Here is a 72,089-nt window from a genome sequence, read left to right on the forward strand (position 1 = left end):
TGTGTTCTCATCGCATGCATGCTCAGCTACTCAACATGTCCTACTCTTTGCAACCTCATGGACCATAGCCTGCCAGACTCCTCAGTCCTTGGGATTTTCCAGGCAAGAATATTGGAGTGGATTTGCCATTTTCTCCTTCAGGGATCTTCCCAACCCAGGAATCGAACCTGCATGTTTTATGCCTTCTTCATTGGCAGGTGGGTTCTTACAATTAGCGCCACCTGGGAAGGTCTAGTTACCTATTTTATATCAACAGTGTATATACCTCAATCACACTCTCCCAATTCTTGTTATTAATGAGGATGTGAAGTGGTATCTCAAGGGAGTTACAATTTATATTTCCTTAACAATTATACATATTGAAATTCTTTTCATATGGTTTTTGGCAATTCATATATTTTGGTATATGAAATGTATTAAGATCATAGATTTAAAAAAATTGTCTGATTGCATTTTGATCAGTGAATAGTGGAGGATCTATATGCATTCTGAGTAGGAATCCTTGCCAGCATTACTCAGTATGAATATTTTTCCTAGTCTGTGGCTTTCCTAGTCTTTGTGCTCCTCAAAACTCTCCCTTAGTTCACTTTTTTCTATTTCTCACTATCAGTATGTGACCTCACCTTAGCATTTATAGAGAAAATGACATTTAAAAAAATAATTGATATTCTTTCTTCCTTACTGTAATGTAAGTACTAAACTTATCTACCATATTCCCTACTTCCATGGTATTAAAAGTGACGGCTAATGTCTCTCTGCTAAAGATTTCACACACAGTATCAATCCTGTGTATAATGCTATGTAGCAATATCAGCCTCAGAGGAGACTCTAATTCCCAAGGGATCAAGTTAATGTTACAATTTTGAGAAACAAAGGTAATTTTAATTGGCTTTTAGATTTTTTTAACACCCTAGGGACTATACTTAAGAAATACATTATAAATCATCCCCTCTTATTTTTTTCAAAATGTCATAATTTCAGTTTTACAGGTAGGTCATTTGATATACTTGTTCACCAAGTATAAGTTTTTTTTCTTTTTTTGTGGAGATTAGTATTCACCATATGCCAAAAAAAATGCATTTAAAAGCATCCCACATTCATTTTTCTTCACAATACTTGCTTCTAACTGAGATTAGAGTCTTTTTTAATGGTGAAGATTTCATCAAGTCTAGAAGTTGTAAAGGGACCAGGGAAGAAAGTGATACACAGTATTCCTAGGTTCAAACATTTGGCTTAATCATAAGCTCCAGATGTCTTCATTCTTAGTCCTGGGATCACATCAGGAAGAAGATGGCAAGTATACAGAGACAAGAAGTGCCAGAGTGACAGCTCTGCAGCCAGACAATGCAGAGAGAGCCATCATGCTCACAATACAAAAGGATATGCATTGCCTAAAATAGGAATTCTAATGGTGATGGGTTTCTCTCTGTGTGTGTGTGTGTGTGTGTGTGTGAATTTAACCTTTTAGAATTCAAATTTTCCAACTCCTGGAAATGAACTAATGCTTTATGTAAACTACAGAAAACAGATAAGAAGTGTGTTACAGGCAGCACAGTTAAATACAAGGGCCACTTCTGTACTTGTAAAAACTACTGTGCTTCCTCAAAAGATAAATCAGAGTTTAACAAATCAAAGACAGTTACCCCACAACATGACTCCAATTCAGAGGAGACAATTACTGCTGTGGTTTCCAAACAGTACGTGATATATCTTTATCTCTGGGTTTAGTACTTGTTCCTTCTCCTACAATATTATACTTCATTAGGCTGGAGATTTTTTTTTTCATTGCTGTAGCACTAGAACCTAGAACAGGAAAAAAAAAAATCAATCTTTACAGTGTAAAAGAATAAATGAGTGCATGTATGAATTCTTCATTCTGTTTATTCTTAGTCATATCTTGAGATAAATTTCACTAATTCAATGTTCTTTGAATGAAATTAAGTCATACAACTATGGGATTCAGTTGAAAATGCAGTACTGAACATTTATAACTGTTTTAAAACAATCAGTTCAATGCAGTTTAGTCGCTCAGTCATGTACAAATTTTCACAATCCCATGGACTGCAGCACACCAGACTTCCCTGTTCATCATCAACTCTGGGAGCTTGCTCAAACCCATGTCCATTAGGTTGGTGATGCCATCCAATCATCTCATCCTCTGTCGTCCCCTTCTTCTCCTGCCTTCAATCTATCCCAGCATTAGGGGCTTTTCCAATGAGTAAGTTCTTTGCATCAGGTGGACAAAGCATTAGAGTTTCAGCTTCAGAATCAGTCCTTCTAATGAATATTCAGGACTGATTTCCTTTAGGATTAACTGGTTTGATCTCTTTGCAGTCCAAGGGACTCTCAAGAGTCTTCTCCAACACCACAGTTCAAAAGCATCAATTCTTTGGTGCTCAGCTTTCTTTTTTTTTTTTTTTTTGTTTTTTTTTTATAGCACAGTCCTCACTATATAGTCCAGTGCTGCCTGGCAGGATCTGAAACAATAGTCTGTAAGAACTGGTGGAGCTCTAGAAAAACAGTTTTCTTCATTTGTCCATTTTAAAGGTGTTGATGATGTCTTGTTGCTTTTCATACCTGATTTTCATACCTTTGGTTTTTTGTTCCCACAAAGTTTGAAAAAAAAATCAAAGTATAGTCCCCTTAAAAGATATAAATGTATATATATATATATATATATAATGATATAAAAGATATAAGTGAATATATATAATATGTAATATTATTAGATCATAACATTTATTAATATATATTATTAATAATCAACATAGAATAATTAATATAATTAATATATAATATTATATATAAAATTTAATATATAACCATGTATAAAATATATAATAATCAATGTATAATATTAGATACTATATAACAATATATAATAATTAATATAATATCAAAATCAATATATTAATAAATGATAATATACAATTATTGTATATAATACATATAATATTATATACCAATATTTGATTAATGATATATGTATATATACAAACAAGGGAGAGATTGAGATACAGTGAGAAAATGCAGAATAGTACTGAGGTATAGGATTGAATATTTGTGCAGAAATCCTGATTAATTTGTTGAAAAATAGAAATTTCTTCACAGATGAATTGATCAATGAGTAAATGTAAGAGGTATGGAGTGAATGCAGAGCCTGTCATACAGAATTCTTAACTTTCTTTGTCACTTTCAGTTCTCAAGGAATAAGAATATGTTTTCCCCAAATCACACAATAGTGACTGAATTCATTCTCCTGGGACTCACAGATGACCCAGTACTACAGAAGGCCCTGTTTGGGGTGTTCCTGGTGATCTACCTAATCACAGTTGTAGGAAATCTGACCATGATTGTGCTGATCAGGACCAATCCCCACCTCCAGACTCCCATGTATTTCTTCCTCAGCCACCTCTCCTTCGTAGACCTTTGCTATTCCTCCAATGTTACTCCAAATATGCTGCACAATTTCCTCTCAGACCAGAAGACCATCTCCTATGCTGGATGCTTCACACAGTGTCTTCTCTTCATTGCCCTGGTGATCACTGAACTTTATCTCCTTGCTTCAATGGCCTTGGATCGCTATGTAGCCATTTGCAGCCCTCTACATTACAGCACCAGGATGTCCAAGGACGTTTGCATCTTTCTAGTCACAGTCCCTTATGCTTGTGGTCTCCTCAATGGTCTCTCTCAGGCCCTGCTGACCTTTCACTTGTCCTTCTGTGACTCCCTTGAAATCAACCATTTCTACTGTGCTGATCCTCCTCTGATAATGTTGGCCTGCTCTGACACTTATGTCAAAAAGATGGCGATGTTTGTGGTTGCTGGTTTCACTCTCTTAAGTTCTCTCTTCATCATTCTTATGTCCTACATTTTCATCATTGCATCCATCTTGAGGATCCATTCTGCAAAAGGCAGGTACAAAGCCTTTTCTACTTGTGGTTCCCACCTGACAACAGTCACTCTATTTTATGGAACCCTCTTCTGCATGTACTTAAGGCCTCCATCTAAGAACTCTGTAGAGGAGTCCAAAATAATTGCCGTCTTTTATACATTTTTGAGCCCAATGTTGAACCCATTGATCTACAGTCTAAGGAACAAGCATGTGATCCATGCCATGAGGCATATGATTAAGGTAACTTTTTATTTCACAGAAGTACAGTTTAGGCACTTATTCATATTTAAGGTATCTGTAATAATGCAGGGGTTCCTTCAAGGAAAAGCCTGTTAGTCTATTGTCACTATTAGTTTATCTTCATGAGTTCTCACTGATATTGCATAATTTCTCCTCAAAATTTATACTTTAAAGACAAATGTTTTCAATAAGCGCATTTAATATTTTACTAAATTTATTCACTTGGGGACAAGTATTATGTTAATATTAATTCAATCTGATGTGAACACTGCCAATCCATCTTATTTGAATCAAATGGTCTACAGAGCCATAGTGAGGCTCAAAATAGGATGATTGCTTTTTAGCTTCTTTTAAAAATTTATGAAAAAGTTTCTTCTTCAATGTGTGATGTAGAACAATCACTCCAGTGCCTAACTAGGTAAATTTGAAGTACACGGATCACCCATAGCTTTAAAATTTTTTATAAATTTTCCCCCAACCAATATTATAGATATCCTGAGAAACTTTTTACTCATTTATAAATATTGGTTGTGGTTTGCAATTTTGAAAATGAACTCTCAACACCTGTTTATGAGCTTCCAGGAATAGAGATCCAATTCAGTCATTAATATATTATAATGACAGTCTAGATATATTTTTTCATGTTTTTGTTCGAAATTATAACAAATTTATTGAGTAAACATAGCTTAGCACTTGGCTTCTGTAGACACAAGAATGCCCTAAAATGATATACAAATGAAGAGGTGTGTAGATGTCTTTCTGAAAGTGAACAGTGATGTTTTATTTATGGCAGAAATCAGCTCAACACTGTAAAGCAATTTTCTAACAATGAAAAAAAAAATACAAAAGTGGTTGCTCATTATTTTCTAGGCAAGTCTGTTCCAATAGTGAGAAGTGAAAGTCCCTCAGTCGTGTCCAACTCTTTGGGACCCCATACATTCCATGAAATTCTCCTGGCCAGAATACTGCAGTGTGTAGCCTTTCCCTTCTCCTGGAGATCTTCCCAAGCCAGGGATCCAAACCAGGTCTCCCACAATGCAGGCTTATTCTTCACCAGCTGGGCCACTAGGGAATACTAAGAATACTGGAGTGGATAGTATATCCCTTCCCCAGTGGATCTTCCCGACCCAGGAATGGAACTGTGGTCTCCTGCATTGCAGTTGGATTATTTTCCAATTGAGATACAAGGGAAGCCATCTTTTGAGAAAATCAATAGCAAAGAAAGTTATATAAAAAGATACATAATTCATCCACACTGATCCTTGCATTATTAGTGAGCTATATTGTTCTATATTGAAACATATATTTAATTTTAAATGGCCTTGAATGCTTCAGTTCAGTTCAGTTCAGTTTCTCAGCCATGTCCAACTCTTGGACCCCATGGACTGCAGCATGCCAGGCCTCCTTATCCATCACTAACTCCTGGAATTCACTCAAACTCATGTCCATTGAGTCAGTGAGGCCATCCAGCAATCTCATCCTCTGTTGTCCCCTTCTCCTCCTTCCTTCAATATTTCCTAGCATCAGGGTCTTTTCAAATGAGGCAGTTCTTCTCATCAGGTAGCCAAAGCATTGGAGTTACTGCTTCAACATCAGTCCTTCCAATGAACACCCAGGACTGATTTCCTTTAGGATGTACTGGTTGGATCTCCTTGTAGTTCAAGGGACTCTCAAGATCTTCTCCAACACCACAGTTCATAAGCATCAATTCTTTGGCACTCAGCTTTCTTTATAATCCAACTATCACATTCATACATAAGTATTCTAATATTGTACATTCCGATTTTAACTAAGACCACAATAATAAGTGGTCATATGAAAGGAACTGCTATATTTAATATAATGTGTTCAAATCATTTTCCAGAAAATCATCCAAATAACCTGAAGTTTTAGAAATCTGGGCTTCATTCTTAAGTCTCAGCTGATTAAGGCTAATTCTACGAAAAATATTATTTATAAATAAATAAAAAAGCAGACAGAAGTGAAGGAGTAACATTCATCAGTAGTATGTCCCAAATCAAAGCATAGCTTCTGTATTTGTATTTCTGTATTTTCTCAATAAGTTAAAACATTTACTTATTCTTAGAATTAATATGACAAAATTGGAAGCAGTTGCCATGTATAAGTTTGAAGATTAATTTTTACTTGATAGTATTGTGCTTGTAACTTTCTACAGACTATGTATTTTTAGTGAACATTGTTTTTAATGTAGTATAATACACAGAATCTGAGTTAAATTCACCCATTCCAATCCATTTTAGTTCGCTGATTCCTAGAATGTCGACGTTCACTCTTGCCATCTCCTGTTTGACCACTTCCAATTTGTCTTGATTCATGGACCTGACATTCCAGGTTCCTATGCAATATTGCTCTTTACAGCATTGGACCTTGCTTCTCTCACCAGTCACATCCACAACTGGGTATTGTTTTTGCTTTGGCTACATCCCTTCATTCTTTCTGGAGTTATTTCTCCACTGATCTCCAGTAGCATATTGGACACCTACCGACCTCGGGATTTCCTCTTTCAGTGTCCTATCATTTTGCCTTTTCATACTTTTCATGGGGTTCTCAAGGCAAGAATACTGAAGTGGTTTGCCATTCCCTTCTCCAGTGGATGACATTCTGTCAGACCTCTCCACCATGACCCGCCCATCTTGGGTGGCTCCATACAGCATGGCTTAATTTCATTGAGTTAGACAAGGCTGTGGTCCTAGTGTGATTAGATTGACTAGATTTCTGTGATTATGGTTTCAGTGTGTCTGCCCTCTTGATGTCCTCTTGCAATACCTACTGTCTTACTTGGGTTTCTCTTACTTACCTTGGACGAGGCGTATCTCCTCACCACCACCCCTCCTGATCTTGAATGTGGAATAGCTCCTCTAGGCCCTTCTGCGCCCACGCAGCCACCACTCCTTGGACATGGGGTTGCTTCTCCCAGCCACCGCCCCTGGCCTCGGGTGTGGGGTAGCTCCTCCCGGCCGCTGGCCCTGACCTCAGATGTGGGGTAGCTCCTCTCGGCTGTGAACCCTGACCTCAGACGTTGAAGGCTCCTCCTCGCCGCTGCCCCTGACCTCGGACGTGGAGTGGCTCCTCTTGGCCATGCTTGTGCATCATCGCAGCCACCTGCGCTTGTGTGCCATTGCAGCTACTCAGGCGTGAATGGATGACCATTATATCTACTACTGTGGGCAGGAATCCCTTAGAAGAAGTGGAGTAGCCATCACGGTCAACAAGAGTCTGAAAATGCAGTACTTGGATGCAATCTCAAAAACGTCAGAATGATCTCTGTTCGTTCCAAGGCAAACCATTCAATATCACAGTAATCCAAGTCTATGCCCCAACCAGTAATGCTGAAGAAGCTGAAGTTGAACGGTTCTATGAAGACCTACAAGACCTTTTAGAACTAACACCCCCCAAAAGTTGTCCTTTTCATTATAGGGGACTGGAATGCAAAAGTAGGAATTCAAGAAACACCTGGGGTAACAGGCAAATTTGTCCTTGGAATACAGAATGAAGCAGGGCAAAGGCTAATAGAGTTTGCCAAGAGAACGAACTAGTCATAGCAAACACCCTTTTCCAACAACACAAGAGAAGACTCTACACATGGACATCACCAGATGGTCAACACCAAAATCAGATTGATTATATTTTTTGCAGCCAAAGATGGAGGAAACTCTATACAGTCAGCAAAAACAAGAACAGGAGCTGACTGTGGCTCAGATCATGAACTCCTTATTGCCAAATTCAGACTTAAATTGAAGAAAGTAGGGAAAACCACTAGACCATTCAGGTATGACCTAAATCAAATTCCTTATGATTGTACAGTGGAAGTGATAAATAGATTAAAGGGACTAGATCTGATGGACAGAGTGCCTGATGAACTATGGACTGAGGTTCATGACATTGTTAAGGAGACAGGGATCAAGACCATCCCCGTGGAAAAGAAATGCAAAAAAACCCAAAATGGCTGTCTGGGGAGGCCTTTATAAATAGCTGTGAAAAGAAGAGAAGCAAAAAGCAAAGAAAAAAGGAAATATATAAGCATCTGAATCCAGAGTTCCAAAGTATGGCAAGAAGAGATAAGAAACCATTCCTCAGTGATCAATACAAAGAAATAGAGGAAAACAACAGAAAGGAAAAGACTAGAGATATCTTCAAGAAAATTAGAGACACCAAGGGAACATTTCATGCAAAGATGGGTTCGATAAAGGACAGAGATAGTATGGACTTAACAGAAGCAGAACATATTAAGAAGAGGTGGCAAGAATATACAGAAGAACTGCACAAAAAAAGATCTTCATGACCTAGATAATAATTACGGCATGATCACTCACCTAGAGCCAGACATCCTGGAATGTGAAGTCAAGTGGGCCTTGGAAAGCATCACTACAAACAAAGCTAGTGGAGGTGATGGAATTCCAGTTGAGCTATTTCAAATCCTGAAAGATGATGCTGTAAAAGTGCTACACTCAATATGCCAGCAAATTTGGAAACTGCAGCAGTGGCCACAGGACTGGAATAGGTCAGTTTTCTTTTCAATCCCAGAGAAAGGCAATGCCAAAGAATGCTCAAACTACCACACAATTGCACTCATCTCACATGCTAGTAAAGAAATGCTCAAAATTCTCCAAGCCAGGATTCAGCAGTATGTGAACCATGAACTTCCAGGTGTTCAATCTGGTTTTAGAAAAGGCAGAGGAACCAGAGATCAAATCGCCAACATCCACTGGATCATCGAAAAAGCAAGAGAGTTCCAGAAAAACATCTATTTCTGCTTTATTGACAATACCAAAGCCTTTGACTGTGTGGATCACAACAAACTATGGAAAATTCTGAAAGAGATGGGAACACCAGACCACCTGACCTGCCTCTTGAGAAATCTGAATGCAGTTCAGGAAGCAACAGTTAGAACTGGACATGGAACAACAGACTTGTTCCAAATAGGAAAATGAGTACGTCAAGGCTGTATATTGTCACTCTGTTTAGTTAACTTATATGCAGAGTACATTATGAGAAATGCTGGGCTGGAAGAAGCACAAGCTGGAATCAAGATTGCCAGGAGAAATATCAATAACCTCAGATATTCAGATGACACCACCCTTATGGCAGAAAGTGAAGAGGAACTAGAAAGCCTCTTGATGAAAGTGAAGAGGAGAGTGCAAAAGTTGGCTTAAAGCTCAACACTCATAAAATGAAGATCATGGCATCTGGTCCCATCACTTCATGGTAAATAGATGGGGAAACAGTGGAAACAGTGTCAGACTTTATTTTTCTGGGCTCCAAAATCACTGCAGATGGTGACTGCAGCCATGAAATTAAAAGACGCTTACTCCTTGGAAGGAAAGTTAAGACCAACCTAGATAGCATATTCAAAAGCAGAGACATTACTTTGCCAACAAAGGTTCGTCTAGTCAAAGCTCTGGTTTTCCCAGTGGTCATGTATGGATGTGAGAGTTAGACTGTGAAGAAAGCTGAGCACTGAAGAATGGATGTTTTTGAACTGTGGTGTTGGGGAAGACTCTTGAGAGTCCCTTGGTCTTCAAGGAGATCCAAGCAGTCCATTCTGGAGGTGATCAGCCCTGGGATTTCTTTGGAAGGAATGATGCTAAACCTGAAACTCCAGTACTTTAGCCACCTCATGTGAAGAATTGACTCATTGGAAAAGACTCTGATGCTGGGAGGGATTGGGGGAAGGAATAGAAGGGGATGACAGAGGATGAGATGTCCGGATGGCATCACTGACTTGATGGACGTGAGTCTGGGTGAACTCCGGGAGTTGGTGATGGACAGAAAGACCTGGTGTGCTGCGATTCATGGGGTCGCAAAGAGTTGGACACGACTGAGCGACTGAACTGAACTGAATACACAGAATTAAGGAATTGAACTTAATTACAAAATATTGCAATTCATTTAAAGATACATAAATTGAAAAATACTGAAATTTGGACAGATTCTTTACCAACTGAGCTATCAGGGAATCCCTGAATTATTCTAGATAAAATTAAATTTCAAATTTGGAAAGAAAGCACAATTTACTTGTTATCTCTGGTTAAAGAAAAGTGCTCTGAGTATTTGGTATATATATTTTTTCATTTAGTTTATATTGCAAACCATCATTTCATTATGTCAAGGTATCCTATATGTTTTATATTGATAATTGACTCACATTTGTATGTGCAGATCCCTCTGTTTCTTGAGGATATTCAAAATGTATAATTTTTGAATTAAGATTTTAAATTTTTTAAAAGTCCTGCTTAAGTTTTTATATAGGTAATTTTTTCTCCAAAAAGCACTGGACATTTATACTTATGACTATTAATTAATATTTGAGAGTAATCACATAAATGTACCTTAAAAACTTTAGAAAATATCAGCGAAAATGATATGCTTCCTTGTTTTCTCAACTGAAGTTCTTAGGGAAGAAATATGTTTTAATTAAAACAAAAGAAGAAATGTTTAACAAATAAATGATATACATTATGTTGATTGATTTTGCTATTGATCTTATTTCTGATGATTCCTCCCCTGAGAATATATATATATAGGGCTTTTTTTCTGTTTTTAGTTTTATGGCTTGTCTCCACTATACACAATTTCTGTAGTAAAACAAGTTATTATATTATGTTCTTTATCTTTAATTGCCATAGTTTATAGAGATATTTCAAATTATTCTATATATGGCTTATTGGTGGCTCAGATGGTAGATAATCTGCCTGCAATTGAGAAGATCCAGATTTGATGCTGGGTTGGGAAGACCCTCTGGAAAAGGAAATGGCAACCATCTGCAGTATTCTGGCCTGGAGAATTCCATGGGCAGAGGAGCCTGGTGGGCTACAGTCCATTGGGTAGCAAAGAGGGGGACACAACTAAGCAAGTAACACTCTCACTTCCACGTTCATTCTAGACACAATTTTGTTGTATGTTGTAATATTGCATATAACTTTTCTCTCACATTTTTATCCATTTCCTCCTACAATTTATCAAGTTGTCTTTTATCTCTTACTAATTTGTGATGTTATCTTCATTGTACACTAAATACATTCATTGTTATTTATTCTTTAACCAATATGTTGATTAAGCCAATATATTATATTGTATATTTTGCATTTTAAGCAAAATTCCTAAACTTGCTATAGATTGGTGTTTTAATTTCTAGTAGAGAAAATCTGGGCTTCCCTTGTAGCTCAGTGGTAAAGAAATCGCCTGCAATGCGGGGACCACAAGAGATTCCTGTGTCGGGAAAATCCCCTGGAGGAGAAAATGGCAACCCACTACAGAATTCATGCCTAGAGAATCCCACGGACAGAGGAGCCTGGTGGTTGCAGTCCATCAGTTCAGTTCAGTTCAGTCGCTCAGTCATGTCCGACTCTTTGCGACCCCATGAATCGCAGCATGCCAGGCCTCCCTGTCCAACACCAACTCCCAGAGTTCACCCAGACTCACATCCATCGAGTCAGTGATGTCATCCAGCCATCTCATCCTCTGTCGTCCCCTTCTCCTTCTGCCCCCAATCCCTCCCAGCTTCAGAGTCTTTTCCAGTGAGTCAACACTTCACATAAGGTGGCCAAAGTACTGGAGTTTCAGCTTTAGCATCATTCCTTACAAAGAAAGCCCAGGGCTGATCCCCTTTAGAATGGACTGGTTGGAACTCCTTGCAGTTCAAGGGACTCTCAAGAGTCTTCTCCAACATCACAGTTCAAAAGCATCCATTCTTCGGCGCTCAGCCATCTTCACAGTCCAACTCTCACATCCATACACGACCACAGGAAAAACCATAGCCTTGACTAGATGGACCTTTGTTGGCAAAGTAATGTCTCTGCTTTTGAATATGCTATCTAGGTTGGTCATAACTTTCCTTCCAAGAAGTAAGCGTCTTTTAATTTCATGGCTGCAGTCACCATCTGCAGTGATTTTGGAACCCCAAAAAAATAAAGTCTGACACTGTTTCCACTGTTTCCCCATCTATTTCCCGTGAAGTGATGGGACCGGATGCCATGACCTTCGTTTTCTGAATGTTGAGCTTTAAGCCAACTTTTTCACTCTCCACTTTCACTTTCATCAAGAGGCTTTCTAGTTCCTCTTCACTTTCTGGTGTCATCTGCATATCTGAGCTTACTGATATTTCTCCCCGCATTCTTCATTCCAGCTTGTGTTTCTTCCAGTCCAGCGTTTCTCATGATGTACTCTGCATATAAGTTAACTAAGCACGGTGACAATATACAGCATTGATGTACTCCTTTTCCTATTTGGAACAAGTCTGTTGTTCCATGTCCAGTTCTAACTGTTGCTTCCTGACCTGCATACAGATTACTCAAGAGGCAGGTCAGGTGGTCTGGTATTCCCATCTCTTTCAGAATTTTCCAGTTTATTGTGATCCACAGGGTCACGCAAACAGTCAGACATGACTGAAGCACCTGAGGATGCAGGCACAGAGAAAATTCATCTTCAATATTTTTCACTTTTAAATTTATCCCAGAATAATATAAATCAGATGCTTTTAGCTACATAATATTTTTCCAGTTATATATGTACATGCGTCAGAGTTCTCTGGGCTAACACACAGGGTCGTTGTTGTTTACCAGTTTAAATATAATAATGTGCACATGTCAATCCCAAACTCCAAATCTCTCTCTCTGTCCCAGCCTTCCCTCTTGGTAAGCATTAGTTTGTTCTCTAAGTCGGTGAGTCTCTTGGATTTTATCATAAAATAATTTAAAACTAAGCACCACCCAAGATGACAAAAGATTTTACTGCAAATAAGAAAAAGTGAAAATATTACAAAAATATGATGTTATTAATTTCATAGAAATCATATGGACAATGACATTGAAGGCTATGCATATTGAATTGATAAAAATTAACAAATGTTAAAATTAGTGAATAAAATTATTGTTAATAAAAATATGAATTAAAATATTGCTTTGTGTATCTGTATTTAAGAGAGTTTAAAAAGACTGGTGCTTTCATACACTGATTATATCAAGAAAAATAATAATACACATTTTTTCTAGAAATTTATTTAACATGTTTCAAGAGTCTTAGAAATGTGCACTTACAGTAAATCCAATTTTAAGCATGTGCTGAGGTATAATGAGAAAACTAAGTGAAGATTTTAATATAATATTTGTTTCATATTTGAGAAAAACTAAACAAGTGATATATCAAAACAGACAGCCTTCATGTTGCATGATCTCATCTAACTGAAACCATAGAACCTGGAAATGTGTCCTCACTTTGTGTGACCTCAGCAGTGTGCAAAGTGAGGACTCAGTCAGTCAGTTCAGTTGCTCAGTCATGTCTGACTCTTTGAGGCCTCCCTGTCCATCACCAACTCCTGGAGTTCACTCAGACTCACATCCATTGAGTCAGTGATGCCATCCAACCATCTCATCCTCTGTTGTCCCCTTCTCCTCCTGCCCCCAATCCCTCCCAGCATCAGAGTCTTTTCCAATGAGTCAACTCTTCACATGAGGTGGCCAAAGTACTGGAGTTTCACCTGCATTCAATACTGGGTTAGGCATAGTCAGACACCAGACAGACCAGAGGCTGTATGTATGTAACTAGAACACCTGCAGGGCTGCATTGGTTGTGATCATAAAGAGGAATTTTACTATCACGTGATGGACTTTGCATTAGAATGTTACACAGACATTAAAGAAGTTTTCAATTAAGAAAAGGTCAAAGTATTTTATGTTACTTTATGAAGAATAAGGTCACATTGATATGTACATGATGATGACTTTGTAAAATACTAGGCTTAGGAAAAGTAAAATTAGTTCCTTCTGTGTACCAATTTTCTATGATAATCAATTATTGTATTTAAATAAGCAAAAAAAAAGTAAAATGAATATTTCTAAACTCTTCCAATCCCAAAATATAAAATTAATGGATCTTTATTCATTAATAGTAATATTGGAATATGAAAATAGAAAAAAGCGGGGGTTCAAAATCTGTTCTCTAAAAGTATTCAACTGGTTGGTGATCCAAGATCCTTGTAATTCAACCTCCTATTGTTTGTCCCTTTTCCTTTTAAAAATATGGTGCTTATGAATAGGTTGAAATCTTCAAGGGTAAACAAGCCATCTTTATTTGTTTGTTAACAGTGAGTGACAAATGAGTATCAATATTTATAACTATTACTTTTTAATATGGAACCATTTGTTAAAAATTTTATTTCTTAAGAAAAAATTCATCCAAGTAAGGGACTTTTTCTTCTTGAGATTAAATATCACTAGCACAGTAGCTATGATACTATACTATAAAATTGAGAAATAGCAAAATAAATTAAAGTTGAATTCCAATAAGTTGTTTTTGATACATGGATGTTTTCTTTGTTGCATTTGTGTCTACTATCTTCACACAATGAAAGGATATTTCCACTGTTATTAAGGGTATGAGAAAATTAGGGTATTCATTTGCTGGGGTTGATGTCATACATGACTAAATCCAAAAGGAAAAAATATATATAAAGGTAACTAAGAATAAAATGGTGGAAATCTACCTTAATGTAATAACTATACACAAGAGGCCATAACTTATATGCATAAAGATTTTCCTAAGGGTAGAAAAAACAAAAACTCCTTAAATATTATAAGGAAGTGGTGAACTATGTGTGTCATATCAATGTTAATTTACATTATGCTTTTAAATAAAGATCAATTCCAAAGATTATCAAGCAGTCTGGAAAATACAACTTAGTTTCAGAACACTTTGATATTTGGCAAAACTAATACAATTATGTAAAGTTTAAAAATAAAATTAAATTAATTAAAAATAAATAAATAAAACCAAGTTTTCATGCATATTAAAGTAGCTTTTATTTTAAAATTGTTTGTGGATAAGCAAGAACTAAAAGATAATATGTAAAATTATGGCACAATAATTTTTAACATTGTAGGGGAAAATGATATAAATCTCTTATATAAGAAATGAAAACTCCAAGTCAGCAAAGTGTAGCTCCCATTCATAAGGGTGTCTGCTTTGATTAAAGGAAGCTAATGAAACAGATTATTGGATTATTAAAATTACAATATCAGGGTTTGTTCCAAGATAATTGGGAGATAGCGAAGGATAGGGAAGTCTGGTGTTCTGTAGTCCATGGGGTCACATAGAGTTGACATGATTGGGCGACTAAACAACAATGATAAAACATATATGTTTTTACATTCAAATGATATAGACAAGCATTCATCAAAGGTTTATTCAGAACACATATTGAAGATTAGAGAAATGAGATTTTTGAGAGGATAATCAGCTTTCATTAAGGGAATATGTCATATATCACAGGGAACTAAATTAGCTTCTTATTGAGGAAATATACTGTAATGCAGATTGCTTTGCTGGTAAGAATACCTCAATGATGCTCAATATTGAAGACTTAGGAATAAAAAGGAAGAAATATATGCCAAGCAAGTGGAAATGAGTCCTTGAGTGAGGCTAAAAGCTTAAACCTGCTTAATCATAAGAAACTGACTTCTGTTGTGTTTTCTTCCAAACAACACTTCCATTCTTTGTTTCCATTAGACTCGATCCACAGCTCTGCAACGTGTGTCAATGTGCATGTGTGCTGGGTCAGGTCCGATTCTTTGCCATTCCATGGACAGGAGTCTGATGCCTGACAGGCTCCTCTGTCCATGGATTCTCCAGGAAAGAATACTGAAGTGGATTGGATTCTTCAGGCAAGATGGTATATTTTGGGGCTGCTTTCGAGACACTTTTTCTTTCTTTCTCTCTTTTTTTTTTTTTTTACTGGGAAACTGTCAGAAGAGAACTCTTCTTCATTGCACCAACGTTTCTCATAAATATTCTTCTTAAAGCCTGTTTCACATCATTGTTCCTGAGGCTACAGATAAATGGATTTAGCATGGGATTCACAAAAATGCAGATCACTGACACAATTTTCCCTTGTTCCACAGATTGGTTGTTTGCTGGTCTCAGATACATGCAAGTCAGGGACCCGTAGAACATAGTGACAGCTGTCAGGTGGGAGCCACAGGTGGAGAAGGCTTTGTGCTGCCCTTTGCTAGAACGGATCCTCATAATGGTGATGAAAATGAAAACGTAGGAGATGAGGATAATGAGTAGGGAACCTGTGAGGTTAATCCCTTCAGACACAAACAAGGCAGTTTGCTTTATGTAAGTGTCAGAACATGTCAACATTAAGAGGGGCAGGTCAGCACAGTAGAAATGGTTGATGGTGTTGGATCCACAAAAGGACAAGCAGGAGGTCAATATTACCTGCATTGTGCCCACCATAGACCCACAGAAGTAGGGGAAAGTGACCAGGCAGATGCACAGGGACCTGGACATCCTTATCTTGTAATGCAGGGGGTTGCAGATTGCCATGTACCTGTCATAGGCCATAGCACCAAGCATGTAATACTCAGTAAAAAGCAGAGTCACAAAAACAAAACATTGTGCTAGGCACCCCGCGTAGGAAATGTTTTTGTTTTTTTTTTTCTCTGATAAGAAGTTAACAAGCATCTGAGGAGAGACATTTGTAGAGTAAAAAATGTCTACACACGCTAAATGGGTGAGGAAAAAGTACATGGGGGTTTGCAGCTGGGGAGTGAATCTGGTTAATAAAATCATCCCAAAGTTCCCAGTCAGGGTGATGAGATAAATCAGGAGAAACACCATAAAAAGGATGGGCTGCAGCTCTTGTTGACTGCTAAGTCCCAGCAGAATAAACTCAGTCACCTATGTGCCATTGTGTGAGGGAAATGTATCCATTTTCAGACTCTCTAATAAAAGAAGAATAATGTCTCAGATATAAAAAGAAATAGGTTGTATGAAATTCAAAAATAGACAAAATAAATCAGCACTAAAACTGGTTTTCAAAAGAGAGGTCTAACTAAGCTGTTACTACCCTGAGAGATGAAAGAGTCTCTCTAAATGCCTCAGATGATTGGTGGTGCTGAGTAAACTGGATAATCTATTTCATGAGCATGTTTTGAAGTCCAAGCAGCATCAATGCAGGCTGCTCTGCAATCTCCACCTATCTCTACTAAAATATATAGAATCTGACTTAACTCTTTGGTGTCCCTCATTAGGCTATGGACTAGGAAGCACTGATGCTCAAACTACTGCCTTTGTTTGATCGTGACATAATGCTGGATCAGGGAATGGAGAAAATGGTTGGTTTTCTGTACATTGATTCTATTTTTGTCAGTAAAGGTGAACATTCCATAACCAGAGTAGTATACTCTTCTTGACAGCCTGTGTACATTTATTCAGATTCAGTTTCTTCCTTATCTCTTACTTATTTTCCAGCAGCAATAAACTTCTCCCAGTCCCTTGATAGTCTTCCCCTCCTATTTCCTTTGTTTCAAATCAACAATAGGTAGTCTAGGGTTATTTCTTTGTCTGGTCCCCACTATGATCTCACTGATCTCTCACTCTTTATCTTGGTGTGCACTGTGTTTAGCACCTTCATTGTTTGCTGTGATACTGTTTCTGTTCTATGCTTTGGTTTTCTGGCCACAAGGCATGGGTTCTTGGCTCCCTATCCAGGGGCTGGACCAGTGTCCCTGAAATGGAAAGAGAAGTCTCAACCCCTGGACTGCCAGGGAAGCCCCTCACTAATTTCTTATTAATTCACACATCTCCGTTTATTTTATATTACATATATGTGTGTGTGTATTTCAGATTCACATTTCGATTAATATCATACCTTTGACTTCATACCTTATATCTAAACTATCTGAAAGTCTTGTCTGCTCTACCTTTATTTTTTTTTAATTTTATTTTATTTTTAAACTTTACATAATTGTATTAGTTTTGCCAAATATCAAAATGAATCCGCCACAGGCATACATGTGTTCCCCATCCTGAACCCTCCTCCCTCCTCCCTCCCCACACCATCCCTCTGGGTCGTCCCAGTGCACCAGCCCCAAGCATCCAGTATCGCGCATCGAACCTGGACTGGCAACTCGTTTCTTACATGATATTCTACATGTTTCAATGTCACTCTCCCAAATCTTCCCACCCTCTCCCTCTCCCACAGACACCCTGAACACGCCCGATCTCGTCTGATCGCTGCTCTACCTTTAACACATTACTTATTGAATATTACAGCAGCTTGTCAGCATTTTCTCTGCTACCAGTCAAATCTAAGCTACTCTAATGCCTAAGCTATTATAATGATTTTCCCTCTTCCACATTTGAAATCTTCTATCCTCCAACATAAGCCAATTATCTTTTTTTTGCATATTTACTCTTTCTTTTAATTTTTAAATTATGAAAAGATGCTAACACATTTGCAGGAGACTTGGAAAATACATAGCAAAGTTATATATATTTCCAATATATATTATAATTTTTAAATAGGTAAATTAAGATATTTAGTTGGTGTTTTACTATTAAACTCTCAAAAATTAATTGAATGAATATACAAAGAAGTAGAAGGATATATTAGACTGAAAAGCACTGTGAACCAATTCAATATAATTAAGATTTGCACAATTTTGACATAACAGTGGGATACAAATTCTATTCAAGTTCCCATAGAGTATAAATAAGAAGACACTGGAACATATCCAGGAATATAAGATTGCCACTGATCTTTTATAAACACATATTACATCATGTTGGTGACCTGGTAAAATGGCACTACACTTTCCATCACATTTGGGTTTGAAATTTAACTTCTTATCAGGGTCTGCAAGGGGGTGTGTGATGTATTCTCATACATTTCTCCAAATTCTTCCATCAATTTCTCTTCAGCCCTTTTTTCTTGCCACATTGACTGTCTTGTTGTGCCTTAAACATGACTAATATGTTACTACCTCAGGGCCTTTGCACATAGTGTTCTATCTGCCTAGAATGTTTTTCTCTCAGATCGTTAAATTATTCACTTCATCAGTTCATTTACATCTCTCTTCTCATGACACCTCCTCTGGAAAGCTTGTCTGGGCCTCTTGTCTAAGTTATTCAATAACCAAATAGCTCTCTAATCAAGCATGATGATCGATTTTTCTTATATCATTTATCACTTCTAAAAGTATTATTTTTTACAACCCCTTCCACCGTTGGAATACTAGTCACATGAGGAACTTTATTTGTGCTATATCCCCAGAATTTGGGTGAGTTCCTGAATCATGGTCAAGAAAACAGTATCCATTAGTTGCAGAAATGATGAACTGGTGGGGTAATCCTGCAATCACATCAGCTGATTTTCCATGATATGTATGTTTCTTGCCTCCCTGATGTTGCCAATGGAGACTGAGTTACTACAAAATTCTCTAGAGGGAGCACAAATAAGAGGTGATTTTAATAACACAATCTAGTGTTAGTGATAGTTGTACGTATTTTAAATCTCAATAATTAACAGCTAAAACTTGTACATTGAATCCTTGGAAACAGGTAAAAGTAAAAGCTGATTGAAAAAAATGAGTTATCTTTAATCACTACAGTAAACTTTACAAGTCCAGAAGGACATAGAATGGTCACATTTCTTAAAAGACAACTCTATTGCTTTATTAAATTAATGTTTTAATAAATATAATACTCAGAGTAAGGGTAATCAACTCTGGCTTCACACTGGAATCAAATGTGGAGTTTCTAAAAGCACTAATCCTTGAGCCTTAGCTCAGCTGAGGTCAGTACACATACTGGCATATTTAACAAGCTTTCTACAGGGTTTTAATGTGTAGCCAGGGCTGAAGTGCTGCATGAGACAACTGAAATGATATGCTTGAATTAGGTAAGTTTTTAACACATAGATTTACCCTCTGAAAACTTACACTTTCCCCACTCAGTGATTTCTGAGATATTGCCACAAATTCCTCCTAATTATGGAACTTGCTGTCATCAACAGTACACAAAGTTCTTTTTCTATTATTCTGATTAAGACAAAATTCCAGCCTCTGACTTCAGTCTGTATAATATTCTGTTGGTTTCACAAAGCTTGTAAAGAAAATATGTTTCTGAGAGACTCCACAATTTTGCCTTGCACTCAAGAAATAGAAAAGAAGAGAAAACCTTATTAAGGATCACACCATTCTATTATTCATTACATGCAATTCAGGGCTTAGTTTCTGGGATTCACATGGGAAACACCCATTGCAAAAGTAGTGTTAGTATAGTTATTTTCCAAATTACTAGCAGAAGTAAGGGAGTGAAGGAGAAGGATTCATTTTTATCATTCTCACTAAAGTACTGGCCGAGTGGTAAAGAACCCACTTGCCATGGAGGAGATATAAGAGATGTGTGTTCGATCTCCAGGTCTGGAAGATCCCCTGGAGGAGAGCATGACAATCCACTCCAGTATTCTTGCCTGGAGAATCCCGTGGACAGAGGAGCCTGACAGGCTACAGTCCATGGTGTACAAAGAGTCAGACATGACTGAAGTGACTTAGCACAAAGTGTTCAGGGTAGTGAAAATGCTAGTGCAGATTGCTTGTGTTAATTGTTGAGATCTTCTTCTTCATTCAAAGAGGAAGGTGAGTGAGAAAATGGGAGGAATAAGAATATTCTTCCAAAAGATAACAGTTAAAGGTATAACATCATTACAGTTCAAAGAGTAGAACTACTGAAAACAACCACACTTATGCTTAGGGTAGGTATGAATTAAAGGTCTATATACAATGCAGGGGGATGAAATCCAAAAACCATAAATCCTGTATAGTTTTTTTCTAAGAATGTTGGCCAAATGGGATGATTCAGCTGGAAGTTCAATAAAATCCATAGCAGTGTTGGAAAGGGACACAAGCACAGCAGAAGAAAGCATCTTCCTCTTGAGTAAAGCAGTGTACACCTGCTTTGGTAGTTCTGATACACCAAAGCTACCACATTTCAATGCAGAAAACCTGATGCAAGACCTTGCAGGTGAAGAAGGAAATGTGTTCACAATTTTTCCCTCTCACCTTTAATCTTACACTCATGTACCCAAATTCCTTTAAACTCATCCCTTAAAAATAAGTACAAAATTATCATATAAATTGGGAGTACATTTTCTTGTGCCAAATTCTAAGGCTCTAAGCTTACAGGGGAAAAAAAGTTATAAGGGAAGCATGATCTATGAACTTCTTGAATACCTAGAATTTGCTAAAGCTCCACAGGTAAGCCTACTCTAAATCCTACCTGTGCTTTAGAAATTCACAAAGATTGTGAAATGGGTCTGTAACTAAGGTCAAGGATGGTTGCAAGACTTGCTTGACCTCCCAATACATCACAAGTCACTTATTGCCTCCATCCAAAAGACTGGGGTCGATCTGCCTACTGTTGGATCTTCATGTGGCAATTCTTAACACTCACTACTAACTGCATTTTATGCTCCAAAGAATAAATATCAAACAAAGTTTCTTAATAATTCTTGATTTTCAGAACTGTCAGACTTACCTACAAAGGGATTGTGATTTCTTAGCTCTGTGAAGGTCCCTCAAATAGGAGGATTTATACAAGAAAGGCTGGCTAACTTTGGGAGATTCATGCCAGAAGATTTCATCACAAAATCACCTAAGGGACATTATCAGTGCTCCCTCTGGAGGCATCAACAAAAGTCACTTCTTAATTAATAGGAACATTGTTTATGGGTTAATCATTAGATGCACAAAGTGTTTTTTATAGTAAGTACAAAAACACATAGTACTGATTTTGATACTAGGAATAGTTCTCAGGCAGATTTTTTTTTTTTTTTCAAATGATGAATGGGCTTTGTTTATCTTCAGCTAGAATAGTGTTTCCTTCTTCTGAATTCACATTGTTGTTTCCCTGCCTCCTGTGTGGTACATGTCTCCTTTCATAACCATTCTATTTATTTTAAAGATAATAAGTGTCTGAGGACAAATTAATGTCAATTCAGTATCCTGAGCTCCATTTGCTGTTTATTCACTAAGTTGTGTCTGACTCTTTTTTTGCAATCCCACGGACTGTAGCCCAACCAGGCTCCTCTGTCCATGGAATTTCCCCACAAGAATACGGGAGTAGGTTGTTATTTCCTTCTCCAGTGTGTCTTATTGACCCAGGGATCAAACCCAGGTCTCTATCTCCTGTATTGGCAGGAGGATTCTTTACCACTGAGTCACCTGGGAAGCCCTAATATCCTGAGTAGCAATCTGTAGCAGTCTATAAACATTTTGAGTGCATAGTTAATGTTTAATAAAGAGGTATTGAATAAACACCTATTTTTGTGTGTGTGTAAGCCTGTAAGCCAGCATGGGCTTCCCTGGTGGCTCAGATGGTAAAGAATCTGCCAGCAATACAGGAGACCTGGTTTTGATCCCTGGGTCAGGAAGATCCCTGAAAAAGGGAACAGCAACCCACTCCAGTATTTTTGCCTGGAGAATTCCATGGAAAGAGAAACCTGGTGGGCTAAGTCCATGGGGTCACAAAGAGTCAGACATGATTGAGCAACTAACACTAACATTGAATAAATAACCAAACAATGATGCTATAGAGAGGTTTCAAATTACTGGCTTTTCATGTAAGCTGTACTTTACCTCATTTTCACTAATAATCAAAGATAATTTCATCTCATGGATTACAATTCAATTTGCAAGGAATTTATTTTTACACATTGAGATATAATTGGAGATGATTTAAATAAAATTAGACTTATTAGCACAGATGTGTTTAATTTATGATTCTTGATAACATATAATATTTAATATTTAAGATCATATCTACATTAATATTTGAAAGCAGTCAACTAGTATGTCTGACACAGTTTCCTTATAATACTCTTATGAAAAACAAAAATAATATATTAGTTTTATATCTTGCATATGAGTAAGCCAATCTTCCTCTCCAATCTCTATCCTCCATTCATGTTTCACATTAAAAAGCAGGGACTATGATAGAGAAAAATAAAGACCCCTGAGTCATAACTTTGGGGAAAGAAATACTAATAATTGATAGAAAAAGCAAAAGATGATTCAAAGCCTTAGCAGATCTCTCTGAGACCAGTTGTCCCAATGTCCTTGCTAGAGTCAATTTGTTGGTCAGCCAAAGCAAACTGAAGTTTGTGCACAGCTTACTTAAACAGTTTACACTTGGGCTTGACTTAGTACTCCCACAGTTACTTCAGTCTCTATGGGATATGAACAGTAGCCAGATTTCCAAATTTCTAGTATATTCCAAATAGAGGAATATGAAGACAGCAACCATTTGAAGTCTGGGATATGTAGCTAGTGAAGTTGATTCCTACTCAGCAAACTTTCCAGGAGAGGTCCCAGTAAATATAAAGAACAGGTTTAAGTCTGTAATTGCTCTAAGAGTCAGGATGCAGCTGAGTCAGCAGGTAAGATTAGCAGGCTGTATCCAATCAGAAGAGAGTAATGCCCGCAAGATGCCCACATCCTGGTGGACAATAGCAGAGCAAACATTAATCTTTCAGATTAGAGGCCAAGAAAGATCAGAAAGAAGCACAAAGATAACAGATGCAGATGACAGAAGTTCTCATAAGTCATATAAGGGGAAAAAGGACTGAAATATGAAGGGCTAGGCATTTGCCTAAAGAGAAAGATCAACCAAGAGAGTTTATTTAAACAATATACTCTTCTAAGTCCAAAACTACTCTTTCAAAGAAAGGTATACTTCACAAGTCCTTCTATATAATTATATTTTGATGTAAGAACCCAGGTAATACAATAATTAAAGATGTTGGGTCATTGAGATACTTATCTCAAAAGATAATAGAGAAACATGCAAAATATTTATATATCAGTTGTTATAAACATGCAAATAATAATTAATGCACTCACTGTCTTTGTGAAGTGGACAAAGACCCTGCTTTGTAGAAAAACAAAATCCATACAAACTATTGTGTCATTCTGAAAATGCTCTTCAGTCCAGTTGGTTTGTGGATATGGGTAAAAGCTCACCTATAAAATTGTATTGATAATTACCTCATATTTTATATCACTTAGCTTATATACATGTTATTATATTAAATATCTTGGTTGGGAGACATTATATTTTAATGTGGAGTTTAAAAATTGTTTCTTTGTTAAGGTGATCCATAGGCTTCATTGTAGAAATTTGAATTTGCTGACTAATCCTATGATGCTTGATAAGTTGCAATGAGATTGCAAATGTTTTTCCAATTGACTTCAACCTTACCAACTGTGAATACACCCTTTTAATTGTTGCAAATATTTTGAGATTTTCCTTACTTCAGGTTGAACAAATAGAATCGTTGGCTTTATATTAAATTCAGTATAAAATATATTTCAAAATCTTATTTTTCCTATATTCCTGTTCAGTTGAATAGGACATATATGGTAGATTGAAGCAGTTATGGATAATTTAAAAAGCAGTATTTTCAAAATTTATTTACATTACCAGGTTGTAGAGCTCATATATTTACAACTTTTTTAGTAAGACAGCTAGTATCATCTGCTGAGTATTTATTAGATACCAGACATTTGTGTGCTAAGCATTTCAAAATGAATACACATGTCCTTTAGTAAGGAGCAACAGTTTCTTTAACACTTATAATATCCCTGTGATAGGAAATTATTTCTTTCTAACAGATGAAGATCCTGAATATTGGAGAAATCTGAATATTGGAGAAATGTATATGTATATATATATATGTGTGTGTGTGTGTGTGTGTGTGTGTGTGTACACATACATATGTATACATACCTATATGCATATATACATATATAAATATACATATATGTGTGTGTGTGTGTGTGTGTGTATATCAGTTTAGTTCGTTTCAGTCGTGTCCAACTCTTTGTGACTCCATGGACTGTAGCACTCCAGGCTTCCCTGTCCATCACCAACTCCCAGAGCTTGCTCAAACTCATGCCCATTGAGTCGGTGATGCCATCCAATCATCTCATTTTCTGTCATCCCCTTCTCCTCCTTCCTTCAATCTTTCCCAACATCAGGGTCTTTTCCAATGAGTCAGTTCCTCACATCAGGTGGTCAAAATATTGGAGATTCAGATTCAGCATGAGTCCTTCCAATGAATATTCAGGACTGGATTCCTTTAGGACTGACTGTTTTGAACTTGCATTCCAAGGGACTCTCAGGAATCTTCTCCAAGGATAGATAAGAAAGCCTTTCTACACGATCAGTGAAAAGAAATACAGGAAAACAATAGGATGGGAAATAAATTGAATAAGTTTGACATCTCTTCAAGAAAATTAGAGACACCAAGAGAACATTCCATGCAAAGATGGGCACAATAAAGGACAGAAATGGTATGAACCTAACAGAAGCAGAAGATATTAAGAGGAGGTAAGAATAATACAAAGAAGAACTACACAAGATCTTAATAACCCAGATAACCATGATGGTGTGATCACTCACCTAGAGCGAGACATCCTGGAGTGTGTGAAGTCAAGTGGGCCTTAGGAAGCATCACTATGAACAAAGCTAGTGACGGTGATGTAATTCCAGTTGAGCTATTTCAAAGTCTAACATATGATATTGTTAAAGTGCTTCACTCAATATGCTGGCAAATTTGGAAAATGCAGCAGTGGCCACAGGACTGAAAAGATCAGTTTTCATTCCAATCCCAAAGAAAGGCAATTCCAAAGAATTTTCTTTTCTTTTTTTTTTTCCAAGGTAGGGATTTACCACTTTATTAGAGTCAAGGACACTAAAATGGAGCAAGATGCCAAAAAAAGATGATATTTGGCAAAACTAATACAACTATGCAAAGTTTAAAAACAAAATAAAATTTAAAAAAAAGGAAAAAAAAAGAATAAAAAAAAAAAAGAATATTGTATCCCTGTGTAAACTATCACACAATTGAACTCATTTCACACACTAGCAAAGTAATGCTCAACTTTCTCCAAGCAAGGCTTCAATGGTGAAGACAGAAATCTCTCTTCCACTGCAACATTTATTGAGTAACTATCGTGCAACTTTCTGGTCTGAGTCAGAGACCTGAGACAAAACAAAAGTCTACTCAGATGATTTAACTGAAGAGAATTTAATAGAATAGAACACAGGAAATGTTAAAGAGAACAAAGAATATGAAGTTCCTGGGGGTTAATTGCAGAAGGCAATTTCCATTCCAATACTAAAGTGGCCAACACAAGGACTAGTGTCAGAAGTCCAGTGAAACTAGAACTAAGAAGAATGTCCTAGGCCACATACTCAACACACTCCTCAGGCAGAATTTTCCTTGGAAGGATTGTAGCCACCCTACCACTTCATTATGAAATTGAGAGAATATGAAAATGAAATTGGGATACCTCTCTCTTCCTGCCACCTCTGTCGTGTTCCTGGTTTCTCCCATTGGAAAAACTCAGATGGAAACCAGACACTAAAGTAGTTCTATTGATGGAATCTAAGAATTCAACCTCAGATGGAAAAAGACAATAGATCTGGGTGGGACAAGCTGACAAAGGAAGAATTACCAGCAATTTACATTATCTGGATATTTATAATATACTCTTGTTCCCATAATTTCATGGCAAATAGATGGGGAAACAATGGAAACAGTGACAGACTTATTTTCTTGGGCTTTGAAATCACTGTGGAGGGCAACTGCAACGATGAGATTAAAAGACACTTGCTCCTTGGAATAAAAGCTATGACAAACCTAGAACAGCATATTAAAAAGTAGAGACATTACTTTGTCAGTAAAGGTCCATATAGTCAAAACTCTGGTTTTTCCAGTAGTAAATGTATGTAAGTGTTGGACCATAAAGAAAGCTGAATGCCAAATAATTGATGCTTTTGAACTGTGGTATTGGAGAAGACTCTTGAGAGTCCCCTGGACGACAAGGAGATCAAACAAGTCAATCCTAAGGAAAATCAGCCCTGAATATTCATTGGAAGGACTGATGCTGAAGTTGAAGTTCCAATAACTTGGCCACCTGATGAGAAAAGCCCACTCATTGGAAAAGATCCTGATGCTGTGAAAGATCATCGCAGCACTGCTTATAATAGCCAGGACATGGAAGCAACCTAGATGTCCATCAGCAGATGAATGGATAAAGAAAGCTGTGGTACATATACACAATGGAGTATTACGCAGCCATTAAAAAGAAATATATTTGAATCAGTTCTAATGAGGTGGATTAAACTGGAGCCTATTATACAGAGTGAAGTAAGCCAGAAAGAAAAACACCAATACTAATGCATATATATGGAATTTAGAAAGATGGTAACAATAACCCTGTATATGAGACAGCAAAAGAGACACTCATGTATAGAACAGTCTTTTGGACTCTGTGGGAGAGGGAGAGGGTGGGATGATTTGGGAGAATGGTATTGAAACATGTATAATATCATACATGAAATGAGTCACCAGTCCAGGTTCAATGCACGATACTGGATGCTTGGGGCTGGTGCACTGGGATGACCCAGAGGGATGGTACAGGGAGGGAGGAGGGAGGAGGGTTCAAGATGGGGAACACGTGTATACCTGTGGCAGATTCATGTTGATACATGGCAAAACCAATACAATATTGTAAAGTTAAAAAATAAAATAAAGTAGGAGGAGAAGGGGACACAGGATGATATGGTTGGATGACATCACCAACTCAGTGGACATGAGTTTGGGCAAACTCCAGGAAATGGTGACATGGAAGCCTGGCATGCTGTAGTCCATGGGGTCACAAAGAGTCAGACGCCACTGAGTGACTGAACAACAATGAAATTCTCTTAGCTATTGTATTTTTATACGTATTTTTTTAAAAATGAGAAGAATCAGGAAATAACTAGTTCAAACTTAACACAATTTAATTGATCTTCCAGTGGTTTTCTAGACTGTAAAACTCCATATATCAGGCACTATTCTATTTTGCATGATGAAAACAACGAAACTTAATATTCCCCCACTCCCCAAGTCAAGTCTCGAATTATGTAGACCAACCGGCATACATACTGAAATGAAGAGTGAATCTCATCGCTTCATTATTTCAGGAGATTTGATTCCCTGATGATATTAGGAAGAGGCAAGTTGTCGTGTCCTCATGAGCATAAGATTTTAAAAATAAAAGAAACCTTAGTGGTTATTAACAGTCTGAATGAGTTTCTGTGAGAAATAATGAAACCCTAGGGAGTCAGTCCCTCTGTGACAATTCTGATATAAACTCCTCAGGTTCTCACATCTTTGCTGTCACTGGGAAGTCCTCTTTCACAGGTAGGATAAGGTATAGCAAAATAAAGTTTAAAAAAAAAAGTGATGGCCTGAAACATATTCTGATGAATTAGCAAATGTCTTGATTTAAATTGTTATTTTTGTTAGAGTACAAATATTTATAACCGTACAGTGGAGTGGCATCATAGTAGAAAAAGAACTAGACCAATGACAGAAACTCAAGTGAATGTCAAGGGTACAAATTTGTTCATATCCAAAGACAATTCTTTCCACTTGCAAATACTTCTTCCTGAGTTTTCTTTGCCCTATCACATAAAATGTTGTGTTCTATTTTTGTAAAAGAAGGTCATTACCATCAAATACTCTAATGATCTGGAATGCTCATTGCTTGTAATCCCTCATTACCCCATACTAAAAACAAATGGAAAGACAAAAGGTCCTCTACATTTGAATGAGCTCAGTTCTGAGAGTGCATTTGTAATTACAATTTGTAAGTCCAACTAAGTTAGCCTAAGTACCCAATTAACACAATCAGCAATATATGTTCATAACAGGTACAGTAATATGTTTACAGTACAAACATAATGCACACATAAAGAACAAACACAGAAATAAAGAAAACACTTTCAATATTACAGTACAGTACCTTTAAAGTTCACTAGTACTGTGCAATGGCTGGCAAACAGGAGCTGACACCTATGTTCGCACTTTGAAAGTTTCCAACTTGAATGTCTGTATGTAGGGGGTTTACTGTATTAGTTATTTTGGCTTTTGATTAATAATTTAATAAATAGAGACACTAAAATACAATCCCAGAACCAAAAATGCTTTATTATGACAAATACAGGATGATTATGATTTCATTGATTTAGGCGACTCGTATTTTATTAAGCTGGCCAATAAGTCTAAATTTTTCAGGTGCATAATAAAATAATACACATGGACAAGAAAGCAGGAGTGTTTCATTTACAAAGTACATTACAAGGGACCTCTGTCCATCACTGAAATGGTAGCTATTATAAGAGTCATTATAACAATGACTGCCTTTATGTGCTATGAAAGAAAAGTGTAGATTTTTCCATCATAATCTTCAAGGTCACCTTTATCATGCACAAAAGTTGGGAGATGCACTTTATGATTTCCTACATACTGTCTCAGTTATATGAATCATATGACTATTTTCAGTATGATTTTTTGCATGTTATAATGAACTTTATATTGAAAATTCCAGTTTTAGAGTTTATACTTACTCTTTGCAATAGTTAAGATGTGGTAACATTATAACAAAATCATTATGATCCAAGGATATTATTGACAATCTTTTTTGATTGCTTTTTTAATTTATATTTAATAGGAGGATAAATGTTTTACAAAATTGTGTTGGTTTCTGCCATAGGACAATGCGAATCAGCCATACATATACATATGAACCCTCCCTCTTGAACCCCCCTCCTACCTTGCACATCATCCCCCTTCTCAGTTGTCCCAGACCACCAGGTTGAGTTTCCTGTGTTGTACAGCAACTTTCCCTTAGCTCTCTGCTTTACATATGGTTATGTATATGTTTCAGTGCTGCTCTCTCAATTCATCCCACCATCTCTTTCCTCTGCTCTGTCTGAAGCCAGTTCTCTGTCTGCATTTCTATTCCTGCCCTGCAAATAGGTTCATCAGTACCACTTATCTAGTTCCACATATGTCACACCAGGAAGATTTTAATACAATATTTCTGTACCCCAATAACTCTATACTCAAATATTTAATATCACTGAAATATGGTGTATATATATATATATATATATATATATACCCATCCACCAACACAAATATACACATTATTTATGTACTATATGCTTCTCTGTTATTATCCAAAAATAGGGATTTGATTTTGTATCTCATACAACAATTTTGCCCCCAATAATTGGCTATAAAACACAAAGCAAAGGTATTTTGAGCTGTCTTAAAAGTTGAGGAATATTTGATTATTTTAGGACCCCCTCAGATAGACAAGAGTGGGAAAAGAGGATATGCATTGCAGAGTGAGGGATCAGTCTGAAAGTCATCTTGAGTTTGAAGGGGCAGGTATACAGAATCTGGTTCTATAAAGACCTACAAATTCCATGAAATTAATTCCACTAAGTTGTGAAAACACATGAGTTTTGATGACTGATGCTTTACATACTGCATCATAAGTTATATTGAAAAAGTGTCATAATTTCAATGAAAAGCAATGTTTAAAGAATTATAAGTAATTCATGAGGAAGGCTTTCTTATCTCTCCTTGCTATTCTTTGGAACTCTGCATTCAGATGTTTATATCTTTCCTTTTCTCCTTTGCTTTTTGCTTCTCTTCTTTTCATAGCTATTTGTAAGGTCTCCCCAGGCAGCCATTTTGCTTTTTTGCATTTCTTTTCCATGGGGATGGTCTTGATCCCTGTCTCCTGTACAATGTCATGAACCACCAACCATAGTTCATCAGGCACTCTGTCTATCAGATCTAGGCCCATAAATCTATTTCTCACTACCACTGTATAATCATAAGGGATTTGATTTAGGTCATACCTGAATGGTCTAGTGGTTTTCCCTACTTTCTTCAACTTAAGTCTGAATTTGGCAATAAGGAGTTCATGATCTGAGCCACAGTCAGCTCCTGGTCTTGTTTTTGCTGACTGTATAGAGCTTCTCCATCTTTGGCTGCAAAGAATATAATCAATCTGATTTTGGTGTTGACCATCTGGTGATGTCCATGTGTAGAGTCTTCTCTTGTGTTGTTGGAAGAGGGTGTTTGCTAACACCAGTGTGTTCTCTTGGCAAAACTCTATTAGTCTTTGCCCTGCTTCATTCTGTATTCCAAGGACAAATTTTCCTGTTACCCCAGCTGTTTCTTGACTTCCTACTTCTGCATTCCAGTCCCCTATAATGAAAAGGACATCTTCTTTGGGTGTTAGTTCTAAAAGGTCTTGTAGGTCTTCATAGAACCACTCAACTTCAGCTTCTTCAGCATTACTGGTTGGGGCATAGACTTGGATTACTGTGATATTGAATGGTTTGCCTTGGAAATGAACAGAGATCATTCTGATGTTTTTGAGATTGCATCCAAGTACTGCATTAGGGACTCTCTTGTTGACCATGACAGCTACTCCATTTCTTCTAAGGGATTCCTGCCCACAGTAGTAGATATAATGGTCATCTGAGTTAAATTCACCCATTCCAGTCCATTTTAGTTCACAGATTCCTAGAATGCCCATGTTCATTCTTGCCATCTCCTGTTTGACCACTTCCAATTTGCCTTGATCCATGGATCTAACATTCCAAGTTCCTATGCAATATTGCTCTTACAGCATCGGACCTTGCTTATATCACCAATCACATCCACAATTAGGTATTGTTTTTGCTTTGGCTCCATCCCCTCATTCTTTCTGGAGTTATTTCTCCACTGATCTCCAGTAGCATATTGGGCACCTACCGACCGGGGAGTTCCTCTTTCAGTATCCTATCATTTTGCCTTTTCATACTGTTCATGGGGTTCTCAAGACAAGAATACTGAAGTGGTTTGCGAAAGCACAGCCTCTGCTCCTTACCTTGGAGTTCACCCTTCACTGCCACCCTTCCTGACCTTGAACGTGGAGTAGCTCCTGTCAGCCCTCCTGCACTGTGCAGCCACTGCTCCTTGGACATGGGGTTGCTTAGTTTTCAACATTCATAAAACTAAGATCATGGCACCTGGCCCATCAATTCATGGGAAATACATGGGGAAACAGTGGGAACAGTGTCAGACTTTATTTTGGGGCTCCAAAATCACTGCAGATGGTGATTGCAGCCATGAAATTAAAAGACGCTTACTCCTTGGAAGGAAAGTATGACCAACCTAGATAGCATATTCAAAAGCAGAGACATTACTTTGTCAACAAAGGTCCGTCTAGTCAAGGCTATGGTTTTTCCAGTGGTCATGTATGGATGGGAGAGTTGGACTGTGAAGAAGGCTGAGTGCCAAAGAATTGATGCTTTTGAACTGTGGTATTGGAGAACAGTCTTGAGAGTCCCTTGGACTGCAAGGAGATCCAACCAGTCCATTCTCAAGGAGATTAGTCCTGGGTGTTCTTTGGAAGGACTGATGCTAAAGCTGAAACTCCAGTACTTTGGCCACCTCATGTGAAGGGTTGACTCATTGGAAAAGACTCTGATGCTGGGAGGGAATGAGGGCAGGAGGAGAAGGAGACGACCAAGGATGAGATGGCTGGATGGCATCACCAACTTGATGGACATGAGTTTGAGTGAACTCCGGGAGTTGGTCATGGACAGGGAGGCCTGGCGTGCTGCAATTCATGAGGTTGCAAGGAGTCGGACACGACTGAGCAACTGAACTGAACTGAAGTAATTCATGAAAACAATTTTCAGAAAATATAAAGATTTTTCAACTACGAAAAGACTTGGAGAAAAGAATTTGCATGTATGTCTGTCTTTATGTAAAGAAGCTCTGTATTAATTTAGATATTCAAAGTATTAATTTCATGCTTTCTATGCCATTTATTTCACATTTTGAGAGGAGTGGGCATCAGATGATACGATGTGAGTAATGGAAAAATGACAAACAAGTTTTATTTCATTTCATTTTACTTTAGAACATGTTGGAAGCTAAGCAAACTCAATGTTAAAAAAAAAAAACTACACAGAGGTGACTGAGTTTATCCTCCTGGGACTGACAGATCGAGCTGACTTGCATCCTGTCCTTTTTGTGGTCTTCCTAGTCATCTATCTGATCACAATTGTCGGTAATGTCGGCATGATTTTGTTAATCAGAACTGACTCAAAGCTTCAGACTCCAGTGTACTTCTTCCTCAGCCACCTCACCTTTGTAGATCTCTGTTATGCCACCAATGTCACTCTTCAGATGCTGGTTCATTTCTTATCCAAGAGAAAAATCATTTCATTCCTTGGCTGCTTTATACAGTTCTAATTTTTCATTGCCTTGGTGATTGCAATTATTATATGCGCACAGTGATGGCTTATGATCGCAGCGTGGCCATCTGCAAAGCATTGTTATACGGCGGCAAGATATCCCGAGGTGTCTGCCTTTCTCTTGTTGCTGCTCCTTATTCTTACGGCTTTGCAAATGGTCTTGCCCAGACCATCCTGATGCTTCGTCTTTCCTTCTGTGGACCCAATGAAATCAACCACTTTTACTGTGTGGACCCACCTCTCCTAGTCCTGGCCTGCTCAGATACTTATGTCACAGAGACTGCCATGTTTGTGGGGGCTGGTTCCAACCTCACGTGTTCTCTCACCATTATCCTCATATTCTACATTTTCATCTTTAGAGCCATTCTGCATATCTGCTCTGCAGAAGGGAGGCACAAGGCCTTCTCCACATGTGGGTCTCACCTGACAGCTGTCACTGTATTTTATGGGACACTGTTCTGCATGTATCTGAGGCCCCCTTCCGAGACCTCTGTAGAACTGGGCAAAAATGTAGCTGTTTTTTATATTTTCATGAGTCCTATGCTAAACCCTTTGATCTACAGACTTTGGAACAAAGATATTAAAAAAGCAATATGGAGAATGATTCAAAAGAAATTTTTTGTCAAATAGAGTAGACATTTTGGTCACAGGTATGTAACGTATACATAGTCTCTGATCAATTAGTGAGTACTTTAACAAATCATTTTGTCTGTTGACCATTCTTTTCTTCTGTAATTCACCAATAAGACTTGGAAGAATGTTTTTAAACTGTTAGCTGTGACTCAGTGTGTTAAAATAATACCACATATAAGTTAAAACACAAGACCAAATAACATTGTTATTTATATATAAAATTAATAAAGGAAAGATTAGTCTATCTATGTTACTCAAAAAGGTATAGACTTTTAACAGAATTTAAAAATGATGCTAAAGGAATGACAATGTTTTAGATTTCCAGGGCTTAATGGGTTTTTTATTTATTTTCTAGTAACCTGTCAACTTTGCTTGTGTATTTGTCTGTTGGTTTGTCTCTTTTGTTTTCTATTATTCAAATTATATAGGAATGAAGATTTTGGGGAATCTCAGGTTATTATTCCAGGACATTTTTTAGATGATAATACTGATCGAATAGTATTCTCATTCATAAGATTTTTTATGTAAATGCCAAATATGTTTCAGATAAGATCAGATCAGTTGCTCAGTCGTGTCCGACTCTTTGCGACTCCATGGATCCCAGCACGCCAGGCCTCCCTGTCCATCACCAACTCCCGGAGTTCACTGAGACTCACGTCCATCGAGGCAGTGATGCCATCCAGCCATCTCAGCCTCTGTCGTCCCCTTCTCTTCTTGCCCCCAATCCCTCCAAGCATCAGAATCTTTTTCAGTGAGTCAACTCTTCGCATGAGGTGGCCAAAGTACTGGAGTTCCAGCTTTAGCATCATTCCATCCAAAGAAATCCCAGGGCTGATCTCCTTCAGAATGCACTGGTTGGATCTCCTTGAAGTCCAAGGGACTCTCAAGACTCTTCTCCAACACCACAGTTCAAAAGCATCAATTCTTCGGCGCTCAGCCTTCTTCACAGTCCAAATCTCACATCCATGCATGACCACAGGAAAAACCATAGCCTTGACTAGATGGACCTAGTTGACAAAGTAATGTCTCTGCTTTTCAATATGCTATCTAGGTTGGTCATAACTTTCCTTCCAAGGAGTAAGCGTCTTAATTTCATGGCTGCAGTCACCATCTGCAGTGATTTTGGAGCCCCCCAAAATAAAGTCTGACACTGTTTCCACTGTTTCTCCATCTATTTCCCATGAAGTGATGGGACCGGATGCCATGATCTTCATTTTCTGAATGTTGAACTTTAAGCCAACTTTTTCACTCTCCACTTTCACTTTCATCAAGAGGCTTTTTAGTTCCTCTTCACTTTCTGCCATACGGGTGGTGTCATCTACATATCTGAGGTTATTGGTATTTCTCCCAGCAATCTTGATTCCAGCTTGTGTTTCTTCCAGTCCAGCATTTCTCATGATGTACTCTGCATATAAGTTAAATAAACAGGGTGACAATATACAGCCTTGACGAACTCCTTTTCCTATTTGGAACCAGTCTGTTGTTCCATGTCCAGTTCTAACTGTTGCTTCCTGACCTGAATACAAATTTCTCAAGAGGCAGATCAGGTGGTCTGGTATTCCCATCTCTTTCAGAATTTTCCACAGTTCATTGTGATTCACACAGTCAAAGGTATTGGCATAGTCAATAAAGCAGAAATAGATATTTTTCTGGAACTCTCTTGCTTTTTCCATGATCCAGCGGATGTTGGCAATTTGATCTCTAGTTCCTCTGCCTTTTTTAAAACCAGCTTGAACGTCAGGAAGTTCACGGTTCACATATTGCTGAAGCCTGGCTTGGAGAATTTTATGCATTACTTTACTAGCATGTGAGATGAATGCAATTGTGCGGTAGTTTGAGCATTCTTTGGCATTGCCTTTCTTTGGGATTGGAATGAAAACTAACCTTTTCCAGTCCTGTGGCCACTGCTGAGTTTTCCAAATTTGCTGGCATATTGAGTGCAGCACTTTCACAGCATCATCTTTCAGGATTTGCAATAGCTCAACTGGAATTCTATCATCTCCACTAGCTTTGTTCATAATGATGCTTTCTAAGGCCCACTTGACTTCACATTCCAGGATGTCTGGCTCTAGGTCAGTGATCACACCATCGTGATTATGTGGGTCGTGAAGATCTTTTTTGTACAATTCTTCTGTGTATTCTTGCCACCTCTTCTTAATATCTTCTGCTTCTCTTAGGTCCATACAATTTCTGTCCTTCATCGAGTCCATCTTTGCATGAAATTTTCCTTTGGTATCTCTGATTTTCTTGAAGAGATCTCTAGTCTTTCCCATTCTGTTGCTTTCCTCTATTTCTTTGCATTGATCGCTGAAGAAGGCTTTCTTATCCCTTTGCTATTCTTTGGAACTCTGCATTCAAATGCTTATATCTTTCCTTTTCTCATTTGCTTTTCACTTCTCTTCTTTTCACAGCTATTTTAAGGCCTCCCCAGACAGCCATTTTGCTTTTTTGCTTTTCTTTTCCATGGGGATTTTCTTGATCCCTGTCTCCCGTACAATGTCACGAACCTCATTCCATAGTTCATCAGGCACTCTATCTATCAGATCTAGGCCCGTAAATCTATTTCTCACTTCCACTGTATAATCATAAGGGATTTGATTTAGGTCATACCTGAATGGTCTAGTGGTTTTCCCTACTTTCTTCAATTTAAGTCCGAATTTGGCAATAAGGAGTTCATGATCTGAGCCACAGTCAGCTCCTGGTCTTGTTTTTGCTGACTGTATAGAGCTTCTCTATCTTTGGCTGCAAAGAATATAATCATTCTGATTTCGATGTTGACCATCTGTTGATGTCCATGTGTAGAGTCTTCTCTTGCATTGTTGGAAGAGGGTGTTTGCTATGACTAGTGCATTTTCTTGGCAAAACTCTGTTAGTCTTTGCCCTGCTTCATTCCATACTCCAAGGACAAATTTGCCTGTCACTTCAGGTGTTTCTTGACTTCCTACTTTTGTATTCCAGTCCCCTATAATGAAAAGGACATCTTCTTTGGGTATTAGTTCTAAAAGGTCTTGTAGGTCTTCATAGAACCATTCATCTTCAGCTTCTTCAGCGTTACTGGTTGGGGTATAGACTTGGATTACTGTGATATTGAATGGTTTGCCTTGGAAATGAACAGAGATCATTCTGACGTTTTTGAGATTGCATCCAAGTACTGAATTTCAGACTCTTTTTTGACCATGATGGCTACTCCATTTCTTCTAAGGGATTCCTGACTGCAGTAGTAGATATAACGGTCATCTGAGTTAAATTCACCCATTCCAGTCCATTTCAGTTCGCTGATTCCTAGAATGTCAACATTCACTCTTGTCATCTCTTGTTTGACCACTTCCAATTTGCCTTGATTCATGGACCTGACATTCCAGGTTCCTATGCCATATTGCTCTTTACAGCATCGGACCTTGCTTCTATCACCAGTCACATCCACAGCTGGGTATTCTTTTTACTTTGGCTCCATCCCCTCATTCTTTCTGGAGTTATTTCTCCACTGATCTCCAGTAGCATATTGGGCACCTACTGACCTGGGGAGTTTCTCTTTCAATATCCTATCATTTTGCCTTTTCATACTGTTTATGGGGTTCTCAAGGCAAGAATACTGAAGTGGTTTGCCATTCCATTCTCCAGTGGACTACATTCTGTCAGATCTCTCCACCATGACCCGCCCAACTTGGGTTGCCCCACAGGCATGACTTAGTTTCATTAGACAAGGCTGTGGTCCTAGTGTGATTAGATTGACTAGATTTCTGTGAGTATGGTTTCAGTGTGTCTGCCCTCTGATGCACTCTTGTAACACATACCGTCTTACTTGGGTTTCTCTTACCTTGGACGTGGGGTATCTCTTCATGGCTGCTCCAGCAAAGCACAGCCAATGCTCCTTACCTTGGATGAGGGGTATCTCCTCACTGCCGCCCTTCCTGACCTTCAGTGTGGGATAGCTCCTCTAGGCCCTCCTGTGCCCGTGCAGCCACGGGCGTGGGGTTGCTCCTCCCGGCTGCCACCCCTGGCCTCGGGCTTAAGGACTGGGGTATCTCCTCCCGGCCGCCGCCCCTGACCTCGGACGTGGGGTAACTCCTCTCATCGCCGCCCCTGACCTCAGACGCTGGGTATCTCCTCTCCGCTGCCCCCTCTGACGTGGGGTAGCTCCTCTTGGCCATTTCTGTGCCGTTGCAGTCTGGCACTCTCAGCCGCTGCCCCTGACCTCGGATGTGGGGTAACTCCTTTTGGCTGCCGCCCTTTGGGCATGGGGTCCTCCTGGCTTCTGCCCCTGACCTCGGACATGGGGTAGCTCCTCTCGGCCCCACTTAGCATACCCTTCACAGCCGCCTGCACTTGTTTAGAAAAATTTTTATTATTTATTTTACCTGTTTTAAACTAATTTACATCCCTATCATAAAACTAGTTTTGGAGTTTCACTTTTTGTTGTTATGAATGATTTCCAACACACACCCAAATTGTAAACTAATATAAAGAACACCAGGGTCAGTATAACTACAAATTAATATTTTAAAGCATAGCCACAATTTTTATTTTTAAAAATTTTAGTTGATTTTGGAGCAGAGTTGGTTTTCAATATTGTGTTAGTTTCAGATATACAGCAAAGTGACTCAGTTATATATACCCATATATCTATTTTTTAATTGTTTTCCCATTTCTGTTACTAGAGTATTGAACAGTGTTCCCCCTGCTATGACAGCAGGTCCTTACGTTTCATATATTTTAGAAACTCAGATCCCTCATCTCTCCATGTCATGGACACTACTGCTCATCTTTGGCATCTCCTCCTGAGGCATATCCCGGGAAAGACTATGATGCTGAAAAGCGCTTAGAAGAGACGGGAACTGAGCAGAGAAGGGTCCTATTAAGTCCATCTAGTGAATTTTCTCTTTTTCAGATCTTCAGTGTCCTTACAGATGTTTGACTTTACACATATAAAAATGGAGAAACATGATGTGGATGTGCCTATTTTTTTTTCTTTGTATTTCTAAAAAAACATTTAGGCTATATTATTATGACATGTCAAGCATTGAGCTAGTATAATTCCTTTTAACATTTATCATTTCTTTCCCTTCTATGATGTATAAAGTCTAGAAGTCAAATTTGTCTGATATTCACATATATTAGGCAGTATTTTTTTTTAATTTTTTTGGTTATGGCTATTATGTATATTTTGACTCTTTTATTTTCAGGCCCTGAGTCCTTTTAATCACTGTGTTCTCTATTTTATTGTGAATATTGGCACTTTTGAATATTTTCTAATAATTAGCTTATACTGTTCACAAACTTCTTTAAGTGTTTTTTCCCTTTTTTACTGTGAATTAAATCATATTTTAAGTTTGTTTTCTTTTTACTCTATGTTTGAATATGACACATTCTATTACCACTTTCAATAAATTCCCTTAAATTGTATATGCATACTTGTCTTAACTTAGTCTTCATTATTCAATGCATCTACTTTGATTTTAAATAATAAAATGAACTTAGACTATTTTAATTATGAATACATCCTGCTTCTTACATATAAACTTTCATTTGAAGGTTCAGACTATATCTTTAATAACAAATTTTAAATAATGAAGTTTAAATATTATCTATATTTTATGACTAAAATTATAATTATATGAAATTTTGACTCCATGTCCATGTTCTTTTAATTTTAGTGACATTTATCAATGTTTCTCTCACAGTTTTCTTGCTCTCACTCTTAGTTTATGGTTTAGTTTTCTTTTGTGTGATGTAAACCCTTAATCCCTTCTTTCAGTGAGAGTGTCTCTCTTTCCACTTATCTGAGAACATCACTTGTCCATTCTCAAAGAAGAATTCATTTGGGTATGCATGTACAAAAACAGTTACTTGCTTTCAGTACGAAAATATTTTATTTTCTGTTTCTTTTATCTTGGTTATACAGACTGATGTTCTACCTGATTGTTTGGTATTTTTCTATGGGTAATGTATTATACTTTTTAATTATCAATTATCAGTTTCAGTGTCATTTGGGATTTAGTCATATTTATCCTTTAGTATTTTCAGTGCCTCCGTGGCTGATTTCTTAAAGTCATATTCTCTTAGGATATATTCTCACAATATCATATAACTTTAATTCAGATAAATTTTGCAACTGCCATTTTAATATTATCAGTGTGATTGACTCATATATTATCATCAATATTCTCAACTTCGTGAGGACCAGGTCAATAAACCATGTCTAACTTTGCTCACATATTTAAAGTCAGACTTTATCCCCAAACCTAGAATGTACATGTTCTGAATATATGTCATTTGAGTTAATAAAATATCACTATGCCCTATGCATTACAGTTCTTTGAGCAGTGCAAGATCTACTCCCTTCCAGTTTCCCACATGATTTTCACTCATTCTTAAATATATAAATCTGATTGTGCAACTTCAATGCCTCTTCACTCCCACCATGAAACAGAAGCATTTGAAGGACAAATGTCATCTTTTGCCTTTTTCTAACACTTTCTTCATCGATGGTACAGTGGCAAACAGATACTTTTCTCTGAATCTTTGTTAACTGTATATATGGATGAATTAATGGTTTAATGGATAAGTGAATGCCATTTTACCCAGAGAATGTGTAGCATTAGGCAAATTTGTCACTTTTCTTTCCTAAGCAATATGTTATCAAATACTGTCTAATACTCTGTTTAGATCCCAGCCTCACAATTTATAAATTGTTGGTTCCAGGCAAAGTTTATTAAACTCTACTTGCTTCAGTTTCCCATCTGTAAAATGAAGGTACTAATACTAAGCACCCACAGTGTTTGTGAGGATTAACTGAGCTAATGGTTGTATAATACTAAGTCTAATGCTGGCACATAGGATGTACTCAAAGTTACATATAAATAATAGTAATGCTACCTATAAATAATGACTCCCATTCTGTTTTCTTCCTACGGTTTTTAAATGAGTTTGTTATTCATTCTACGTCCTCTCCCTGTAGACTTGCAATTTTGAAAGGTGAGATTATGTGTTCAATAAAATATAGATTGACCTGAGGGGAAAAATAAGAATTATTGTACAGTCATTGAATTAAATACAGATTGCCTACTCTTGAATTATTTAGCAGATATTTGTTCTCAACTGTTATCGCCAAGGATAGCTGTAGAAACCACATCTGTGCTCAAAAGTGTTTGAAATCTGGATGTGACAATAGCATTATTCAGTTCAGTTCAATTCAGTTCAGTCGCTGAGGCATGTCCAACTCTTTGCGACCCCATGAATCACAGCACGCCAGGCTCCCTGTCCATCACCATTTCCTGGAGTTCACTCAAACTCACGTTCATCGAGTCGGTAATGCCATTCAGCCATCTCATCCTCTGTCGTCTGCTTTTCCTCCTGCCCCCAATGCCTCCCAGCATCAGAATCTTTTTCAATGAGTCAACTCTTCGCATGAGGTGGCCAAAGTACTGGAGTTTCAGCTTTAGCATCATTCCTTCCAAAGAACACCCAGGGTTGAACTCCTTTAGAATGGACTGGCTGGATCTCCTTGCAGTCCAAGGGACTCTCAAGAATCTTCTCCAGCACCACAGTTCAAAAGCATCAATTCTTCCGTGCTCAGCTTTCTTCACAGTCTAACTCTCACATCCTTACATGACCACTGGGAAAACCATAGCCTTGACTAGACAGACCTTTGTGGGCAAAGTAATGTCTCTGCTTTTCAATATGCTATATAGGTTGGTCATAACTTTCCTTCCAAGGAGTAAGCGTCTTTTAATTTCATGGCTGCAGTCACCATCTGCAGTGATTTCAGAGCCCCCCAAAACTGTTTCCCCATCTATTTCCCATGAAGCAATGGGACCAGAGCCATGGTCTTCGTTTTCTGAATGTTGAGCTTTAAGCCAGCTTTTGCACTCTCCTCTTTAACTTTCATCAAGAGGCTTTTTAGTTCCTCTTCACTTTCTGCCATAAGGGGGTTGTCATCTGCATATCTCAGGTTGTTGATATTTCTCCCGGCAATTTTGATTCCAGCTTGTGCTTCTTCCAGCCCAGCATTTCTCATGATGTACTCTTCATATAAGTTAAATAAGCAGGGTGACAATATACAGCCTTGATGTACTCCTTTTCCTATTTGGAACCAGTCTGTTGTTCCATGTCCAGTTCTAACTGTTGCTTCCTGACCTGCATACAGATTTCTCAAGAGGCAGGTCAGGTGGTCTGATATTCCCATCTCTTTGAGAATTTTCCAAAGTTTATTGTGATCCACACAGTCAAAGGCTTTGGCATAGTCAATAAAGCAGAAATAGATGTTTTTCTGGAACTCTCTTGCTTTTTTGATGATCCAGTGGATGTTGGCAATTTGATCTCTTGTTCCTCTGCCTTTTCTAAAACCAGCTTGAACATCTGGAAGTTCACGCTTCACATATAGCTGAAGCCTGGCTTGCAGAATTTTATGCATTACTTTACTAGCATGTGAGATGAGTGCAATTGTGCGGTAGTTTGAGCATTCTTTGGCATTGCCTTTCTTTGGGATTAGAATGAAAACTGACATGTTTCAATGCTGTGGCCACTGCTGATAGCAATATTAGTAAGTAATGAAAACAATGTTTCAGCCAAGGATGGGGCAGAGAGTTAAGACCACGTGGAGGATGGAGGTCAATCTCTGTGGAGGCACAGAAAGCGTGTTCTGAAAATTTTCAGTTTGCACTTTCATGGCACCTAAAGGTGCCTTTTGTGGCACCTTTAGTGCCATGACCAACATAAATCCAATAAGAACAAAGAAAGCACTGACACAGGGAAAGCTAAGGGAACATATAAAAAAATAATGAGGGAAGAAAGGACAAACTATATCTTCAGGTTAAGGTATGGAATGACCTATGGCTGAAAAAGCAGTCAACTGGGTTTGTGAAGTCAGGAATTCAAATCCTACCCTGACGCATACTAGCCATGTGGCACAGGTGAGTTAGAGATTGACCATTCCTTTAGAGTAATCTCTATCTGTTTAGCTGAAACTTCAAGAGTAAGTCATTTCCTCTTTGGGTTGTTTTGAGGCATCAGTGAAATTACCTATAGAAAAGGTGTTTGTCAATCCACTAGCCTGTTTCAAAGTCCTATTCATGCCTGACCTGCTCAAGACATCCATGTATATCAGGAAGGATAAGATATGAGCTGTTAATATTGGAGAGGAAGCAGTTTCAGTTTAAAAGAAAAGGAAAATATATCAAATCAAACACTAATCAAAATTTCAAGTTGATATTTTTTGAGTGACTGAATACATCTCCTAGGTCACATAGTGATTTGAAATTATGGAGAATAAGCCTGAGGAGTATGATGTGCTCTGTGACCCAGGTGTTCCAGTAAATCTCATGAGGGTTGATTCCCAATGTCACAATCATTGCTACTGCTCCTACTTCCTTCTGAGATTTGCTTTAAGAATGGGTCCCCAACTCCCATATCCTGCTAGAATTGTGGTTATATTTCTCAGCTTAGAGAGGGTTAATTAACTATCCTAATCAGGGATAAAGAAAGCAAGTGTACATGCAAGCCAGAAGTAACACTGTGCTTCTAATTTCTATTTTCAGTTGAAAGGAAATTTTATTGGAGTCTCAATTTGATGCCCAAAATTTGCACTTTGTTTGCTCAAAATAAGTACATGTAATCCTTTCTGTTTTCAGTATCAGTGTCAAATTCAACTAAGTTCCTGGACAACATAGTTAGTGACATTTCTATTGATCTCTCGGAACACTATATGACAGAGCTGTCACTACTGCACAAGAACCAAGGAAGGCAAACATTCTTCTCTGCCCACACAAATGTAAGGACATGTTCTCAGGTGTAGGATGGACTTGACCCTAGTACAAGAGATCTTCTCATTAGAGGCAGACAATCTCAGAGCCATTTTCATATTGATTTTGATTTCTTACTAAGGTTGGGTGCAGATACTTTATTTTAATGAGGATCCATTGTTTTAATATCCTTTCTTAGTCTTTCATGAGATATAAAACAAAATGAAGCAAAAAAAAAAAAAAAAACAGTAAGCTTGAGAACCATTCTAACAGTGATTTTTTGCTAAAAGTTTGTATTTACTGGTCTTTTCTTGGACAAATTTGTTTTCTCATTCATTTGTAAGTGAATGCCCTACAAAGTTCATCTAGACAGGTAGATTCCCCTTTAAGACAATCTCACAAGCACTCACCTGGAGGAGGAAATGGCAATGCACCCCAGTATTCTTGCAACTAAAATTCCCATGGACAGAGGAGTCTGACTGGCTAGTCCATGGGGCCACAAGGACCCAACTGAACAACTGAGCACACACACCACTCAAGCACTGACCCTTGCTTTGGGGCTCATCTCTCCTTAATCCTTTCCATTTTTTGTGGGGTTTAGGAAGCGCTCATTTTCCTTCCATACCCTACATTGGCAGCTCTCCTGACCTCTGTTTTGCAGGAATGGCAGGATTCAGGCACATACAACTTGTGCAGTTAACAGGTTTCTGTTCTCAGAAGCTCCTTAGATTAGTTATTATGCTCTGCTCTCATTGTCTTGATATGCTTGATAGTTTTTGAACAATGAGTACATTTTCTTTTGTACTGGATTCTGTCTATAGTGTAGCCCACCAGGCTACTCTGTCCATGGGGATTCTCCAGGCAAGAACAATGGAGAGGGTTGCCATTCCCTTCTCCCAGGGATCTTTCCAACTCAGGAATTGAACATGGGTCTCCTGCATTGCAAGCAGATTCTTTATCGTCTGAACCACCAGAGAAGACCATATAATGTCTTAGTTCCAGGTTTAACAGTTTGTAGCCTTCTACAGTCCTTGAGCTACTCCAGCATCAGAAGAGGCTCTTCTTGGCTGTGCACTAGTAAATGCATAAGTACTTTGTTCAGAAGATACTCATCTTCACTCTAGTCCAAACAGGCAGCCAAATCAACTGTGACTTTTCTTTCTCTGTAAACATATTCTCTTACTAGACATTTTTTTGTCTCTCCACTTATCAATACTTCTACTCTGCTTCAGTTGGGATACGTCTGGATCTCACACAAGTAACTGAGCTTGTGAGTCAAGGCCATTTTTACTCCCACAAGCAATCATCAAGTGACATGTAATAAATGAATTCTGCAAATGAACTTCTCAATTTCAGTTTCCTGCCACATCTTTATGCATTTGATATTTCCATGTCTTGATCTTTATCTTTCCATTTTTCTCTGTTCTGGTAATCATCACTTATTCTTTCTTTTGGGTTTCTTGTGTGTTAAAGATCTTGAAAATACATAGCACCTGTAACAGTGCCAACTCCTGTTCTCCAGTGAAGATTGTGATATCTTGGTAGGAAACTCATAGGTAGAGATGTTTCACACTCTCAATGAAGTGATACATTTGTGTTTGAGAGCATCTCATTTTTGATTTTTTGCAATGCTTTGCATGAAATGTGTGCATACACACATACCTACAAGCTCCAAAGGATGATCACATATAGCATTTTTACACACACACACACACACATATATGCATATGTAAAAGGAGAAGGAAATGGCAACCTACTACAGTATTTTTGCCTGGAGAATTCCATGGATATTATATTAATTCTATTATATTTTTTATTGAGTGAAAGATTCTTTAAATTCTGTAGTACTTTAAAATTTTCAAGTTTCATACACATGACTTCTTATATTCCCATAATAACCTCTCCCTCCCCCACAACACAATATTGCATTCCCTTAATTCCCTCTCCCCATTGGTAACCTCTAGTTTTGCCTCTGTATCTGTGAGTTGCTTCTTTTTTGTTTAATTCACAAGTCTGCTGTATTTTTTTACAATCCACATATACGTGATATCATACAATATTTGTTGTGTTTTTTTCTCTATATGTTTTATTTTGGTAGCATAATGCCCTACTGCTATACTGTACTGTATAGAGAATGGTGGTACAGTATCTTTATTTGGAGTCAAAGATGAATGGAAGCAAGTGTAAAAGAGGTGGTTATTTGGAGGACACTTCAGATCTTCTCCATAGACTCCCATGAACTTATCCTGGAAAGGTAAATGGAGATTGATAACATTGTGAAAAATATCATCACAGGTACCTCACCATCAATACAAAATGTGTATCCTTGTGTCTCCTCAATCAGACATGATGCTTGGTCATGGCTCTGGAAAGGGGAGGAAGGAACAAGAGTTATCTCACTGCTCTGCTATGTCTGGGTGATTCCAGTTCTCAAGAAAGTGGCAGAAAAGCATGGCTAAGCCACATTTGGAATCCAATTTAATCACAATAATGCTAGTAATGCTAATCTCTGCCTCCTGTGTGAGTCTGCCAGTGAGCCATTATGGTGATCCAGTGGCCTCTGTAGTATCCAGCAATGATAAAGCCAGAAATGTGTCTTCCACTAAAACATTTATTAACTATCTTGTGAACTCTGTTCTAAGTCAGGGACATGACACAAAACAGAATTCTACTCAGATTGTTTAACTGAAGAGGATTCGATGGAAAGAATTTAATAAAGAGAACACAGGCAGTGTTGAAGTCAATCCAAGAAGTTGAAGTGCCTGGAGAGTAAGTTCAGAAAGCAGTTTCATCCCCGTCCTGAAGCAGCAAACACAAGGGCTACAGTCAGGAATCCAGTCAAACTAGATCCAGGAAGAATGTCCCCTGCTACCTTCTCAACACAAGCGTCAGCCAAAATTTTCCTTGGAAAGATGCAGCCACCCTAGCACTTCCCTGTGAAGCTGGGAGACAATTAAAGGGAAATTTGATTTTTTTTTTCTCCCTTCCTCTAACTTGTGTTATGCTCCTGGTTTCTCCCATTGGCCAAACTCTGATGGAAACTAGACATCAAAGGAGCTCTATTGATAGAATCTAAAGAATAAACTCCAAATGGACAAAAAAAAAGTTAAAAAAAAGATAAAAACTCTAAATGAGCTAGGCTGACAAAGGAAGAATTACCAGCACATTTATATTATCTATATATCCACAGTGTTCCCTGTGCTATGTATTTATTATTATAGTATTTAAAATATAAAGAATAGATTCAGAATCAGGAAATAAGTAGTTCTAATGCAACAAATGTTGTCTGATCATCCAATGGTTTCCCTCTATCATGCACTCTTCTATCCTGTATGTTGTAAACAGGAGAGTTTAATATTTCCCACAAGTTATGTTTCAAAATATCAAGACATGGAGACATAGCTTTGAACAAAAATGAATCCTTTTGCTTCACCATTCCAGGAGATTTGATTACCTGATGATATTGTGGAGAGACAAGATGTTATGTTCTCTGTGGGTTTAAGATTATTAAAAGAGTAAAACACTTGTGGTTGTTTATAATCTAAATGATTTCCTCTGAGAAGGAGTTCAGCCCTAGAGATTTTGTCTCTCCATGGCAATTCTGGTATAAACTCCTCAGGTTCTTGACGCCCATGCTGTCACTGAGAAATCACACTTCTTTCGCAGGTAAGGCTAGGTATTGTTAAAATATATTGTGAAATCTAGAAATAAGTATTTTAATCAATTAGAATAAAATTATGGCCTGAAATGTATTCTCATCCATTAGCAATTTTTAAACAATTCTTAAAAAAAAATTTAATAAAATTTCTGAGTTTATATTGAAAAATGAAGTGAAGTGAAAGTCACTCAGTCATGTCCAACTCTTTGTGACCCCATGGACTATACAGTCCATAGAATTCTCCAGGTCAGAATACTGGAATGGGTAGCCATTCCATTCTCCAGGGGATCTTCCTGACCCAGGGATTAAACCCAGGCCTCCCGCATTTCAGGCAGATTCTTTACCAGCTGATTCACCAGGGAAGCCCAAGAATACTGGCATGGGTAGCCTATCACTTCTCCAGCAGATATTCCTGACCCAGAAATTGGACTGTGGTCTCCCACATTGCAGGTGGATTCTTTACCAACTGAGCTATTAGGGAAGCCTCCCCCGCCCCAAAAAAAATTGACTTTTCTGGGATTATATTGAAAAGAGCAGTACATATTTAGAATAAATACAATGGGAGAAAATTTCTTCACTAAAAATGAAGAATGATTGAAGATTTCCACTGTGTGGAAATCATTATTATTTTATGTCAGGCAAATTTCTTTTTAAACAGTTTTTTTTCTTCTTTTTCTCTATAATGTGGGTAAAAGAAGAAGTAGTGCTATATAGATTATCACCTAAGTAATTACTGCTTATTGAGTCCCTTCTGGTATAAAAGTGAAAAAAAATGGGAAAGTCACTCAGTCATGTACAACTACTTGGTACCCCATGGACTATAACTCACCAGGCTTCTCTGTCCATGGGATCCTCCAGGGAAGAATACTGGAGTGGGTAGCCATTCCCTCCAGAGGATCTTCTCAATCCAGGGATTCAACCTGTGTCTCCTACATTGCAGGCAGATTCTTTACCAACTGAAGCCCAGTTTTTCCCTTTACCACAGGGAAGCCCAGTTTCTTCTATACTGCCTCTCTAATTGCCACTAACTTTCACCTGGTGAAGGTGATAGGTTTCCTCCTAAAAGGGGTATCATAAACACACATATCAAATATAAGACACAATTCACTTTGAGAAATGTTAAAATGTGACTCAGATTCAACAATCATTTGTAAGTATTAGGTTGGTTGTTTTGAACACTTCCCTCATGGAGAGGTAAGTGCAAGATTTCATTAGGTGAAAATTGCAACCCTCATTAACATACAGATAAAAAAAAACTGAGCAGGCTTAAATTCTTCTATTTTTCTCATAATATGAAAATTTATAACTGTACCATGGAGGGGTATCATATTGGAAAAAGCTATAGATCATACGTCACAGACAGAGCCTGAAGGTATGTGTGACTGTCAGAGCACAAATCTCATTAGTCCCCAAGGCCATTTCTGTCCATTTCTGAGTTTTTCTTGCCCAGTCATGTAGGATATTGTGTTCTGTTTTTGAAAAGAAAGATCATGACTGTAAACTACTGAGGTAAATGATCTTAAATGTTCATTGCTTGCACTGCCTCATTTCCATGCAGTAAAAGTTGAATGGAGATGTTAAATATCTTGATCAATGATTGAATAAATACAAACGTTAAAGACACAAACCAGAAACAAAGAATGTTTGCTTATTATGAACATAACTCTAATCTTAGAAATTTAGAAAAACCAAACGATTGTGGTTTCATAGATTTAAATGACTTGCCTTGCATTTTATCACCCTGGTTAGTAAGTTCAAATGTCTCAAGTAGATAATGAAATAGTTCAAATGGGTAAGAAAGTAGGAGTGGTTCATTTACAAAGTGCATTACACGTGACCCATGTCCATCCCTAACCTTGTAGCTATTAATGAGTCTTATAACAATGACATACCTGGTTATGTGCTATTGAAGGAAAGTGTAGATTTTTTGAGTATGGCCTTCATGGTCTCCTTTATCATGCACAAAATTTGAGAAGTGAACTTTGTGATTTCTTTACCTACTGTCTCAGTTTTATAGGTAATATGATTATTTTATTATCAGTGTGATCTTTTACATGATTTAAAGAAGTAGAATTCTTGTCATAAAGTTTATTCTTATTCTCTGCAAGAGTTAAAATGAGGTAGTTACAACAAAATCATTATGTGTCTGTCAATCTTTTTAAGTAATTGTCTCCTCCCCCAAAATGAAATTTTTGATACTGCCTCCTTTAACAGTTGATACCACTGATATGTATAAAAATATACACATAGTATTTATATACTATATGCTTATCTGTTTTCATAGAAAATAACTTATTTACTTTTATGTCCCATGAACCAATTTTTGCCCTCAATAATTGTCTGTAATATAGTAATCTAAATATATCCAGAGATGTCAAAAAATTAAGCATGGTGATGTGAGGGCCTCTGGAGGTAGGCAGGAGTACATAAAATGAACATGTAACACAGGGTGAGGGACTAGGTTGAAAATGACCTTGAGGTTAGAGTGGCAGATAGACAGACACTGGTTCTATAAGGATCTATTTATTCCACACCTTAAATTCATTCCACTGTGAATAACTATTTCAATTACTGATGTTTTAGGTACCACATAAAAATTACACTGAAAACAAAGGATTATAATTTCAAAGAATTGTAATGATTAAAGGAATTGAAAGTGACCAATTAATGATAATGATTTTTAGGAAAGATAAAAGGTTCAATTATGAAAAGAAATGTAAAAACACATTTGAAAATATGACTCTTTATGCAAAGGACCTCTCCTTCCTTTTGTTGTTAGTCACTCAGTCATGTCCAAGCAAGCATTTACGACCCAATGGACTATAGCCCACCAGGATCCTCTGTGCGTGGAATTCTCCAGGCAAGGTTACTACAGTGGGTTCCATTTCCTTTTTCATGGGCTCTTACCCAAGCAGGGATCAAACCTGTATCTTCCACATTGCAGGCAGATTCTTGAACAACTCGAGCCACCAGTGAAGCTGAAAGGAATTCTACTTTTAAAGTTAAATATTGAAAACATTAATGCATGATTACTAGGTGATTTCTGCTTTTTAAAAAAAGTTTTTATGTGGACCATTTCTGAAGACTTTACTGAATTTCCTATAATGTTTGCCAAGAGGCATGTGATATCTTAGATCCCTAACTGGGGATCAAACTTATCCCCTGCTTTGGAAGGTGAAATTTTAACCACTGGATTACCAAGGATGTCCCTTGAATTATTTCTTTATGCCATAAGTATTTACAAGTTTGAGAGGAGTAGGCATCTGATGAAATGATGTGAACAATGGAAAAGCGATGAAAGATAAATTCATTTTTATTTCCTTTATGTTAGATCTCACTGGAAGCTGAGCAAACACAATGTTAAAGGAAAACTATACAGAGGTGACCGAGTTCATCCTCCTGGGACTGACAGATCGAGCTGACTTGCAGCCTGTCTTTTTTGCGGTCTTCCTAGTCATCTACCTGATCACAGTCATCGGCAATGTAAGCATGATTTTGTTAATCAGAACTGACTCAAAGCTTCAGACCCCAATGTACTTCTTCCTCAGCCACCTCTCCTTTGTAGATCTCTGTTACGCCACCACTGTCACTCCTCAGATGCTGGTTCATTTCCTATGCAAGAGGAAAACCATTTCCTTCCTTGGCTGCTTTATACAGTTCCACTTTTTCATTGCCTTGGTGATTGCAGATTATTATATGCTCACAGTGATGGCTTACGATCGCTATGTGGCCATCTGCAAACCATTGTTATATGGCAGCAAGATGTCCCGAGGTGTCTGCCTTTCTCTTGTTGCTGCTCCTTATTCTTACGGCTTTGCAATTGGTCTTGCCCAGACCATCCTGATGCTTCGTCTCTCCTTCTGTGGACCCAATGAAATCAACCACTTTTACTGTGCGGACCCACCTCTCCTAGTCCTGGCCTGTTCAGATACTTACGTCAAAGAGACTGCCATGTTTGTAGTTGCTGGTTCCAACCTCACGTGTTCTCTCACCGTCATCCTCATCTCCTAAATTTTCATCTTTAGAGCCATTCTGCATATCCGCTCTGCAGAAGGGAGGCACAAGGCCTTCTCCACCTGTGGGTCCACCTGACAGCTGTCACTGTCTTTTATGGGACACTTCTCTGCATGTATCTGAGGCCCCCTTCTGAGACTTCTGTAGAACAGGGCAAACTTGTAGCTGTTTTTCACATTTTCATGAGTCCTATGCTAAACCCTTTGATCTACAGCCTTCGGAACAAAGATGTTAAAAAGGCAATAAGGAGAGTGATTCAAGAGAAATTTTTTGTCAAATAGAATAGACATTTTGGTCACAGGTATGTAACATATACATAGTCTCTGATCAGTTAGTGAGCACTTTAACAAATCATTTTGTCTATTGACCATTCTTAACTTGTATAATTCACGAATAAGACTTGGAACAATGTTTTTAAATTGTTAGCTGTGACTCAGTGTATTAAAATAATACTACATATAAATTAAAACACAAGACCAAATAACATTATTATTGCTGTATAAAATAAATAAAGGAGAGATTATTCTATCCATGTTACTCAAAAAGGTACAGACTTTTAACAGATAGAACTAAAAAATGATGTTAAGGGAATGACAATGTTTTAGATTTCCAGGGCTTAATGGGTTTTCAATTTATTTTCTAGGAACTTGTCAACCTTGTATGTTTATTTGTCTGTTGGTTTGTTTCTTTTGTTTTCTATTATTCAAATTTTATAGCAATGAAGATTTTGGGGAATCTCAGGTTATTATTCCAGGATATATTTTAGATCATAATACTGGTTGAATAGAATTCTCATTCATAAGATTTTCTATGTAAATGCAAATATTTACATTATTGATTGATGTAAATTGAATCAATTAATACTGATTCGAATATTTTTTATTATTCATTTTACCTGTTTTAAACTAATTTACATCCCTATCATAAAACTAGTTTTGGAGTTTCAGTTTTTGTTGTTATGAATGATTTCCAATACACAACCAAATTATAAACTAATATAAAGAACACCAGGGTCAGTATAACTACAAATTAATATTTTCAAGCATACCCACAATTTTTATTTTTAAATTTTTAGTTTATTTTAGAGCAGATTTGATTAACAATATTGTGTTAGTTTCAGATATACAGCAAAGTGACTCAGTTATAAATATCCATATATCTATTTTTTTAAATTGTTTTCCCATTTCTGTTACTACAGAGTATTGAACAGTGTTCCCTGTGCTATAACAGCAGGTCCTTTTGTTTCCTACATTTTAGAAACTCAGATCCCATACCTCTCCATGTCATGGACACTACTGCTCATCTTTGGCATCTCCTCCTGAGGCATATCCGGGAAAAGACTATGATGTTGAAAAGTGCTTAAATGGGAACTGAGCAGAGTAGGGTCCTATTAAGTCCATGTAGTGAATTTTCTTTTTTTCAGATCTTCAGTGTCCTTACAGATGTTTGAATTTTCACATATAAAAATGGAGAAACATGATGTGGATTTGCCTATTTATTTTTTTGGTAATTAAAAAAAAAAATTTAGGCCAAATTATTATGACACGTCAAGTATTGAGCTAGTATAATTCCTTTTAACATTTATAGTTTCCTTCCCTTCTGTGATGTATAAAGTCTAAAAGTCAAATTTGTCTGATATTCACATATATTAGGCAGTATTTTTTGTTTGTTTGTTTATGGCTATTATGTATATTTTGACTTTTATTTTCAAGTCGTGAGTCCTTTTAATTACTGTGTTCTCTATTTTATTGTGAATATTGGCACTTTTGAATATTTTCTAATAATTAACTTATGCTGTTCACAAACTACTTTATGTGTTTTTCCTTTACTTACTGTGAATTAAATCAAATTTTAAGTTTGTTTTCTTTTTACTCCATGTTTGAATATGACATGTTCTATTACCACTTTTAATAAATTCCCTTAAATTGTATATGCATACTTGTCTTAACTTAGTCTTCATTATTCAATGCATCTACTTTGATTTTAAATAATAAAAGGGCCTTAGAATATTTTAATTATGAATAAATCCTGCTTCTTACTTATAAACTATCATTTGAAGGTTGGGAATATATCTCTAATAACAAATTTTCAATAATGAAGTTTAAATATTATTTATATTTTATGACTAAAATTATAATTATATCAAATTTTGACTCCATGTCCATGTTCTTTTAACTTTAGTGACATTTATCAATGTTTCTCTCACAGTTTTCTTGCTCTCACTCTTTGTTTATGGCTTAGTTTTCTTTAGTTGATGTAAACCCTTAATCACATCTGTCAGTAGAGTGTCTCTCTTTCCACTTATCTGAGAATATCACTTGTCCATTCTCAAAGAAGAATTCATTTGGGTATGCATGTACAAAAACAGTTACTTGCCTAGAGGACTTAAAGTATTTTATTTTCTGTCTTCTTTTATCTTGTTTATACAGACTGACACTCTACCAGATTATTTGGTATTTTTCTATGGGTAATGTATTATCTTTTTAATTATCAATTTTCAGTTTCAATGTCAGTTGGATTTAGTTGTATCCACCCTTTAGTATTTTCAGTGCCTCCGTGGCTGATTTCTTAAAGTCATATTCTCTTAGGATATTCTCACAATATCATATAACTTTAATTCAGATAAATTTTGCAGCTGCCGTTTTAATATTATCAGTGTGATTGACTCATATATTATCATCAATATTCTCAAATTCGTGAGGACCAGGTCAATAAACCATATCTACTGCCTCTGTTATTCTACTATTTGTTGCCTCCAGAGTGTTTTTAATTTCATTTATTGCATTATTCATTATATATTGACTCTTTTTTATTTCTTCTAGGTCCTTGTTAAACCTTTCTTGCATCTTCTCAATCCTTGTCTCCAAGTTATTTATCTGTGATTCCATTTTAATTTCAAGATTTTGGATCAATTTCACTATCATTATTTGGAATTCTTTATCAGGTAGATTCCCTATCTCTTCCTCTTTTGTTTGGTTTGGTGGGCATTTATCCTGTTCCTTTATCTGCTGGCTATTCCTCTGTCTCTTCATCTTGTTTAAATTGCTGAGTTTGGGGTGTCCTTTCTGTATTCTGGCAGTTTGTGGAGTTCTCTTTATTGTGGCTTTTCCTCGCTGTGTGTGGGTTTGTACAGGTGGCTTGTCAAGGTTTCCTGGTTAGGGAAGCTTGTGTCGGTGTTCTGATGGGTGGAGCTGTATTTCTTCTCTTTGTTCAGTCGCGCTGTGGGGAGGGAGGGAGGGAGGCTGCAAACAAATAACACTGGCGTGTGCTCGCAGTGCCTCAGCCACACTGGGTCTGCCCCCGCTCACAGCGCGTGTAGCCTCCCTGCCCACACTGCTCGGGCTCTAGGTTGTTCCGCCGGGAACAATCCGAGGCTGGCCCTGGGTTGCATGTACCTCCCAGGTTCAAGCCGCTCAGGTTCAGGCACTCGGGTAGTCCTCAGAGGTGCAGACTCAGTTGGGCCTGAGTTTTGTGCTCTTCCCAGGTCCGAGCAGCTCAAGTGATGAGGTGTTTGGCGAGCGCCAATGCTGCGACTTATCGTCTCCCCGCCACTCGGTTATCTGGGTGTAAAACTGGCGCACCTTCTCAGGCAGATGTTAACCGTCCAGACCCCCAAGAAGTTTTAGTTAGCAAAGAAGCCTGCTTACAGTTTTATAGATAATGTCTCTCTGGGGCTGCGATTGCCCCCTTCCGGCTCTGGCTGCCTGTCACCAGAGGGGGAAGGTCTGCAGCCGGCTATCTCTGTTCAGTCCTTTGTTCCGTGCGTGGGCCTGGCGGTCTTAGGTTAGGGCTGGCTTTTCGCGTGGTAGATATCCCACAGTCTGGTTTGCTAGCCCAAATTATTTCGCTCAGATAGTGCTCAGGGTATTCAGGCCAGATTCTTACTCTAAGCGATGCAGCCCGCGCTGCGCCTCCCTGCCCAGTCCCCGCTTGCTAATGGCGCGTGCAGGCGCCTGCGCTGCTTCTCCGCTGGGGGAGTTACCATAGGACTCGCAATCTTCGAGTTTTAATTGTTTATTTATTTTTTCTTCCTGTTATGTTGCCCTCTGTGCTTCCAAAGCTCGGCACAGATTTGGCAGTGAGAAGGTTTCCTGGTTTTTGGAAACTTCTCTCTTTTTAAGACTCCCTTCCCGGGACGGAACTCCGTCCCTCCCTCTTTGTCTCTTTTTTTGTCTTTTATATTTTTTCCTACCTCCTTTCGAAGAGTTGGATTGCTTTTCTGGGTGCCTGATGTCCTGTGCCGGCATTCAGAAGTTGTTTTGTGGAATTTACTCGACGTTTAAATGCTCTTTTGATGAATTTGAATTTGAAAAACAAAAACCATATGATTATCTCAATAGATGCAGAGAAAGCCTTTGACAAAATTCAACACCCATTTATGATAAAAACTCTCCAGAAAGCAGGAATAGAAGGAACATACCTCAACATAATAAAAGCTATATATGACAAACCCACAGCAAACATTATCCTCAATGGTGAAAAATTGAAAGCATTTCCTCTAAAGTCAGGAACAAGACAAGGGTGCCCACTTTCACCATGACTGTTCAACATAGTTTTGGAAGTTTTGGCCACAGCAATCAGAGCAGAAAAAGAAATAAAAGGAATTCAAATTGGAAAAGAAGAAGTAAAACTCTCACTATTTGCAGATGACATGATCCTCTACATAGAAAACCCTAAAGACTCCACCAGAAAATTACTAGAACTAATCAATGATTATAGTAAAGTTGCAGGATATAAAATCAACACACAGAAATCCCTTGCATTCCTATACACTAATAATGAGAAAACAGAAAGAGAAATTAAGGAAACAATTCCATTCACCATTGCAACGGAAAGAATAAAATACTTAGGAATATATCTACCTAAAGAAACTAAAGACCTATATATAGAAAACTATAAAACACTGGTGAAAGAAATCAAAGAGGACACTAATAGATGGAGAAATATACCATGTTCATGGATTGGAAGAATCAATATAGTGAAAGTGAGTATACTACCCAAAGCAATTTATAGATTCAATGCAATCCCTATCAAGCTACCAACAGTATTCTTCACAGAGCTAGAACAAATAATTTCACAATTTGTATGGAAATACAAAAAACCTCGAATAGCCAAAGCGATCTTGAGAAAGAAAAATGGAACTGGAGGAATCAACCTACCTGACTTCAGGCTCTACTACAAAGCCACAGTTATCAAGACAGTATGGTACTGGCACAAAGACAGAAATATAGATCAATGGAACAAAATAGAAAGCCCAGAGATAAATCCACGCACATATGGACACCTTATCTTTGACAAAGGAGGCAAGAATATACAATGGATTAAAGATAATCTCTTTAACAAGTGGTGCTGGGAAATCTGGTCAACCACTTGTAAAAGAATGAAACTAGAACACTTTCTAACACCATATACAAAAATAAACTCAAAATGGATTAACGATCTCAACGTAAGACCAGAAACTATAAAACTCCTAGAGGAGAACATAGGCAAAACACTCTCTGACATACATCACAGCAGGATCCTCTATGATCCACCTCCCAGAATATTGGAAATAAAAGTAAAAATAAACAAATGGGTCCTAATTAAACTTAAAAGCTTCTGCACATCAAAGGAAAGTATTAGCAAGGTGAAAAGGCAGCCTTCAGAATGGGAGAAAATAATAGCAAATGAAGCAACCGACAAACAACTAATCTCAAAAATATACAAGCAACTCCTACAGCTCAACTCCAGAAAAATAAATGACCCAATCAAAAAATGGGCCAAAGATCTAAATAGACATTTCTCCAAAGAAGACATACAGATGGCTAACAAACACATGAAAAGATGCTCAACATCACTCATTATCAGAGAAATGCAGATCAAAACCACTATGAGGTACCATTTCACACCAGTCAGAATGGCTGTGATCCAAAAGTCTACAAATAATAAATGCTGGAGAGGGTGTGGAGAAAAGGGAACCCTCTTACACTGTTGGTGGGAATGCAAACTAGTACAGCCACTATGGAGAACAGTGTGGAGATTCCTTAAAAAACTGGAAATAGAACTGCCTTATGATCCAGCAATCCCACTGCTGGGCATACACACTGAGGAAACCAGAAGGGAAAGAGACACGTGTACCCCAATGTTCATCGCAGCACTGTTTATAATAGCCAGGACATGGAAGCAACCTAGATGTCCATCAGCAGATGAATGGATAAGAAAGCTTTGGTACATATACACAATGGAGTATTACTCAGCCATTAAAAAGAATACATTTGAATCAGTTCTAATGAGGTGGATGAAACTGGAGCCTATTATACAGAGTGAAGTAAGCCAGAAGGAAAAACACCAATACAGTATACTAATGCATATATATGGAATTTAGAAAGATGGTAACGATAACCCTGTATACGAGACAGTAAAAGAGACACTGATGTATAGAACAGTCTTTTGGACTCTGTGGGAGAAGGAGAGGATGGGAAGATTTGGGAGAATGGCATTGAAACATGTGAAACGTCATGTATGAAACGAGATGCCAGTCCAGGTTCAATGCACGATGCTGGATGCTTGGGGCTGGTGCACTGGGATGACCCAGAGGGATGGTGTGGGGAGGGAGGAGGGAGGAGGGTTCAGGATGGGGAACACATGTATACTAATAGATTAAAAAAATAAAAATAAAAAAAAATAAACCATATCTAACTTTGATCACTTATTTAAAGTCAGACTTTATCCCCAAACCTAGAATGTAGATGTTCTGAATATATGTCATTTGAGTTAATAAAATATCACTATGCCCTATGCATTACAGTTCTTTGAGCAGTGCAAGATATACTCCCTTCCAGTTTCCAACATGATTTTCACTCATTCTTAAATATATAATTCTGACTGCAACTTCAACGCCTCTTCACTCCCACCATGAAACAGAAGCATGTGAAGGACAAAAATCATCTGTCTTTTTCTGACACTTTCTTCATTGACGATACAGTGGCAAACAGATAATTTTCTCTGAATATTTGTTAACTATACCATTGACCGCTTAGTCATGTATGACTCTTTGCAACCCCATAAACTGTAGCCTACCAGGCTCCTATGTCCATGGGATTTTCCAGGCAAGAATACTGGAGTGGGTTGCCATTTCCTTCTCCAGGGGATCTTCCAGCCCCAGAGATCGAACCCGGGTCTCCTGCATTGCAGGCAGATGCTTTATCCTCTGAGCCACCAGGGAAACCCGCTTGTTAACTATATGCATGGATGAATGAATGGATTAATGGGTAAGCAAATGCCATTTTACCCAGCGAATGTGTAGCATTGGGTGAATTTGTTGCATTTATTCCCTAAGCAATATGTTATAAAATACTGTCTAATAGTCTGTTTGATCCCAGCCTCACAGTTTATTAACTGTAGGTTCCAGGGAAAGCTTATTAATCTCCACTTGCTTCAGTTTCCCATCTGTAAAATGAAGGTACTAATACTAAGCACCCACAGTGCTTGTGAGGATTAACTGAACTAATGGTTGTGTAATACTAAGTCTAATGCTGGCACATAGGATGTACTCAAAGTTACATATAAATAATGTTAATGCTACCTATAAATAATGACTCCCATTCTGTTTTCTTCCTATGGTTTTTAAATGAGTTAGTTACACATCCCACATCCTCTCCCTGTAAACTTTCAGTTTTGACAGGTGAGATTATGTGTTCAATTAAATACAGATTGACCTGAGGGGAAAAATAAGAATTACTGTACAGTCATTGAATTAAATACACATTGCCTACTCTGGAATTATTTAGCACATATTCGTTCTCAAGTGTTATCTCCAAGGATAGCTGTGGAAATCGCATCTCTGCTCAAAAGGGTTTGAAATCTGGTTGGGACCATAGCAATATTAATAAGTAATGAAAACAGAGTGTTTCAGCCAAGGATGAGGCAGAGAGTTAAGACAGCGTGGAGGATGGAAGTCAATCTCTGTGGAGGCACAGAAAGTGTCTTTTAAAAATTTTCAATTTGCACCTTTCAGCTAGTGCCATGACCAACCTAAACCCAATGAGAACCAGGAAAGCACTGACACAGGGAAAGCTAAGGTAACATTTAAAAACATAATGAGGGAAGAAAGGACAAACTATGTCTTCAGGTTAAGTATGGAAATGACCTAGGCTGAAAAAGCAGTCAACTGGGTTTGTGAAGTCAGGAGTTTAAATCCTACCCTGACACATACTAGCCATGTAGCACAGGTGAATTAGAGACTGACTGTTCCTTTAGAGGAACCTCTATCTGTTTAGCTGAAACTTCAAGAGTAAGTCATTTCCTCTTTGAGTTGTTTTGAGGCATCAGAGAAATTACCTACAGAAAAGGTGTTTGTCAATCCACTAGTCTGTTGCAAAGTCCTATTCATGCTTGACCTGCCCAAGACATCCATGTATATCAGGAAGGATAAGATATGAGCTCTTGATTTTGGAGAGGAAGCAGTTTCAGTTTAAAAGAAAAGGAAATGCCAGTCCAGGTTCAATGCACGATACTGGATGCTTGGGGCTGGTGCACTGGGACGACCTGGAGGGATGGTATGGGGAGGGAGGAGGGAGGAGGGTTCAGGAGGGGGAGCACATGTATACCTGTGATGGATTCATTTTGATGTTTGGCAAAACTAATACAATTACGTAAAGTTTAAAAATAAAATTAAATTTAAAAAAAAAAGAAAAGGAAAATATATCAAATCAAACACTCATCAAAATTTCAAGTTGATATTTTTTGAGTGACTGAATACATCTCTTAGGGCAAATAGTGATTTGAAATTATGGAGAATAAGCCTGAGGAGTATCATGTGCTTTCTGATCCAGGTGTTCCAGTAAATGGCTAATGCTCCTAATTCCTTCTGAGATTTGCTTTAAGAATGGGTCCCCAACTCGCATATTCTGCTAGAAATGTGGTTATGTCTCTCAACTTAGAGAGGGTTAATGAACTATCTTAAGCAGGGCTAAAGAAAGCAAGTGTACATGCAAGCCAGAAGTAAAACTTTGTGCTTCTAATTTCTATTTTCAGTTGAAAGGAAATTTTAGTAAAGTCTCAATCTGATGCCCAAAATTTGCACTTTGTTTGCTCAAAATAAGTACATGTAATCCTTTCTGTTTTCAGTATCAGTGTCAAATTCAACTAAGTTCCTGGACAACATAGTTAGTGACATTTCTACTGATCTCTCTGAACACTATATGACAGAGCTGTCACTACTGCACAAGAATCAAGAAAGGCAAACATTCTGCTCCCTCACACAAATGTGAGGACATATTCTCAGCTGTAGGATGGATCTGATCCTAGTACCAGAGATCTTATCATTAGAGGCGGACAACCTAACAACCGCTTGCATATTGATTTTGATTTCTTAAGATTGGGTGTGGATGCTTTATTTTAATGATGATCCATTGTTTTAATACCTTTCCATAGTCTTTCATGAGATATAAAATAAAACGAAGCAAAAAATAAAATAAATAAATAAAAGCAGAGTAAGCTTGAGAACCATTCTTACAGTGAATTCTTGCTAAAAGTTTATATTTACTGCTCTTCCTTGGACAAATTTGTTTTCTCATTCATTTATAATGAATGCCCTACAAACTTCATCTAGACAGGTAGATTCCCCTTTAAGACAGTCTCACAAGCACTTACCTGGAGGAGGAAATGGCAATGCACCCCAGTATTCTTGCAACTAAAACTCCCATGGACAGAGGACCCTGATCAGATACAGTCCATGGGGCCACAAAGAGCCAGACCCAACTGAGCACACACCCTGCATAAGCACTGACCCTTGCTTTGGAGCTCATCTCTCCTTAATCCTTTCCATTTTTTGTGGGGTTTAGGAAGCGCTCATTTTCTTTCCATACCCTACATTGGCAGCTCTCCTGACCTCTGTGTTGCAGGAATGGCAGGATTCAGGCACATACAACTCACGCAGTTAACAGGTTTTTGTCCTTAGATTATTTATTATGCTCTGCTCTTATTGTCTTGATATGCTTGATAGTTTTTGAACAATGAGTACATTTTCTTTTGTACTGGATTCTGTCTATAGTGTAGCCCACCAGGCTACTCTGTCCATGGGGATTCTCCAGGCAAGAACAATGGAGAGGGTTGCCATTCCCTTCTCCCAGGGATCTTTCCAACTCAGGAATTGAACATGGGTCTCCTGCATTGCAAGCAGATTCTTTACCATCTGAACCACCAGAGAAGACCATATAATGTCCTAGTTCCAGGTTTAACAGTTTGTAGCCTTCTACAGTCCTTGAGCTACTCCACCATCAGAAGAGGCTCTTCTTGGCTGTGCACAGGAAAAACATAAGTACTTTGTTCAGAAGGTACTCATCTTCACTCTAATCTGACCAGGCAGCCAAGTCAACTGTGATTTTTCTTTCTCTGTAAACACATTCTCTTACTACACATTTTCTTCTCTCCACTTATCAGTACTTCTACTCTGCTTCATTTGGGATATGTCTAGATCTCATACAAGTCACTGAGCTTGTGAGTCAAGGCCATTTTTACTCCCACAAGCAATCATCAAGTGCATGTAATAAATGAATTCTGCAAATGAACTTCTCTATTTCAGTTTCCGGCCACATCTTTATGCATTTGAAATTTCCATGTCTTGATCTTTATCTTTCCATTTTTCTCTGTTCCTGTAATCATCACTTATTCTTTCTTTTGGGTTTCTTGTGTGTTAAAGAGCTTGAAATTTTTTCTAAACCATCCTGATGCTGTTATACACTGTTTTCAGAGTATTTCCTCCCAAACACCTCTTTCATAGCATCTGTAACTCAGAGCCAACTCCTGTTCTTCAGTGAAGATTATGATATCTTTGTAGGAAACTTATAGGTAGAGATGAATCATGCTCTCAATGAAGTGAAATTATTGTGTTTGATGGAGCATCTCATTTATGATTTTTTGCAGTGCTTTGTATGAAATGTATGCATACACACATACCTACAAGCTCAAAAGGATGATCACATATAGCATTTTTACACACACACACACACACACACACACACATATGCATATGTAAAAGGAGAAGGAAAAGGCAACACACTACAGTATTTTTGCCTGGAGAATTCCATGGATATCATATTAATTCTATTATATTTTTTATTAAGTGAATGTTTCTTAAAATTTTGTAGTACTTTAAAATTTTCAAGTTTCAAACACATGACTTCTTATATTCCCATAATAGCTCCTCCCTCCCCCACAACACAATATTGTATTCCCCTAATTCCCTCTCCCCATTGGTAACCTCTGGTTTTGCCTCTATATCTGTGAGTTGCTTCTTTATTATTTAATTCACAAGTCTGTTGTATTTTTTTACAATCCACATATATGTCATATCATACAATGTTTGTCATTTGTTTTTTTGTTTGTTTGTTTGTTTGTTTGTTTTTTATCTATCTGTTTTATTTCATGAGCATAATGCCATACTGCTGTACTGTACTGTATAGCGTACAGTGGTACCGTATCTTTATTTGGAGTCAAAGATAAATGGAAGCAAGTGTAAAAGCAGTGATTATTTTGAAGGACACTTCAGATCTTCTCCATAGACTCCCATGAACTTATCCTGGAAAGGTAAATGGAGATTGATAACATTATGAAAAATATCATTACAGGTACCTCACCATCAATACAAAATGTCCTTCGTGTGATTGATATCCATGTGTCTCCTCAATCAGACATGATGCTTGGTCATGGCTCTGGAAAGGGGAGGAAGGAACAAGAGTTATCTCACTGCTCTGCTATGTCTGGGTGATTCCAGTTCTCAAGAAAGTGGCAGAAAAGCATGGATAAGCCACATTTGGAATCAAATTTAATCACAATAATGCTAGTAACGCTAATCTCTGCCTCCTGTGTGAGTCTGCCAGTGAGCCATTATGGTGATTCAGTGGCCTCTGTAGTATCCAGCAATGATAAAGCCAGAAATGTGTCTTCCACTGCAACATTTATTAACTATGTTGTGAACTCCATTCTAAGGGACATGACACAAAACAGAATTTTATTCAGATGGTTTAACTGAAGAGGATTTGATGGAAAGAGTTTGATAAAGAGAACACAGGCAGTGTTGAAGTCAATCCAAGAAGTTGAAGTGCCTGGAGGGTAAGTTCAGAAAGCAGTTTCATTCCCGTCCTGAAGCAGCGAACACCAGGGTTATGGTCACGAGTCCAGTGAACCTAGATCCAGGAAGAATGTCCCCTGCTACTTTCTCAACACAAGCCTCAGCCGAAATTTTCCTTGCAAAGATGCAGCCACCCTAGCACTTCCCTATGAAACTGGGAGACAATTAGAGGGAATTTTTTTTTCCCTTCCTCTCACTTGTTTTATATATCTGGTTTCTCCCATTGGCCAAACTCTGATGGAAACTAGACATCAAAGGAGCTCTATTGATGGAATCTAAAGAATAAACTCCAAATGGATAAAAACAAAGTTGAGACAAAAAGAGAATAAGTCTAAAAGAGCTAGGCTGACAAAGGAAGAATTACCAGCACATTTGCATTATCTATATATCCACAGTGTTCCCTGTGCTATGTTTTTATTATTATACTATTTATAATATAAAGAATAGATTCAGAATCAGGAAATAAGTAGTTTTGTTGCATTAGTTTTGCATTAGTGGCAGGTTTTCCCTCCCCTGGAGCCCAGGTGCCTGTAGCATTTGCTCCTCAGTGGCTTTCCCCCAAGGAGACAGCTCCCTCCTTCCTCTTCCCAAAAAGGAATTGTGGGGCCAGCTGTTAAGATTTCAAACAATTATTTTTTTCACGTCTTTACTCAACATGGGAAAATCTCTAAAGTTTAAGGTGGCACCTGGCTGTCCTGTAGTGCTTGTATTTTTTCAAGGCTTTGTTTTGTCTGGAATTTTATTATAATAACTAATGATGGGATTTCCTTAATGGTCCAGTGGTTAAGATTCTGAGCTTCCAATGCAGGGGGTCACAGGTTCAATCCCTGGTCAGAGAATTAAGATCCCACATGCCACATAGTGTGGCCAAAAAGCAAAACAAACAAACAACCACCACAACAAAAAACTAATGGGAATGAACATACCTTGATGTTTACATAATTTTAATAAATCATCTTCAAAGTGATAAAGCATTAGTAATCAAATAGAGATTCACTCAGTCATGTCCAACTCTTTGGGACCCCACAGATTGTAGCCTACAAGGCTCCTCTGTCCATAGGATTTTCCCAGGCAAGAATATTGGAATGGGTTGTCATTTCCTCTCCCAGGGGAATCTTCACGACCCAGGGATCAAACCCGTGTCTCCAGTATTGGCAGGTGGATTCTTTACCACTGAGCTGCATGGGAAGGCTAGCTTCTATCAATGATTCACATCAAAAGGTGGTTCAATGAAGCAGCTATGATGAGGCAGTGCTAGAATTCAAAGGGGAATCAGGTACCCTTGAAACTCAACCCTAATAATAGTAGAAAACATCACCCACTCACAGCAATATACACAGATTTGAAACTGTTTCTTTGAGAATGTTTCTGTTTGGGGGGACAATTCTGTTATTTGAAGGCTCTAAGTAATGACAGGCAAACAGAGAAGATGCCTCAGTGACCTGATAGCCATGCCCTGGAGAGAGACCTGAGAGAGGGGTCCCCAAGCTCCGGGACCTAATACCTGATGATCTGAGGTGGAGTTGATGTAATAATAATAGAAATAAAGTACACAATAAATGTAAGGCACTTGAATCATCCTGAAACCATCCACACTTCTCCAATTCATGGGGAAAATCCCCTTTCATAAAACTGGTCCCTGGTGCCAAAAAGTTTGGGGATATTCAAAGGAATGTTCTTTGTCCTTCACACCCGTGCTGTTTGTCTTCTGACTGCCCCATCTCACAAAGCTTTAACCTCCCCTAGCATCACACGCCTCTTCCCACTTTGAGGGGCAGGGTGCACACCAGTGTTCAGGCCTCAGGTCCTCCCTGGGCGCTGGTGATCTGTCCTTCTCATCCTGGCTCTGTAGGACGCTCCCCTAAGTTTTTCCTGCTCCCCTGTTTCTCTAGTTCTTCCTGAATCTTCCTAGATAAACTTGTCTAAATGATGCAAGAACTTTCTAATGAATCTGCGATTTTCTCCACTTTAATCACACCTGGGCTGTGTCTACCACACTCTCTCCACAGCTGCACTTGTCATTTCTGTTTCATTTTCAGCTTTCTATTTTACACTGGAGCACAGCCAATTAACAATGTTGTGATGGCTTCAGGTGGACAGCAAAGGGACTCAGATGTATGTATTCATGTGTCCATTCTCCCCCAAGCCCCTCTCCCATCCAGGCTGCCACATAACATTAAGCAGAGTTCCCTGTGCTGTACAGTAGGTCCTTCATTATCCATTTTATTGTCAGATTTTATTTACTCCTTACTTTCTTTATGTCCCCTAAATGAATTTCCTCAAAATCCAGTTCCTCTCCTCTCAGGCCCCATAGCTAGTATTTCATTTTCACAATCACCTTGCCTCATGTAGGAGTATGGTGGGCAGGGGTGGGGTGGCAAACTGGCACAGTGGAGGGAGGGGGCCTTAGCTACCCACAGTCTGCGGCCTGAACAGCCACAAGGCTCCTCCAGTGGCAGAGTGGTACAGACTCTGCCTGCCAAGGCAGGAGATGCAGTAGACTCGGGTTCGATCCCTGCATCTGAAAGATCACCTGGAGTAGAAAATGTCAACCCACTGCAGTATTCTTGCCTGGAAAATTCCATGGAAAGGAGGAGCCTGGCAGGCTACAGTCCATGGGGTTGCAAAGAGTCAGACAAGACTGAGCACGCACGCATATCATAGACACCAATGTTGAGTCAAACATCCCAGCTCACTTTTGGAGGGTTTAATTATGCCTTAATGCTCCTTATCATAATTAAGCAGAAATAGTGATTCTAATTAGCATATTTACAGAAACTACACAAGTATGCTTCCCTGGTGGCTCAGATGGTAAAGGACCCACCTGCAATGCAGGAGACTCAGGTTCGATCCCTGGGTCAGAAGATCCCCTGGAGGAGGAAATGGCAACCCACTCCAGTATTCTTGCCTGGAGAATTCCATGGACAGAGAAGCCTGGCAGGCTACAGTCCACAGGGTCACAAAGAGTCAGACATGACTGAGCAAATAACACACACAATTAGGTCCATATAATCGCACACTTCACCTACTCATAGCTTAATGGTGTTCCATCCGTGTTTACTTTGCCCTGGTTTCCCTTTCAGCTTGAATGAGCACAACTTTTGAAGTCTTTAATTTATGACTGTTTTAACTTAAGCAAGCCCTGCCAGAGGGTGAAAGATGGTGAATGTCAAAAACCCAGAGAGAGGATTTCTGTTTAGCCTTTGATTTTTGTTTTGTTTTTTAAGCCAGAGAAATGTCCGATTGTGCTCATAGTTTGTCAGGGAAGGCAATGGCAACCCACTCCAGTGTTCTTGCCTGGAGAATCCCAGGGACAGGGGAGCCTAGTGGGCTGCTGTCTATGGGGTTGCACAGAGTCAGACACGACTGAAGAGACTTAGCAGCAGCAGCAGCAGAACGAGAAAATTATTTCTGTTCTCAAAACACTATAATAATAACAAAAGTAAAACAAAGAACATGGACTTCCCTGGTGGTCTAGTGATTAAGAATGTGCCTGCCAATGCACGGGACACTGGGTCAGTCCCTGGTCCAGGAAGATTCCACATACCCGTGTGCCACAACCACAGAGTCTGTGCTCTGCAACAAGAGAAACCATCACAATAAGAATCCTGAGCACAGAAGGTAAAGAATAGCCCCTGTTCACTGCAACTACAGAATGCCCAAGGGCAGTAACTAAGACCCTTTGTAACCAAAAATGAATAAATAAATAAATCCTTCAAAAAATCATTATCATCATCACCATGATGGCACTGATAATGGTGGCAAGGATTATAGCAGCCACCAACCCAGAGGTACTTGTATGTGCCACACACTGTCTCAGGAAGTATTCCTACCTTATTATTTTTTGAGGGAGGTTATACAGTGATGCACGTGGGATCTTAGTTCCCCCTACCAGGGATCGAACCTGCACCGCTTACGTTGGAAGCACAGAGTCTTAACCATTGGACCACCAGGAAAGTCCCGTTCCTACATTACTTTATTTAACCTTCATAATAACTTTAAAAGGTAATCGTAACTGCTTCCATTTTATAGAAGAGAAAACTGAAGGTAGGATAAACTGATAAATTTTTCCACTACTACTGTGAAGACATAAGCAGTAAGACCCAGGGTCAGAATTTGAATCCGGGACTCTCCAGCTTCAGGCCACACAGTGAGCTTCTCTATCCTATGTCGCCACCTCTCCTGCCATATCATTATACAGTTATTCCACAACTGCAGTTTGTTCATAACAATATATGTTCTTAAAAACAGTACGCTGTTCTACCTATCTAAAACACAGAGACAATCCATTATGTAGGGGTAAACTATAGATTTTATCAATTATCAAAACTTCAGCCATTCCTAAAGAATTGGGAAATGAAAGTCTTGTGTGTTTTTTTTTTTTTTTTTGGAAAGTCTATTTTTTAATTGTCCAAAATGAAAGTCTTGCTTTTATGAATATAAAATTCATAAGGGTTTTTATGCAGTTGTAGCCTAAGGGAAGAGATACTGCTATGTTGAGAAGCCATTAAAGGTGTTTTTTTTTTTTTTCTTTAAGAGATTAGGGAAGCTTTGCTCAGTAAATTGGTTTGCTTAAATTGTTTGTGAAAATTTAAAAATTCCCCAAGTTCCTCCAAGCATTATCAGTTAGTTTCTTATCCTTGTTTCAACTGCTCTTTCTTTGTGCATGTTTCTCTTACAGGATAGTACTTTGTATTCAGTGTGGTAACTATCTGTTTGTGTCCTGGGCCATAGACTAGGCTCCCAGAAAGTGGGGTTAAGACCATTGTACCCTTAGCAGGTAGCACATAACAGTATTTAATACATATTTACTGATTTAGTGAGTGATTGTAAGTAGTAGAGTAAGAAGTCATTTTACTTTTATATAATCGATGGCTCATTACTAGATTAGTGTTCAGTGTTTTGTGTGAATCCTGGCAACCCACTCCAGTACTCTTGCCTGGAGAATCCCCATGGACAGAGGAGCCTGGTGAGCTATAGGCCATGGGGCTGAAAAGAGTTGGACACGACTGAGCAACTAAGCACAGCACAGTGCGGATCTCACTTAAAATGGACATTCAAGGAATTCCCTGGTGGTCCAGTGGTGAGGACTCCACACTTTCACTGCTGAGAACAGGAGTTCAATCCCTGGTCAGAGAACTAACAGCCCAAGTCACATGGGGTGGCCAAAAAAATAAAGTAAATAAAATAAGATGGACATTCACTTCATTTTTCTGAGTTTATAGTGAATGAAATCTATTTTTGCTGGAAGAGGTCTTGTTTAACACCACTGGTAATAAAGAATACATGATAATAAAAAAGCATTTTCAGGGGAGAAAATTTAAGCATGAATGCTCGTAACTATATACATAAATACACATCATTAATTCTGAAAAGCTCAAAATATTTGACCCATTAACAGAATAGATAATAATGAAAACTGATGACTTTTCTGTTAAGTAAACAAAAACTTTGTTCCCTTTACCCAAAGGCATTTGAGACTTTTTTAAACGGCAAATGATGAAAAAAAGTTAAATGCTTTTGTTTGCATATATTGAAGTAACCAGACATCTTTCATCTTTTATTCTGTGAACTGCATGGACTGATTTTTTAATATTATTCCAACCTTACTCTCCTTGGATACATCCCACTTGGTCATCATGTATTATTCCTTTTTTATATCTTACCAGGCTTAATTTGCCAATTTTTTCTTTAATAGAAAAACTGAAATTTACTATAACAAACTACTCCCTAAAGAAATGAAATACTAAGCAACAATGTGGCAATTTTCTTGTGTCAGAACTATTCATCATCTTAGCGGGGAGGAGCCAAGATGGCAGAGGAGTAGGACTGGGAGAACACTTTCTGCCCCACAAATTCATCAAAAGAGCATTTAAAAGCCGAGTAAATTCCACAAAACAACTTCTGAATGCCGGCAGAGGACATCAGGCACCCAGAAAAGCAACCCAAGTCTTCAAAAGGAGGTAGGAGAAAATACAAAAGACAAAAAAAGAGACAAAAGAGGGAGGGATGGAGTTCCATCCTGGGAAGGGAGTCTTAAAAGAGAGAAGTTTCCAAACACAGGAAACCTTCTCACTGCCGAATCTGTGCCGAGCTTTGGAAGCACAGAGGGCAACATAACAGGGAGAAAAAATAAATAAACAATTAAAACTCGCAGATTGCAAACCCTACGGTAACTCCCCCAGTGGAGAAGCAGCGCAGACACCTGCACACGCCATTAGCAAGTGGGGGCTGGGCAGGGAGGCGCAGCGCGGGCTGCATCGCTTAGAGTAAGGACCTGGCCTGAGTACCCTGAGTGCTATCTGAGCGAAATAATCTGGGCTGGCAAACCAGACTGTGGGATATCTACCATGCGAAAAGCCAGCCCTAACCTAAGACACCACCAGGCCTGCGCATGGAACAAAGGCCTGAACAGAGATAGCCGGCTGCAGACCTTCCCCCTCTGGTGACATGCAGCCAGAGCTGGAAGGGGGCAATCGCAGCCCCAGAGAGACATTATCTATAAAACTGTAAGCAGGCTTCTTTGCTAACTAAAACTTCTTGGGAGTCTGGACAGTCAACATCTGCCTGAGAAGGTGCACCAGTTGTACACCTAGATAACCGAGTGGTGGGGAGGCGATAAGTCGCAGCAATCGCGCTCGCTAAACATCTCATCACCTGAGCTGCTTGGACCTGGGAAGGGCACAAAACGCAGGCCCAACCGAGTCTGCACCTCTGAGGACTACCCGAGTGCCTAAACCTGAGCGGCTTGGACCTGGGAGGTGCAGGCAGCCCAGGGCCAGCCACAGATGGTTCCCGGCGGAACAATCTAGAGCCTGAGCAGTGTGGGCAGGAAGGCTACATGCGCCATGAGCGGGGGCAGATCCAGTGTGGCTGAGGCACTGCAAGCACATGCCAGTGTTATTTGTTTGCAGCATCCCTCCCTCCCTCCCCACAGCACGACTGAACAAGTGAGCCTAAAAAGAAAAAAAAAAAGTGTCCTCCACCGTCCCCTTTGTGTCAGGGCGGAAACCAGACACTGAAGAGTCCAGCAAACAGAAGAAGCAATAACAGAGGGAACCGCCTTGGAAGCTACAGGCAATAGATTAAAACCCTGTGGTTCCTACCGACTACATAGGAAGGGGCCTATAGATCTTGAGAAATAAAAGTCGGACCAAGGAACTAGCCAAAAATGAGCTGAACCCACAATACTCACAACAAAACCAGAGAAAGTCCTCGATATATTTTTACTATTTTTACGATCATTCTTTCTTTTTTTTAATTAAAAAAAAATTTAAGTCCTATATTATTCCTTTAATTTTCACTTTTATAACCTATTACTTTGCAAAAAAAAAAAAAAACAACACCTATTTTTTTTCTCTTCAGCAAACTTCATACATATATTTTGTATAATTTTTTGACCTTGTTTTTTTTTTCCCTTCTTTTCTTTAACATTGTATTTTTGAAATTCCAAACTCTACTCTAGATTTTTAATTTTAGCTTTTTGGTATTTGTTATCAATTTTGTACCTATAGTTTTTTTTATAATTTCGGTGACTTTTTTTTTTTTTTCTGTTTCTTTCTCTTCTTCTTTTATATAACATTGTATATCTGAAATCCCAAACTCTACTCTAGATTTTTAATTTATGCTTTTAGGTATTTGATATCAATTTTTTACCTGTATTTTCTTTATAATTTTTGTGACATTGTTTTTTTTTTTTTTTTTCTCTCTCTCTCTTTCTTTCTCTTCTTTTTTTTTTAACATTGTATTTTTGAAATTCCAAACTCTACTCTAGATTTTTAACTTTTGCTTTTTGGTATCAGTTATCAATTTTGTACCTATATTTTCTTTATAATTTTCACGACCTTGTTTGTTTTTGTTTGTTTGTTTTTTTCTCTCCTTCTTTTCCTTCTTCTTTTCTTTAACATCGTATTTTTAAAAATTCCAAACTCTACTCTAGATTTTAATTTTTGCTTTTATGTATTTGTTACCAATTTTGTACCTTTAAGAACCCAATCTTCAGTACCCATTTTTCACTAGGGAACGAGATTACTGGCTTAACTGCTCTCTCTCCCTTTGGACTCTCCTTTTTCTCCACCAGGTCGCCTGTGTCTCCTCCCTAACCCCTCTCTACTCTACCCAACTCTGTGAATTTCTGTGTGTTCCAGACGGTGGAGAACACTTAGGGAACTGATTACTGGCTGGATCTGTCTCCCTCCTTTTCATTCCCCCTTTTATCCTTCTGGCACCTCTGTCTCCTGCCTCCTTCTTCTCTTCTCTGTATAACTCCGCGAACATCTCTGAGCGGTCCAGTTGTGGAGTGCACGTAAGGAAGTGATTATTGGCTAGCCCACTCTCTCCACTATTGGTTCCACCTCATCTCATTTGGGTCACCTCTAACTCCGTCCTCCCTCTTCTCTTCTCTATGTAACGCTGTGAACCTCTCTGGGTGACCCTCATGGTAGAGAAACTTTTCATCTTTAACGTAGATGTTTTATCAATGGTGCTGTATAGAAGGAGAAGTTTTGAAACTACTGTAAAAATAAGACCAATAACTGGAAACAAGAGGCTTAAGTCCAAGCCCTGACTCCAGGGAACTCCTGACTCCAAGGAACATTAATTGACAGGAGCTCATCAAACGCCTCCATATCGACACTGAAACCAAGCACCACATGAGGGCCAACAAGTTCCAGGGCAAGACAAACCAAGCAAATTCTCCAGCAACAAAGGAACACAGCCCTGAGCTTCAAGATACAGGCTTCCCAAAGTCACCCCAAAACCATAGACATCTCATAACTCATTACTGGACACTTCATTGCACTCCAGAGAGAAGAAATACAGCTCCGTCCA

The 72,089-nt window shown here is 38.2% G+C and overlaps 1 protein-coding gene and 2 pseudogenes across 1 annotated transcript; 2 read left to right on the forward strand and 1 right to left on the reverse strand.

Moving 5' to 3' along the window:
- Window positions 1-3,036: 3,036 nt before the first annotated feature.
- On the forward strand, window positions 3,037-4,231 carry LOC133243907 (olfactory receptor 5M10-like). Its single transcript, XM_061410626.1, has one exon. It carries the CDS (start codon window positions 3,152-3,154, stop codon window positions 4,229-4,231), a length of 1,080 nt encoding a protein of 359 aa, XP_061266610.1. The 5' UTR covers window positions 3,037-3,151.
- An 11,649-nt stretch (window positions 4,232-15,880) lies between these two features.
- On the reverse strand, window positions 15,881-16,867 carry LOC133243908 (olfactory receptor 5M11-like; annotated as a pseudogene).
- Window positions 16,868-32,728: 15,861 nt separating this feature from the next.
- Window positions 32,729-51,533, forward strand: LOC133243930 (olfactory receptor 5M5-like; annotated as a pseudogene).
- Window positions 51,534-72,089: the final 20,556 nt, after the last annotated feature.

This window comes from Bos javanicus, unplaced genomic scaffold, assembly GCF_032452875.1.
Source record: "Bos javanicus breed banteng unplaced genomic scaffold, ARS-OSU_banteng_1.0 tig00002723_1, whole genome shotgun sequence".
NCBI lineage: Eukaryota > Metazoa > Chordata > Mammalia > Artiodactyla > Bovidae > Bos > Bos javanicus.

What these genes read in the sequence shown, in the direction of transcription:
- LOC133243907 (XM_061410626.1), top strand. Translation starts at nt 3,152, where the DNA reads ATGCAGAGCCTGTCATACAGAATTCTTAACTTTCTTTGTCACTTTCAG.